This window comes from Nelumbo lutea, chromosome 1 (genome assembly GCF_056320005.1).
Source record: "Nelumbo lutea isolate HS-2025 chromosome 1, American lotus-T2T, whole genome shotgun sequence".
NCBI classification, from domain to species: domain Eukaryota; kingdom Viridiplantae; phylum Streptophyta; class Magnoliopsida; order Proteales; family Nelumbonaceae; genus Nelumbo; species Nelumbo lutea.
In genome coordinates, this window is record NC_142684.1 from 88,596,979 (window position 1) to 88,669,067 (window position 72,089).

Consider the following 72,089-nt stretch of genomic DNA (forward strand, 5'->3'; position numbering starts at 1 on the left):
TCTAGAACATTACCTTTTGTTTTGCTTAGTGGGCTGTGTTCTAGTAATTTTATGAGGAGCGAGGGGATTTTTTACCCGATTTGCAGCTTTAGAATCTTGTTGATTTGAATCCATTGCTATTGGATCTTCAACTTCATCAACCCCATGCACATTTTCATTTATTTTAGGATCCATCTAAAAACAAAATACCATTATAAATTTATAACGATTATTGAGTTTCTCAAGATGAACATCCCTATTGTAACAAATTAAGAAAAAAACAACTAATTGGTTATAATAAAAAAACTATATATGTTATTTTTTTATCTAACATCAATAAAACTGAAATATATAAGATAATAAAAACATGTTTCAGAATATATATATATATATAATATTTTTGGAAATATATATTCTGATATTATATATATCTGATATATTTTAGATTTTGAATATATATATATATGTATACATCTGATATATTTCAGTAAAAATATATAGTTTTTGTGCAAATTATGAAATTACTATAAATATCTATTACTATATTTCAAATATATATATGAAAAATATATATTCCGAAATATATCAGATATATTACTATATTTCTGATTTATATATATAATATTTATTTATTTCAGAAATATACATATTATATATACAATTTCAGAATATATTTTCTGGAATATATTTAAAATTGAAATATATAATAATATAAAAATACATAGTTTTTATGAAAATTATGAAATTACTATAAATATCTTTTACTATATTTCAAATATATATATGAAAAATATATATTCCGAAATATATCAGATATATATTTATGAATATATATATATATATATATATATATATATTATTTATTATATATTTCAGATATATATTACTATATTTCCGCTTTATATATAATATTTATTTATTTATTTCGGAAATTTACATATTATATATAAAATTTCAGAATATATTTAAAACTGAAATAGATAATAATATAAAAATACATAGTTTTTGTGCAAATTATGAAATTACTATAAATATCTATTAATTTATTTCAAATATATACATATGAAAAATATATATTCCGAAATATATCAGATATGTATCTATGGAATATATATTTCAGATATATTACTATATTTCAGCTTTATATATATAATATTTATTTCTTTATTTCAGAAATATACATATTATATATAAAATTTCAGAATATCTTTTCTGGAATATATTGAAAAATTAAAACTGAAATATATAATAATATAAAAATACACACACACACACACACACACACACACATATATATATATACACACACACACACACACATATATATATATTTCGGAAATACACATTATATATAATATTTAAAAATATATTTTCTGCAAAACCGAAATATCTTTATTTAACAGTTTTAAATACAAAATATATATTTAAATAAATTAGATTTTTCATACAAAACTGAAGTTTTTTGTACAAATATATCGACATTAACCGGATTTTTTTCAAAGCTTAAACTTAGACAAAACACAAATAAAATATATCAACTTGTAACATGCATTAAATTAAAAAATAATTGAATAAAAAAATACTAACCTTTGAATGACTGAATGTGATGCTTGTTAGTTGTTGCTTGAGTCTTAAGAAGTTGAGAGTTGAGACTTGAGCTTGAGTTGAGAGAATGAGAAGATGGGAGAACCAAGTTCGAGTGATGTCTTGAAGTTGAGACTTGAGAACTTGAAATTTCAAATTTTTGATTCTTGAGAGTCAAATTGTATTAGAGATTGTGCTTGAGCTGAAGGGCTAAGGGGGGCAGACCAAGTTAGAATAGAAGTTATCAAGAAAATATAAAGTCAAACTATATTAGAGAAAGAAGACTGAAATTTGTATATTTCAAGAAACCTTCTAATCTAAGTAAAAAAGGACACTTAATTCTAATTGTAATTGGTTGTCTATTTGGTGTAAAAGACCATAGAAACTAAGATCCTTTGATTCTTTTCTTTAAACTTTTAAAAAAAAATTCCTTGTCTAGTTGTCTTACAATACTTGGCATTAATGTCGTTCCTAACTAGAAGACTAGAAATTAAGCTAGGTTGTAACTAGGATAGAGACAACTTAGTAAATTAGGAACTAAGTAGGTTGTAACTACTAACTAGGAACTAACTATTAAGTCGGTCCGGTTCAGGTTGGTTTTGGTTTTCACACATGAAAACGAAACCAACCCGAATCGTCGGTTTATGATTTTTTACAACCCGAAACCGACCGGTGCTGAAGAAAACCCAACTGACTCGGGTCGGGTCTTCTTATGAGCAGCCCTACTTTGAAGAGGATAATGTTATGCTCCTAACTACCCCCTCACTCGAGGAGGTAAAATCTACCCTTTTTAGCATTGGGAATCTCCAATCTCCAGGTCCGGATGGGATGCTAGCCATTATTTTTAAACAATATTGGGAGCTGATGGAACCAGACATAGTTTCAGTAGTCCAGGAGTTTTTCCAAAATAAAAAACTTCTGAAAAGACTAAACCACACGTTTATTTGTCTTATTCCTAAAAAATGTTGATTGTACAAAAGTCCAGGATTACCGACCTATCAGCCTTTGTAATGTTATATATAAAGTCATAACTAAGCTGATAACTAATCGTCTCCGCTCTATTTTGGACAAGTGTATCTCTCCCAATCAAGTAGCTTTTGTTCCGCCGTCAAGTGTCAGATAATTATATCATTACTCAGGAAATGTTTCATTTCCTTAAACACAGAAAAAGAGGCACAAGCTATTTAGCTCTAAAATTAGACATGACAAAAGCCTATGATTAGTTAGAATGGATTTTTCTTCTTAAAGTCATGTCTCTGTTAGGGTTTTTTGAGAACTTCTGTCTCTTGATTAAGGAATATATCTCAACTGTTTCATTTTCAGTCCTTATCAATGGCACTTCCGAAGGACATTTTTACCCCTCTCGTGGTCTTCGTCAAGGAGATCCTTTATCTCCTTATTTATTTATTTTAGATATGGAAGGCCTTTCTAAACTTCTCTTTAAATTTGAACAAGATGGGAAAATTCAAGGTATCTCTCTTACTCCCTCTTCTCCAAAAATTTCCCACCTTTTCTTTTTTGACAATGTAATGTTATTCCTAAGAGCCCATATAGATGAAATTGATAACCTTAGTCAAATTCTAAAGGATTTCTAGGATGCCTCTCGTCAACTAATCAATTTGGAGAAATCTGGAATTTATTGCAATAAAAATATCCATCCTAGATTACAATGTATGATCAGAAGGCAAATCAATATTGGTCCTCTAAACCGAAATTATAAATATTTGGGTCATCCTCTTTTTTGGTCTAGGAATAGACATGTTAACTTGAACTATATTCTTGAAAATCTAAAAGCCAAATTAAATAATTGGAGGGCTTCGGCAATAAGCTGGGCTGGTAAGAAAATCTTAATCCAATCTGTTGTTAAGTTCTCTCAAAAGACTATTGAAAGCATGGAATAAACAATTAGGAACTTTTGGTGGGGTATGTCAAATAATCATAAACACCCTTACCGTTGGTGTTCTTGGAACACTCTTACTTTGCCTAAATCTCATGGAGGCCTTGGATTTAAGAAATTGAATCTAGTAAATCAAAGCCTTCTTAAGAAAGTTGCTTGGAAATTCCTTAATGAATAACATAAACTCTAGGCTCAGATTTGGAAATCCAAATATCTCAAAAACCTTACTACCTTTCCTTATTCTATTCCTGCTTCAAGCTCGATTTACTGGAAATATATTTGTCCAAAATTAATTGAATTATCTTCTGAATGTGGGCATTTAGTAAATGGAGATTCATCCTTCTTGATTTATCAAATCCCTTGGATACAATCAGATTCTAAATTCTACTGGGTTTCTCTTCCCTTAGCCCCCCGTCTTCCTAATTTAAATATTTTCAACTTTCTTGTGTCAGGAACCTGGAATGAGAACCTTATTCACTCTTTATTTCTTCTCCCATAAGCTACCAAAATTCTCAGAACACTTGTCTATCCTACTAATAATGATATTTCTTGGATTTGGGAGAGCCATAGCTCTAGAAAATATTTGGTAAATGAAAATTATAAGAAGGAAATACACATGCTTCTTTCGAATATCACTCCTGATTTACAATTTTGTCTAACAAAAATATGGAAATTATCTATCCCTCCCTGTTTCCAATTATTTTCATGGCAAATCATTAACAATTTCATCCTAGTAAAAGAATGTCTTTGCTTAGAAGATCATCAAAAACTTTGTGTTTTTTGTAATACTGAAATAGAATCCTTACCCCGTCTATTTCTTAAATGCCAATTTGCCCAAGTTGTTCTCTTCACCAATCATTGGAATATTCAACTGCAACATATTTTTCAAAATTCTTGGATTACAGGCATTCAAAATTTTCATAATTTAATCCCTGAGCAATCTCTTTTTATGCATGTTCTAGGTTGGATTGCCATGGCGTGGTATCATATTTGGTTTGCTCGAAATGAAAAATCATTTCAAAATCATCAAATTTACCTGTGTCAATTGCAAAGATGTTAATCAATATTTTCACCTCACCATGGGTTGCATCAATGATTCCCAATCTCTTTTAAATCAACCTAGGGATAGCAAATATTCTCTTCTTATATCTCAAACTACAGATTTTATTGTGTTTTCAGATGCAGGAAAAATTTTGGACTCTATTTATCTATGGCATCATCATTTTATCTCGGAATTTATCCTGTATAAAAATAATTGGAGGATGAATCTCTCAAGTTAATTATGTTATTCAAGCTGAACTATTTGCTATTTTGCAGGTTTTACTGGAATTATAAAACTGAAATTTTAAAGAAGTCTGTTTGTGTTTTGATGCTAAGCAGTTGATAAGAACGTTTATGCAGCAAATGGATACTCCCTCGTCATGTCACTTGCTTTTGTTGAAAACTAGGATGTTGCTAAGGAGCCTCAAAAAAGTTAACTTTTGTTGCTAAGGAACCTCAGCATATGGATACTCCCAATTAACTAAATCTCACTCTTCTTCTTCTTTTGTAAGTTCAGATTATCTAGAAGAGATACCCTTTATTATCCTTTGTGTGTTAATATAGTTAGGGGCGGCAATTTTTGACCCAACCCGCTGAACCCGCCCAACCACCCAATTATTAATGGGTCGAACCCGTTTATTTAATTCCGGGTCGTTGTGGGTCGATTAACCCAATAAGCACGGGCTTTAATCGATGGTTAACCATCGAACCCACCAAGGAGCAGAGAGTCACAGAGAATACTCGATACAGACACAGAACTGAGAGAAGAGAACGCCTGAACGATAAGAGGAGATGATGAAATCTAGGGTTTAGCAGAGACCATTCGATCAATACTGGAGAACGAAGAGGGAACTCTAGGTTCTAGCAGAGATACGGCGATTAAGGCTATCGGAGAACGCAGAGGGAAGGACGAATTCTAGGGTTTAGCAGAGACCAATACGTCGATTTAGGCTGCCATTTCAGGTACTCAAACTCTCTTTATTTCTCTCTCTCTCTCTCTCTCTCTGTATCCTTAACCTTGTCTCGCCAGTGGGTTGAGAAGCAGGGTTTACTTCCATCTACATCTAGCGAGGAACTTCCACTGACAGAGTTTTCCAGGCAGTGGAAGCCTTCTTTCTGTGAGAACTGCAACTTAATCATTTAGTTTCTTTTATGGTTATCAAGTTAGCATATGAAGTTCTACCATGTGATGAGGAAAACTGTCACAGATTCAGGTTATGGCTTTGTACAATAAATGACTAGCCTGCTGCATACATTTCAATATTGAATATTTAATCTCTGAAAATCCAAGACGTTGATGAGTAGGACTTTTTGAAAATATTTTTCAGAGTTTTCAGTTGCCATTTGTAATTTCTGATGGTATAGATTATAATTTCTTTAGAAACTGGCCGAAGCTTACCTACTTTGACTTGTCTATGAACCGACTTTCCGGTATCCTACCTCTTTCTCTAGCTAACCTCACCCATATTTCACAACTCTATTTACACAGTAATGCACTAACAGGGGAATTGAATCCAAGTTTGTTTGGGAAGTGGAAGAAACTAAGTAACCTTCAAATGTATCATAAGAAATTGAAAGCACTCCTGTGGGCTATCTTGTAATGTTAAAAAAATCAATTTAGACTAGGAAAACAATGTCTTAATGTATCTAAAAGAGGGACACATCAGAACTGTTACTAGAGGACCCAAATGAGACTTTCTACAAGATGGGGGAAAATCAAAATTGACTAGTGGACGGCCCAAGACTTTCTACTGTTACTCATTCATGATTTTTGTCATCCTTCTTCACTGGTGTTGCTTTTTTCATGCAGATATGTCCTCACATTCTTTCATTCATTCCTCGTTAGGTTTTGATATGGCATTAGTTCGTTTAGGTTTTGATTTTGTTCTAGAATCACCTAAAAGGTTAATTGAAGATCCCTCCATTTGTTGAAGTCACAACACAAATAGCCACTTTTAAATGACCAAAATGTGGTGCCCATCACATGCTTAGGAATGTTTGATTGGAGGAATTGCTTTGCTAGGTTTCCCATCTATAAAATTACCACATCGGTTGATTCCCTAAAATCTGTTAGTGCTGATTTCTATGATTCAGGGTGATGCCTAAAGCTTATTTGGGAAATAGACAGCTTCACCAACCAGTGGGTGATCTTTCAAATTGGATTTACAACATGCTAAATTCTTGTAGAATGTGAGAGAAATAGCCCATTGGTTTTGGTTTGCTAGCAGCTAGAATTAATTGTTTGTCAAGATGATTGTTTGAATTCACTAAAGATTGTTTTTCTAGACAAGACCTAAAGATTATAGTGCAGAGAGAGAAAGAGAGACAGAGAGATGGGAGGTGGAGTGGAGAGGGAGAGAGACTGTGAAGTGAAGTAATGCTGGTGGAAGGAGGAGGGCAGTTAGTGGGGCTGGGTGGTGTATTTATTGATGGAAAAAAAGAAAAGAAAAGAAAAAGAGAAAAGGAAAAGAGGGAAAGAAGTTAGGGGTTAGGCCGAGGTTGGTCTTCAGCCTTCTTATGGGAAATGGTTTCTTGTATGATTTGACAAGGTAGACTGAAGACCAAGGTAGCATCTGGCTCAGCCTTCTTATGGTAAATAGTTTATTTCATGTGCCCCATCCCCATCGATCGTAACACTAACACAGTTCTCTTAATATGCATGAAAAACAATAAATGATGCATGCCATGAATCATTCACACTGTTGCAGATTATAATAAGGCTGATGTGTATGAAATTTGAAGTTGGGTTTTTTCCTTTTATCTGTTTTCTAGGTGGAGTAATCAAGAGAATGAGAATTCTAGATTATGAGGTCAAATTGATTTAGAAGAAAGTGAATGTCTCACAGTCTCACAGAGTCATAGTCACTAATCACACCCAAACAATGATGAAAGGTGAATCATTAAAACAGATACGGTCAATGTCAATGCATGTGGCACTCACGTCCTGATATATGGTTGGGACTTGGGACTTGGGTGTGAAGATGTCTAGTCAAAAGAAGTTTAATTGGAATTACTTTGCACTGTCTTGTCTCTTTTTCCTTCTCTTGCTTGTATTACCAACTCAACTGCACCTTCGGCTCAGCTTGTTTGCAATCTATTCATTTTTATCAGTACAAATGTTAAGTTTTGTTTGGGTCATTTTTATCTAACTTTGTAGAAAATTTGTTTCATGTTAAGTTTTGCACTGTAAATAAACCTGTTTAGAGAGACCATTATTTTCCAAAAAAAAAGGTCCTTTTCTTTTGGTGGTAGTAAAGAAGAAAAGTGGACCCTGCACATTGCTTATTTGGTGGTAGTAAAGAAGAAAATAGGTCATATGTACTAAAACTTTCCATGTTAACAACAAAAGAATATACTGCTGATTTGTTTTAATGCAGTTGAGAACCCCATACCATGTGATCAGCCATTGCTTACATCTGTTTTTTTATTTTTCTTTTCTTTCTTTTTCTCTTTCCCTTTTCTGGTTAAAGGATAATCAACTCTGCGGGAATTTTTGTGCAATATCAGAATTCTGGTTTATTCTAATCTTAAACTCTTCTATCAAATGAAGAAAAGGACCTGTTTTCTTAGAAAATAATAGCCTCTCTAAACAGGTTTAATACATGCTTGATCCTTGACAGCCATAGTGTGGTAACATTAAAGATGGACGGAAATTGTTTGATCAGATGGTGAAATCTGATGAAGTCCCATGGAACTCAATGTTGGTTGGTTATGCTACAAATGGTTATGGACTTGAAGCATTGAAGTTGTTTGATGAGACGAGACATGTGGGTGTTGGTCCAAACAATGTCACCTTTTCAGGTGTATTGTCTGCCTGCAACCATTGTGGATTAGTCAGTGAGGGAGAGAGATGGTTTTATACAATGAAAGAAGATTATCATATTGAGCCAGAGAGTGAACACTGCTCATGCATGACTGATCTGTTTGCTCGTGCTGGTTTTCTTGTAGAGGCAATGAATCTAATCAACTGCATGCCATTTGAGGCAGATGCAAGCATGTGGTCCTCAGTTTTGAGGGGCTGAATCAGGGTTTTATCAAGTTTAACAGCTTGCATCGTTACAGAAGATAAGTTTCAGGATTTAGGGCGGCCACAGTCCAGGGAAGATGTTCTGCACTTCCTAAATGAGCTTGAATGGCTATTCCAAAGGAAGAGCAACCCTTCTAAGCCAGAGGGTCCCAATTTCTCCCATTCATGGTTCAAATTTCTCTTCACCTTTTCATTTGAGAGAGACTGGGTGTCAGATTATTTTGAACTCAGATTATTCAGCTCTTATGTGTCAGGCTCTTGGGTTAAGAGACAACTTTGAGATTTAATTTCTTTGCCAAAGTTGAAATTTCAATAGTGATTCTCGCATTTCTGTTCTTTTTATCTGCAATTTCTAGTTTTTCTTTGTTTTTTTTTGTAATTTCTGTTATTTTTCTTCATTTTCTATGTTTTTCTATAACTTTTATTATATAATTATGCAATTTCAGTTTTTTTTTGTAATTTTTTTTTTCAAAATTTTATGTAATTTCTATTTTTTTGATGAATTTTTATGTAATTTCTATTAATTTTATGCATTTTTTTTTGTTTTTGTTTAATTTCTATTTTATTTCATGCAATTTTTATTATTTTTTGTGTAATTTTCATTATTTTATCTAAATGGGTTGGGTTGGATTCAGGTGGTTTGGGTTGAACCCAACCCATTTAATTCTATCTAATTGGGTCATTAATGGGTTGGCGGGTTAGATGGGTTGGGTTGAAACTCAACCCAAACCACCCAATTGCCACCTCTAAATATAGTATTCACCTTTCAAAAAAAAGTTTTAGGTGGTGTAATGGTATTGGGTTTATGGTTCTAAAAAGGGTTGTTAGGGTTCCAAGACCATAGCAATTTTTTTAATGACGACTGTTTTTGAACCACATTAGAAAAGAGACTGATCTGTTAATGGTGGACCTTTTTGAACCATAATATGTGGGCATTGACTGTATGATTCATGTGTTGAAGTTGATTTATTTTCACTATCTACTTGATGGTCATCATCAAATACGGATATTATGACCGGAGACCACCCACCGAGTGCTGGTTCATTGGTGTGTTAGCTGATTTGTTCCAGCATTGATGTGGAATCAAATCCCGCAACTAGCACTTTGGGGAAAAAAATATAGGGTGAGTTTTACTGCTGTCAATGGACTGAGTTTGGATTGGACCCCGTCCAAACCTTAACTATTGAATCAGTATGGACGGTCTGAAGTTTTACATTGGATTGGATTGGTTCGAAATCTGATCATCCATTAGTTTTGTGGACCGAAAGGATATTGTCCAAGTCTATTCAATCGTTCATTTTTTTTGGTTGCCTAGGGCTTTCAATAGGATGACTTTGGTAGTAGATAGTGCCAAGAAATTGGATTCTTGTTGTGATATGCTAGGGCAGCTACTTTGTGGAGTTTATGGGAAGAGAGAAATAGCAGAATTTTTAAAGAGAAAGCTAAAAGCAATAAAGAACTCATTGTAAATATTTATACTAAGGTAGGGGTGCAAATGGTTTGAATCATGGTTCGATGAGCTAGGGCAGCTACTTTGTGGAGTTTATGGGAAGAGAGAAATAACAGAATTTTTAAAGAGAAAGCTAAAAGCAATAAAGAGCTCATTGTAAATATTTATACTAAGGTAGGGGTGCAAATGGTTCGAATCATGATTCAATGATCCGATCCGAAGTTCGATCCTATATTCTCAGATTCAGATAAGCATATTTTGGATCTTCAGATCAGATCGGATGATAGGAGCTGACCAGAAATTGGATTGAGTTTGGATCAAACCCTATCCAATCTGATATATATGTTATTTATTTATTTATATAAATATATATAATACTTATATATATTATTTATTTATTTATAAATATGTTATTTAAATTGTATTTTTTATAAATTTATTATATTATTTATTTTTGTTTACAAAAAGCATGTATATATATGATAAAAATAGTTGGAAACCATGTCTAAAGGAATTCGATTGCATCATGATAGATGCCATAATTAGAGATTGGTCTCAAGTGGCAAAAACATTGGTAATTAAACCTCACCCTTCCCCTTGGCGGTTATAATCATGGGAGATTTGGGCCTATCTGGCATAAGTTGATTTTTTCGTAGATGATGGGGGGTTTTAAAATAAGTAGGACCACAAGTAAAAGGCAAAAAACACATTGAAATTAGCTGTTTTCTCAAAAAACAGTAAAAAAGAAGTTTTCCCATTATTTTCAAAAAATTGTCCATCTTAGAAAACACCATTTTGGTGCCTTTTTCTTTTTACAAAGTGTTTTCTAATATGGTGGCTGATGTGGCCAAGGTTTTTAAAACCGGACCGGATAGGGAACTGTTCCGGGGTTCGGTTTCTGGTTCGAACAGTTTGACCATTTGGTCCAAATGGATAGCTCGCTCTGACAAAAAAAAAAATAAAATTAAATAACCCAAAAAAGGCCAAAAACAATTACTTGGTCGAACAGTTCAATGGTTTGACCGCCTGAGCCAATGATTTGTTGACCAAATCAACGGTTTTTGGCCAAATAGCGGTTTTGGGGTAAAATGGAACCAGTCAAATGACCGGTTCTCGGTCTTTCCAATCCGACTATCCAGTCCGGTTTGGTTTTGAAAACATTGGACGTGGCTTCTACGTGGTGCCGTTTTCTCAGGAAACAATAATGGAACCAAATAGCCTCATGAAAAAACGTTTTGCAATGGACCCAAACACCCCCTATGTCAGTGGCAACGATGGATTTGTCTCAGACATTGTTGGCATCATGGAGATACCAATGCTAGTTAGAGAAATAGCTTGCAATTGGGGAGACTAGGGGGTGGTAAATGGGTGGGTTGGGTTGGATGTGGGTTTCATATCAAACCATCTACCAACCAATCACTAGGGCTAACAATGACCGGATATTGGTCCAACCTAATCTAATGCCATATGGGTCCATCACAGATGGACCAGGCCCAATGCAATTTGATGGATATTTTGGACTGGATTGATCCAACTTAATGTCGTATTGGACCATGCAACTTGTTCAAATTGGTTTTAATTTAGATTGGGTCCAATTGTCCAACCTAAACCCGGTCCATTGACACCCCTAGTCTTATCTAGGAATGACAACAGGGCGGGGATCATATTTCCTGTCCAGCTGTCCCCAATCCCGATTCTGAAATTAACCCCCATCCCCGTCCCTGATCCCCATCAGGTATAAAATTTGTTATCCATTCCCAATCCCCGACGGGGATAGGTTTCCCACGAAGACCCGAATTTTCATCCCTGACTCCAACCTCGATCGAGAATTCCTATTAATCACCGTCCCCACCCCACTAAAACAATCCCCATCCCCAACCCTAGGCTTGGGGAAGTCGTGTACTCATCATGGATAGGGAGGATATTGGTTCAACCCTACCCATTCCAATATAAATCCATTTCGATGGACCAAATCAGGTATTGTCGGATGGAAGTTCTTCACTTTATGGTCCCGTCGTCATCGAAATTACGCCACTGGCTTCTTAGAAGCTCAAACATAACAAGGTGATATTTTCTGGATTAATCATTTGAGAAATGAGAAATCACCCTTTCTTTGTCTGTTTCTTAAAAAAAGAAAAAACCTGATTTGAGTGGACTGGAGATCAAGTTGGTTTTTCTGTTATTCAATCTATCAAAAGAAAAAAAAAGGGATTTTTAGACTGCACTCCACCTCAGAATTCAGATTTGAACTGCAAACTGAACGGTAAAACCCCAAAAAAAATATGATTTGAGTGGACCGGAGATCGAGTTGGGTTTTCTATTACCGAATTGGTCAATTTGGACCGAATCCGACCCGATATGAACAGACTTGATGCGGCTGCTTGCAGCTTGCCGCACCCAATTACCACCAGGGATCTAGGCCTGACCTGAATTGCTCTAACCATCTCTCTTTGGACTATCTATCATTCATAGCCATATGTAATGTTCTTTTGAGCGTTCAACCAAAATAGGGTTACATCAGAAATCAGAATTAGTTCTCACTTAATGTAGGAACAAAGGGAAGACATAAAAAACTTGTCCTTTGTCTCATTGGACTATGATCACAAACGTGAAATTAGTTAGCAATAAAGAAGCAACAATATGGTAAGTTATTTCTCCTCTATTTGATATTGTTTTCTTTATCATTTCTTTGTCCACTTTTCTAGTTTTATTTTCCAAGGAAGAAGCCCTTTTCAACATTCGCTTCGGGTTTCTATTGATCTTCATCTTCTGGGTTCTGGTTCATAGTTTCAAGCAATTCATTATTTCTAGGAGAATTATAGTAGGTGCACTTTGCCACTTTGGAAACATCGAACTTTTCCTTATTCTTTATTATGGAGAACATTATTTTGGACATTCAATAAAAGGTTGAAGTTACACTACTTTTTACAACATACTAACTGTTTGAGAAAATTGGTAGGAGAAATATTCCAATATGCTTTCTTTTTCTTCTTTGAAATTTATAAGATGAAACTCTACTTTGTATATTCTGTAACCATTCTCTTCTATTCTTTCCTGTTCATCTTTGTATCCTATTTACTAGCATTCATGTCATTGTTTTCTTGGTTGCTTAGTTGATCAATTTGAATTTTGGGGTCATCATTTAGAATTCATGTATATTTGAAAAATAAGTGGTTAAATCTCGAGGGTAATAAGGGTTTTATCACTAAGGCCATGTTCACTTTTCGGTAAGTTACTTACCTGGGTTACCTGGGTAAGTATTCTCCAAGAAAGACTTACCTGGGTAAGTACATTTACCATGTTCTTTTATTTCCCAAGTAAAAAAGGCAATGACCATTTTAGCCATAAAAATCCATTATTGAAAGGGGCATTTTTGTCCCGTTCAAGTGTTGGCAACTTCCCTCCAGGTGGGAAAGTTATTTACCCACCTAGGAGATGGGTATCACTTACCCGTGTGAGTGATACCCAGGAAAATAAACTTTCCCTACTCCCCACATAAATCTGAAAAAAGAACATGGGTTTCTTTGTCAATGGGAATTAAAATCCCATTGACCAACTTTCCATTATCAAAATCCGAAAAAAGAATAAAAACCCCAATACTCTCAAGTTCCTATCTGACTAATGTGCAACGAGAGGCCAATGTTCCATAACATGCATTTGTAATTCTAAATATTAGGCTACCATTTAGTTTTGCTCTCATAATATTTCTCTGTCATTGTCATTATGCCCATAGCACAGCAGGGCACTGGCTGCATCCAAGGCCAAATTTATGTTTATGTCTGTGAGACCTGATTCTAATTTCATAATTTGTCCAGGTGCTTCTGCTTCTGCATGATTCCCAAGAATATTGCTTTCTAGCCAAATACAAAGACTTGCAACACTAAAGTCAGGTTGAACGCAAACCAAATACTTTACCTTCTTAATTTCTTGCAACACTAAGTAGATTCTTAAGGGGAACCACTGCAATGAGCAACAAGACACTAGTCAAATGGTCAAAACAAATCACAACATCCCAAGTACAGAAGCTGATACGAGCAGAAAGAGACATCCGGAAAGCAATTCTCATCTTTGATTCAGCAACAGGTGAGTATACTAATGGATTCCGACATGATCACAACACCTTTGGAGTCATGATTTCCAAATTAGTTTCAGCTAATCAGTTCAGATCAGCTGAGGAGCTCCTCAGTAGAATGAAGGAGGAGAAGTGTGATCTTACAGAAGGCATATTCCTTTCCATCTGCAGAGCTTATGGGCGAGCTCACAGGCCACTTGATGCCCTCAGAATTTTTCACAATATGAAGGAATTCCAGTGTGAACCCACTCAAAAATCTTATGTCACCATCTGTTCTATTCTTGTTGATAATAACCAGTTGAAGATAGCCAAAAAAATTTACAGGCACATGAAAGAAATGGGTTTTCCTCCCAATACTGCTTCACTCAATGTTTTGATCAAGGCTCTTTGCATGAACAGTGGGACAATGGATGCTGCTTTTAGAATATTCAGAGAAATGCCCAACCGTGGATGCATTCCTGATTCTTACACGTATGGTACTTTGATTAATGGGTTATGTAAAATGCGAAGGATTGCAGAAGCGAAGGAGCTATTCAAAGAGATGGAAACAAAAGGTTGTTCATGCACTGTTGTTACGTATACGTCTTTGATTCATGGTTTGTGCTTGTCTAACAGTTTGGATGAAGCCATAAAATTATTTGAAGAGATGAGTAGCAAAGGTATTGAACCCAATGTAGTTACTTACAGTTCTTTGATGGATGGTCTCTGCAAGAGCGGACAATCTTCAGAAGCCATTGGGTTACTGGAAAGGATGGTTAGTAAGCACTATTCCCCAAATATGATTACTTATAGTGCTTTGATTAATGGACTTTGCAATGAAGGAAAGATTAGGGAAGCACTGGAGGTATTTGACAGGATGAAGCTTCAAGGATTGAAACCAGATGCAGGGTTGTATGGAAAAGTTATACATGGTCTCTGTGATTCCTTTAAATTCCAAGAGGCTGCAAATTTCCTTGATGAGATGGTTCTTGGGGGAATCTCACCTAATCGTCTAACTTGGAGCCTTCATGTTAAGATTCATAATATGGTTGTTCAGGGCCTTTGTACTGATAATGATTCAACTCGAGCCTTTCAAGTGTATCTTAGTACACGTACCAGAGGCATCTCCATTGATTCTCAGACATTTAATTCTCTTGTAAGTTGTTTTTCTAAGATAGGCGACATTCACAAATCTGCTCGCCTTGTCAATGAGATGGTGTTGGAAGGATGTGTTCCTGATAAGGCCATATGGAATTCTGTTGTTGATGGATTCTGGAGTCGAAGGAATGTGCGAGAAGTTGCTGAGTTGCTGCAAGTTGAGTTGATGCGGGACTTTCTTGAGCCCAAAGTTTGATTTTTAGCAAGATCTTGCATCCTTGCAGCCATTCTGGACTCCACTATAGGAAGTTGTTATTTGATAAAAAGACCTCTCTCTGGAGTGCATACTGCTTGAGGCCTACACAATATCATGCAATTTTTCACATCTTGCACAAGATCCTTTATGCCTGGAAACAGGCTTGTGGCTCACATGTATCATGGTTGGCTCTTAAGGTGCTAACTGAGTTGTGCTTGAGACATTGGAGGATTTGTTGAGCATTGCCCATATGTTCAATATTGATCTCATTTGCAGACAATGAATAAAACCACTTGAAAGGACAGAATTCATGAAACTACATGCCATCCATTAATGTGCATAGTGCCAGTCCAATTCCTTCATGGCAATGACAGAATCTGGTTCCCCCATCAAGGTGCGTTTTATTTGAGCTCGTATGCAGTATGCACTGTGCCTGTTAGATTGTCTGCTTTGTCAGAACTCAGCTTTATATGGTTTCTTCGAAGAGCTACCATGAAGCAGGCATCTTGAGGTACTGATCACTTATTGATGGTTTTTCTTATTTTCTTCCCAGCATCTTTTTTCTAAAGAAAGAACTATATTCATAAACAAGGCCATAATTCATAAGCAGTTATATTAATTGGTTGTAATGCACTTTCTGTATTTGATTGCATCTATCTATGCATGAGAGAGCATTGTGTTTTAATGTACTCAAAGAAAAAAGAGGCAGCATTGTGTTTTTAAGGATGTGATATGGGTTCATATTGTGCTATATGCCCTTTGACCAAATATTCTGTGCATATTCTTATCAGCCTGAAAATTTTGGTTAAAGACCTAGGACCCCCAAGTATCAGAATCAGCCACATCAGATTATCCTATATCACAATAAACTTCATTTCTTAGGGTATCTAATTTGTGTTTCTTAGTATTCTTTTGTCTTCACATCATTAACCTTCTAAAATTTGCAGTTCTTAAAAAAGATGGGCATGAAGGTAAAGAGAAACAAAAATGTGGTATAGATTCAATAATGGATGGTTTGGGTCTTATGATAGGGTTTATATATGGCCAGCCCATTTGCAGCATGCAGTGTCTCTTTCTAGCAGTATCCATGGTTGCAATATTGTGGCATTGCTAGTGGATTGTAATGTTATCATGTGAGCATTGAACTCACTGCTAATATGGGGCCTTATGAACTGCAGTATGTTGGATGTTTTCTTGATGGTTCAATTAAAGATTCTCAATCTCAATATGATAGACATCTGAACCTGCTTACCATATGAGATTACAATTTGATTCCAATAATCTTTTCTCTATTGTTTCATTTTTAGGAATTATCCTTTATTATTGATATTAAGGAAAGCTACATTTCTCCATTGGAAGGTGTGAGAAGAGATGAATCCCTGCATTCCATACGCTGGACTACGCAAGAAACTTAGCCTAAAAGGTGCCAGAGATGTGCTTTCATTGGTGGATAGTAGAGACTCAAAAGCCACATGCATGAGTGGATATCACAGATTATAGATAGCTTTTCATCAAAGTATCAGATAGGCATCTATTGGTATGAGCATGGAAATAAATGGAATCCCCTAAAGCCTTCCAGTAGAAGCTGTGCGGACTAACAGAAGACGTTTCAAACATCTGGAAGTCCCGCATCCTTGACATGGATCCTAGTGCAAAGTCTGATCCTCCACCAGAACTTCCATGGATAGGTTGATGCCATGTGTACCACCTGGTAAGTATCAAACTTTTAGTCGGGTTGATGCCTTGGTGGACCAAACCAAGAGGGGGGGCATTCATCTATTTAACTACAAATGCGTACACAGGATTTCGTACTCACTTTTTCTACCCGGGTTGATGCCTTGGTGGACCAAACCAAGAGGGGGGGCATTCATCTATTTAACTACAAATGCGTACACAGGATTTCGTACTCACTTTTTCTACCCACTCTCTACCCGCCTTGAATTGGAGCTACACATGTCTATTATGAATTAAGAGATGTGTGGCTCCAATTCAGGTTGGGTAGAGAGTGGGTAGGAAAAGTTTGTAGGAAATCTGGGCTCAAATGCATAATGGTTAGACAATTGTTATGGCAGAGTGAACCCATGTCCAAGATATTCATTTAAACAAATTTGTCAGTCCAACCAATCTCTTTTTAGTTTAATTATTCACCAGGCTACTGTTCTGTTCTTTTTGATTGTGCCTCGACCGGGTTAAGTTTGGTTATGGGTCGGCAATGCACATCATCATCATACAGTTTCAGTCGAATTGCTCTACAAGCCTGCCTACAACTACAAAGCTAGAACTAGGATTAGATGGACCATGAGCTGGAGCAATCAATATGAGTTGCAACCACCCACGTAAAATTGTCCAGCAGTGGTTTCTGTTCATAGACAAAGTCATATTCCAAGGAGAATCGAAATTATTGAATAATGAATTGTTTGAAAGGAAATTTGTAAAAACGTGACTCGTGAATGTCCCATTCAATTATGGAAATCCGTATGAATGAACCAATTGAGAAGAATGAGAAGAAGATGCTTAATGGGGAGAGAGAGGGAATCCAATTCCATGACGGGTGGTAGGAAATACCACAAACAACATACTGCAAATGGCACCAATCCCAACAGGCAGTTTTGTGAGAAGCTCCTTCATCTCCTTTGAGGGTGCTGGGTAGAAGCAGTTAACCACATTCTGATCAAAAAGGGCAACTGCTGCAAACACCAGAATTGACATGAAGGCGTGAATGAAATCAATGAACTTGATCCTGTATCTTGCAGCCATTTCTGACGAAACAGTGCAAGACCCATCAATGACCCATAGCCCTCTGAAGGTTGCTATTCCATATCGGACTTTCCCACGCCCATCCCTGATGCTATCCGTGAAGGACAACAAGAAGCAGGAGAGGCCACACAGGGCCAGAAAGCATGCTGTCATGGAACGGCTGATGGTGTCACACTGGCCATGATTTGTGAATATGGGTGCTAGCAGCTGGAAAGCGAGCACGGTCCCTGTAGGTAGAAGATTTGCTAAATGGGCCGTGCTCTTGAACGTCAGGCTGAGGGCCTTCTGTATCACAGTTTCTTGTTCCATCTGTGGAATTTCCCTATTCTGTTCTGTATCTGTAACATCTGCTACCTGAGTGTCTTCAAGGAGGGGACGGCATTGTTCATGGAGATGCTGAGATTCTGCATTCTCTACCTTAATCTCCATGATTCAATTCCCCTGCTGTGAACCTTGGCTCTTTTGATGTTTCTTGATCGACGTTGCTGTGCTAATTATATATAACCTTGTTGGGTTGCAAGGGATGAAGGCTTATTACAAGTAATGAAAGAAGAGGTTGTTTGGGTGGAGAAGACGAGAGGAAACGACCATAAGCTATGTCTTGCAAGAAACAGAAATAAAAACGAGAGCTGAACTTATGGGGATACAACCTTCTTCGCTAGGAAAGGCTAAAGCCTTATAGGGTGGCTTCGCTTCTTTAGTGAAACTGTTTAGATAGAGGGCAAGGTTTTATAAGAGGTGGAGATATTAATTAGAGGCATGGTTTTAAAAAAACTGTTTGTCGTTAATGTAATGCAATTAACCAATGATTCCAGCTGGCTGGAGTTTGCTTGGAATTGCTGAGACGCAACGGATCATGGGGAATTCACAAGGTGTTCGTTTGGTTGGGTTTTGTTTGTACATTCTACATTTAGAAAGAAGAAAGTGAGAGAACTCATTCGTTGCTTTGTTTATACTCCATGATTGATAAATGTTTGTAACTTCCTTTGCTGTTATCAACCACAAGCAATTCTGATACGAATACGATTGGAAATTTGGTTGGAATTGGATGGAAGTGGTCGTGGGGCTTGCTGAGGCGAGGGCGGAAATGGTACCTGATTATCAACAAGAAATCTGGATTACCCGGACCAGTTAGTACGGTTGGGTGCAAAGTTTTTTGGGAGAATGACCGATCAGCTCAGGGTCAGAATTTGTAGGCTCAAAGTACTGTCGGGGTAGGTGCGGGCGTTGGTGCATAGAGTGTGAGTTGTGAATCTTTTGAATGTTTATAGATCTGCAGTGGAAATCAGAGATCTGCATTGTCCGTACTTCTCTGAAGTTTTTTTTTTTTTTTTTTTTTTTTTTGTTTCAGTTCCATTCCATACGTTTTAAGAATTGGTGAGCTCTGGGCATGAGAACCTGACATGAATTTATTAAAATCTTTAGGAAGGAAAAGAGCAAATCTACATTTCTATTTTTCTATGCAATAAAATTTTATTCAGGCCCCATTGGCTTTTCCGTAAATTACTTACCTGGGTAAATGCAGTTACCTGGGTAAGTTTTTCCCGGAAAACACTTACCTGAATAAGTGCATTTACCCATGTTCTTTTATTTCTCATGTAAATAAGGCAATGATTATTTTAGTCATAAAAATCTATTATTAAAAAGGGCATATTTGTCCCATTCAAGTATTGACAACTTTCCCTTAGGTGGGAAAATTATTTACCCACCTAGGAGATGGGTGTCATTTACCCGGGTAAGTGATATCTAAGAAAATAAACTTTCCTTGATCCCCACATAAATCTAAAAAAAGAACATAAGATTGTTGATCAATGAAAACCAAAATCCCATTGACCAACTTTCTCCCCTCTAATGCCTCCTCAATAGTATTTTATCATTTTTGAACGTACCAATTGGTTCTAATCATTTAGTGGGCCTGGTGTTACATAGATACGTTTACTACGTTCATTCATGCGTGTGTCTTAGTCTCGAGGCAATTTCCATCTGAATGCATGAAGATTAGAAATTCTCATTTCCAAAGCTTAATCAACAAGCTCGCGACTAGTAGAGTTCACTTCTGCTACGGCTTAGGCTAAAACCATGAATCACAGCTTTTGATGTATTGTTGTAGTCCTATCTTAACGTCACTTCATCTATTTCAAGGTGAACAACAATAATACATTGAGGGTGGACTAAAAACCATGTCGTAGCAAAAGTGGTTTGGGTAAAGTAGTAAAGGAGTCTCCAATCACCCGTTCTAGAGTCTAGACACATCACAGTTTTATGTTGCCTCTTCTCAACACATGGGAATGCATTTTTTTTTCATAGGTTTACGACATATGCACAAAACTGCCATGTGCCTAACAATTAGATCTAGACTCATACACTTGGAAGTGGGATTTATCATCATCACACTCAAACGAAACAAAGGCTTTCTTCTTCTTCTTCTTTATTATTATTATTATTATTATTATTATTATTATTTGTTGCTCAAGGTAGAGGATGATGGGCCTGGGGTTCGAAGTCCATGGGCCGGCACGACCCAGCCTGTAGCACAGTACGACCCACAGGCTCGTAGCAGTTTGCACTCAGCCTGTTTGAGAATTAGTTGTTGGGGGGTTCCTAACGGCTAGTTTCAACATTTTTTTTTTTACAGAAATATCCTCCAATAGCTATAAATAACTATATATGGGGGGTATTTATGTATTTTGGTTATGGGGGGGGGGGGAGAAAAATGACACAAATGCCTCCTAACAGCTATATAACAGCTAGTTTAGGAGGGCATTTTGGATAAAGTGATAAATAACTTTATAATAACCAAAATACCCCTCCTAACAACTAAAAAACGGTTAATTTTTAGGGTATTTTGGGCAATTGAATTATTTTCAATTCCTATAAATAGCCATATCCTCCACCATTCTCATCACACAAATTCAACAATTCTCTTAATCTATTCTCTTATACTGTCATACATTCTCTAAAGTTTGAACTCTGATTGGTTGATTCTCCAATTCTCAACTTTATTGAAGTTTCAACAAGAAGACTTGCTCAATCAGCTCAAGTATCTTAAGTTAATTAGCAATTTGGGAGGCTTGGACTCTTGGAGTTGAAAGGATTCAACTATTAAAATCAAGTTGAGATTTCGAACCGATAATTTGGGTAAGTCCAATTAAATTAATTTTTATTTTTTAGAATTAAAAAAATGGTCGGTTCCTTTCGAAACCAATTCCTCAACATGTCCTATATTGACGATATTCAGTCGCATCATGTTTGTGTTAGTGCCGATATGGATGCTATTGATATTGATGGAACTTCCACCCCTAGTACTAATACTAGGGCTGCATTTGTTTGCAATGCAAACGCAAATATGTACACTACATATTTTACCCATTTTCGGTTCATGAATGCAAACACAATTCACATTTTAAACCGTTTTTGTACACTATATATTTACCCATTTTTTGGTTCATGAATGCAAACACAGTTCACATTTTAAACCGTTTTTGCACACTACATATTTACCCTTTTTTCGGTTCATGGATGCAAACACAGTTCACATTTTAAACCGTTTTTGCATTCATCCTGTTTGTTTGAAATCAGTGCAAAGGTGTGGGCCCATCATTAAATGCTCTAACTATCTTATGCTCCAATGCCTCAACTTTGGTCAAAAAGTTAATTATCAAATGAACACAAAATTTTATCCAAAAAATAGATACAGTAATTTAGAGTACAAAAGTGTCAGAAAATGCATTTTTTCTTTGATAATCATTACTTTTTTACATTTCAAACAAATGCTTGCAAATGCAAACCGAGGTGCATAAATACCCTGGTTCGGTGTTTGTATCGCAAACAAACAGAGCCTAGGGGAAACAAAAAGAGGGCCTTTAAGTTGATTAGCCCGATTTGGAAAATATTTAAAGTAGAGAAGGTTAAGGGAAAGGGAAAAATAGTTGTTTGCTAAAAAAGTAAGAAAGACTTTAGCTATTGTAGCAAGGGTGGCACTGACCATTTGGGCAGACATTTGCTCACCCATGAGAAAGAAGAAGAAGAAGAAGGGAGAGAAACAACACAAACACAAATTCAACAGGCAGGCGGGGGGCAAGGGGTTGGTACATTTAAATATTCTCAAAAAAAATGAGGCAAGAATTAGCAAAATACATTTTACATGTTGTACAACCATTTTTGTTAGCTGAAGATATTAAACTTGAAAAATGGTTACGTAATTCTATAAATCTAAAATATAAAATAAGTGTTATAATTTACCTTATTAATTAGTGGCGATTAGTGTTTGTTTTGCAAAATATAGAAACAATCTACAATTTAAAAGTATTGTTTAAATAGTGGAAAATAAATTTAAAAAATATTGGGAGAACATTTGTCATCTTTATTGTTTAGCTACAATATTAGATCTTATGATTAGGAAAGATGGTTTAGATATTTTACTTGAAACATATTGTGAAAATATGAATGTTGAAATTAGAAATAAAAAAGAATAAATTAATAGTTTATTATTTGAAATGTTCAGTTTATATGAATATGAAGTAATAAAAAATAATTCTACAAGTTGTATAGCCGCATCTTCTACTTCTAAACTTGAGCGTAGTGGTAGAAGAGAAATTTTTTTTTATTTAATAAGTAGAATGCATAAATCCGCAACTTCAACAACATGTTCATTTACTAAATTTAGTTTTTATTTATAAGCAATTTTTTCTACTTTAGGTGAGAGAACAAATAATTTTGATATTTTAGCCTGGTGGAGTGAATATTCAAAAAATTATCCAATTCTCATCGCTATATCACGTGATCTACTAACCCACCCCTCCAGTGTCTACAATTCCATTGGTGTCTTGTTTTAATGTAGGTAATAAAGTGTTAGACGACAAGAGAAGCTGCATGAATGATGAAAGTATAGAAATGTGCATCTGCTTTAAAGATTGGTTGGATGCTAAAGACAGAGTACAAAACAAAGGAGGGCATGACACTAAACCCGACATTTCACCTGAAGTAGATGATGAAAGCCATGATTCATGAACAATAGTAGTATAACATTTTTTTCAAATTATTGTAAATATTGTTTTAATTTTATTTAATTTATTTACTATTTTTTAACAATGCAATTTTCTATTTTCAATTTGCAACTATATTGTATATTTTATATTATATTAATTTATCCCATTTTCCAGTTTTCATATTTCATTCATCCAAGTATTTAACTATTGTAAGCTTTGTAATTTGTACCATTCAAATTTAAATAAAATAAAATTCTTATTTTTCTTCTAATTTGTTATTCCATTCTTATTTGGTTAAGTATTTTTTTCATTTATTTGTTAGATTTCTCATTTCTTATTTTTTCAAATAGTTCCCAAAGCCTAAAGGAAAGCTGAATATTTTAGTTTTACACTTTGACTTAGCAAAGAAATAAAAAAAAATTAGAATTTTCAAAAAAAAAAAAGGTAAAAAACCATTATAGCATGGTTCGGCCCACGCCCAAGGCTTGGCCTATGGCCCAACCCGACATGGCCTGCAGTCTGGCCCAGCCCAGGTCCGCACAGGCTTGGGGTGTGGGCCATGTTGGGCCAAGTTATCCTTGGTGATTGCAGCACGACCTGTTTTACACATCTAGCTTCAGGCATGTAAGGGTGTCCATGGACTAGTTTTGAATTGGACCTCGTCCAAACCAAAATCCATTTGAATGGATTGAACAGACCAACAAGAAATATTGAATTGGACCAATCCAGACTTAATGGTCCGAAGTATTTATTGGATTGGGTTGGATTGAGCCAATATTTTGGTCCATTGATAGGAACTAAGAATATAGGTGTCAAAGGACCAGGTTTGGGTTAGAATTTATCTAAATTAAAATAAATCTGAACAGATTGGACAGTCCAATGTTGAATTGGACCAGTCCAAAATGATTCAAAATATTCATTGGATTGGATTGGACCTGATCCATTAGTAATGGACTCACACTGGACTGGATCAGATTGGATCAAATCCAATCCAGTTGACACCCCTACAGGCAGGATTTGATCCCAAGTCTCCATTTCAAGACCTTGCCTACCAGCCAATTGGTATCTTGCAATTTTTACAATTATTTTGAATTCCACTTTTTACAAAATAAATGATCAATTTCTTTAATTGAAAAAACTTTTCAAAATAATGAACAAATAGGCTTTCTTTTTTTGACAAAAAAATGCCCCTGCATGAAACAAGCTTTTAAAAGAGAGGATCCTTCCTCTTTTTAATCTCAAAAGTCATGACTGATTTATCTATTTATTTCTTTCCATCCCTTTCTCCCGCAACTGAGTTCAAGGGAGAGGAATAAGGGAAGAAAATTTTCCTCCAAATCGTTTTGAAGATCGGTTTTTGGGTCAAATGGTCCAATCATCTGGATTGAATGGATGGCCCATTTTAATTTAAAAAATAATAATAAATTAAAATAAAATGATAAAAAACCATTGTCCAAATCAATGATTCGATTGCTCAAGTCAACAGAAATCAATGATTTTTAGCCCATGAGTGATTTTATGGTGAAACAGAACCAATTGCCTGGCTGGTTCTCAAATCAACTGGTCCAATCGTCCGGCCAATCCAATTTTTCCAATTTTGAAAACCATGCTTTGAATCTAAAGCTTTATTTTATTTTAATTAGACTCAGTTTGAAAAGAATAAAAATACAAATATATACAAAATACAAGGTTTTACAGTTTATATATTTGTATTTATACTCTTTTTAAACCGAGGATAAGTTTTTGGTACTTTGGTATTAGTTATTGAGCTTGTGTCAGACTCTGACTATTATGTAGTTTGTGTTCTTCCTCCAACTGATGCATTGCCTAAATCCTTTTCTTTGTCGTTTCCAAACCCTTTGTATTCACCTCTTTAGCTAATAGCAAGTCAATGTATTGAAATCACTGCTAGCACAATTGGGCAAACACCATCGAGGAATTGGGGGCCTTTAATCCCAGTGTATTCACCTCCTATCTTCTCTTCCTTTCCATAAAATCCTTCAGGGAGCCCCTTCGATGCGAGAGGCATATTAACCATGACCCACTGGGATTTCAATGAACGTAGGCTGTGTTCCTCACAGAGTGCACCTTACACCGATTTCACAGTCCTATGTCCTATCCCACCGTCTATTGAGAACATCTACATATGATATTTTACCGTTCCAATTAATTCTGGAGAGAAGTTTTCTGAGAGCACCTTGCCCCTCTCCTCGTCCTAGCTATATGCTTCTTTTTGATTTATTGATTCCCCAAATCGTCAGTGAGTTACAAATCCATCATTGTTTTTCGCTATAAGAAGCTGCAGACCCAACGCGTATTATAGAAGACTCTCAGGTTTGAAAGTGTGAAGACAGAAAGAAGTGAATCAATCATTAAAATTTGTTTTTCCTAGCACAGGGGGCCAATTAAAAAAATTTTGGGGATTTTTGTTTTGCCCACTAAACCAAACATTATTTTGCAAACATCATCGAAGTTGTCAGTTGACTCGGTTCATAAAATTTCATCAATTATCTTGCAAAAGTCCTTTGCGATTATAGGTCCCCAACTGGAGAAATAGAGAAAAAATATCTCCTGGTAGAATTATCATCGGGAGACGTTTTTAATACATGGCGGGGATGTACTGTGGGACGTTGTGAGGAGTTGATTTGGTTTCAAAAAACTTTCGTTTTTACATTTTTTTGATAAAACAAACTTCCATTTGAAGAGGCAAAGCCAAACAACAAACAACAATCCGAGCAAAAACACACCTGAGCTAAACAAACAGAACAATGGAAACAAGAGAAAAACCATGGTTTTTAAAACCGACCTAGTGAGTGAATCGGTAAGGGGTCCGGTTACCGGTTTGAACTGTTCCACCGTTCAACCTAAACGGTCAGCCTGTTCTGACAAAAGAAAATTAAAAATTTGAAAAATGGTCAAAACGGTTAATCGGCCGGTTCAATGGCTTACTGACCAAAATCAACGGTTTTGGGAAAAAATAGAATCGATCATGTGACTGATTCTTAGTTTTTCCGGTCCGATTTTAAAAACCATGAGAAAAACTAAGGCTGCATTTAGCATTTCTTATTTTAAAGATTTATCTCCTTTTTATAGTTGAAAACTCAATGTTTATAAAACCATTTTAACCACAAAAAGAGATAAGTCCTTAAAATAAGGAATGCCAGACTGACTTAGGTAAATTTAATCAATTTATTAGACTTTGACACGTGGCATCCATTAGAGGTATTTTCACCGGTTGACAATTACCCAAAGGGCAAAGGAGTAATTCCCATCCTCAATGGTTGTGGAGAATTTAATGCAAATGCACGATATTGGTGCATTTACTCCTAGGTCGGTGATAAAGGGGTCGTGGTTGGCACTAACTCCCCCTATGTGACTACAATCTACGGGATGCTTATTCATCCTTCATTATTCCTTTCTTAGGCGATTAGAACTAAAGGTATACATGCATATTTGATCTATCACTTACTCTCTTATGATGACCTTAACTTACTCTGATCCTTTGATTAGGTCGACCGTTGGAGCCATCACCCTTAGGAACATTCTTGGGACTTTTGACGTCTTTTTGCTCTTAGCAAGTGGGACCTACAACCCTCGGCTCTGAATTTGATAGCAACATAGCCTAAGACTATAAAGCAGTCAAATCCAATAAGATACAAGACCCTAGCTAGGGATGCAAATGAGTTGGATTAGATTTGAATCAGGATACATTCGAATCCGATCCGATCCGATCTCATAAGTATTGATCCGAATTCAAATCCGATCAAGATGTTGGATATCAAAATATGATCTGATTTAATTTTATTAAAAAAATATAACAATTTAAATAAAAAAACACAAAAAAATACAAATAGTTTTTCAACATTCAGCATTGCTGCTAACTGAATGCAGTCCTACACAAGAAAACCAGACTTCGTATATGTTTGGCATCAATGCTGCAGATGCAGCGTGTGGGTTGGAAGGACTGCTTTATGAGACAATGCTTTTTTTTTTTTTTTTTTTTTTTTTTTTTTATGTTTGGAAACGTTGTTAGGATGTTTTCTGGAGCAATAGCAATGCTTTCTGTTTGGTACCAATGCTCTAGGAAATGTTTTCGGTACCGGTACCTATCATCTAGTGCTGCGTCATGGTCCCTGTTAGTAGCAATGGGCTACAGCTCCAGGAAATGTCAAATTCGGCGTTGCTCCAAACCATGCCTTATTGATTTCTAAGGCGTGGCTTGGGGCACCGTTTTTTTATGAAAAAACGATTCCAAACAAACAGGTGTTTCCTGGAGCATCGTTTTCATTTGAAAGCTTGCAAATAATAATAATAATAATAATAATAATAATAATAATAATATAAAACAAATATATGCCTTACTTTAAATGCACATTATAAAGTTAAATCCAAATATTATTAATACCACATATGGTTAATACATGCGGAGATGCTGTTGCACTAGTAAAATATAAAAAAAATATTAATTTATTAATTTTTTAGTTGAAATCTAATTAATCAAACTCGAATATAGGTGTGTTTTAGTTGAATGGCATGGTTTTAAAAAATGACCCGGAAATGGAACCTTTCCGGCCACCAGTTTCTGGGTCGATGGTTCGATTGTCTGGTTTGAACAAACGGCCCATTCTGACAATAAAAATTAAAAAATATAATTAAAATATATATTTTTAATTATATATTTCTGGGTCGATTTTTTGACCGCCCGAGTTAACGTATCATTGACTAATTCAGTGGTTTTTGGCCAAGGATCAAGTTTGGGATAAAATAGAACTGGTGTCTAGACGATTCCCGGACTAAACGGTCTGATCATCCGAATCAATGGCGGTTCAAAAAGCATGTTTAACGGCCCTCAGACGTGTTGAAGCGTTAAAAGTGAGTCTGATCTGCTCCTCACAGCCACACACATTCCCTACTTGTTGATGTTTTCACTTTTCAATATATGATCATCGGATGTGGCTGTGAATAGCGTTCTGTGAGGAGTAAATGAGCGAACCACAGTTTGTTAGAAGTTGGGATATAAATCAAAATGAGCCTACCCAACTTCTCTTCGCAAACTCAGAAAATGTTAAGACAGTTTGAAAAAACATAGGAGCAAGTTGAGAAGTGGATTTCATTTCCTACGTTCCAAAAGCGAGAAAGCTAAAGTGTTATTGGCTGACTCATTTAAAACCTTAACACACAGTAGCCAGACGGTTTAGAAATCAAACAATTCTCAAGGAAGTTATGCAAAAAAAAATTGATAATAGGAATATATTGTAAATCCCATTATCTCAACAGTCTTATAAACCAACCTGATTCAGGCAGAGTGACTCATGCAACTTTCATCTCCGGACCTTTCCAATGCTAGACTCTCCAAATCCCATAGATCAGATTATGGGTCTCTGGGCTGATGTGGTGGGCTCGTCTATCCAAGTTCCACACCTTATCTAGACTAGCTGAAAATAGAAAACCCCAACGGAAACGGTCACTCATTCTGTGGCAGACTGAATGGAAATGCACGACAATGTCTTGTCGCAATCCAGGCATGTGCCAGTTTGTTAGGGAAAAAATTTTGGGCCCGAGGCCCATGAATACGCCAGAACTAAGTAATGTTTTACACTGTTTCATCATTTTCCAAGCCCAACTATGAATGTGAGCCCATATATAGTTCCCGAGCGTGAGGTGGGCCGACAGGCCATGTTTCATGTCTCAAGCCCAGGGCCAGGATTAAATGAAACATGAACGCCAACGGTATACAAATGCTCAGCAGAGCAGTTAGGTTGGAAAGTGGGCCGGGGCCTCTTGCAATTGGGCTGTCAAATGTCAATCTGTCATCATCATTGATATTCGTATAAGGTGGGAAGTCGGAAGGACCATGGAATTGATGCTCTGCTCAAGGCCCTGAACAAATTACCAATTAAACAAGAGTGGCAGCTAATACATGTTGTTTTGGTCAATGAAAACAGCTACACCTCCACATCAACTAAAGCGAAGGTCGGTCATTGTCATCTTTTTAATGCAAATATGGAATAGAATAGATCCTTCTTCACATACTATACTAGTGTCTTTTTGACTTGGAGAGTTGGAGTTGTATGGTATACCTACAGAGTACAGACTCTTCTCTTCTCTCCACCACACAAAAATGATGGTTTCTCTCTCTCTCTCTCTCTCTCTCTCTTTTAATTATGATGTTTTCATTTTGGTTGGTTAAGCTGGGCTATCTATCTAGGTTCGACCCAACCTTAATCAGAAAACAAGGAAGAACCACGGGAAACAGAAGCAAGAATCGTGCAACAGTTTTTTAGCAAATTAATCGGTACGAGGTACTGCTGTCTTGATTTGGATCGAGTTGCAGTAGCACTGTTTCAACTTAATTTCATGTTTGTCCGGTACCACTCTAGTCCTGACTCACTCCTGAGTCCTGATTCAACACACAACTCAAGCGTTTACCTTTACGTGTACTGGCCAAGCCTGACGTTCTCTACTCCTGAGCCCCACTGTATCAATCAGAAAAGTTGATAAGAAATAACACCACCACCGGTAGATGTTCCTTTTTTTGCAGCAAATTGTAAGTTTTATGGCAGTTTCAACTTTCAAATCAATCTTCTAAAAGGTTGAATGCACAAAACTGCTGCTACACAGAAGGTGAAGGCCCCATCTTGTGAATCATTCGTGCAACACATGTGATACCTCCTTTTCCCTCTCTCTCTCTCTCTCTCTCCACTGTCATGTGATATCTCCTTGATTTATCACTTATCTTTCTATGGGGAGATAGATGAATGGTTCGTTTATGGTAAATTTTATTCAGAATTTGATTTTGGTAACTAAGTGGTGTTTGGGACGAATGCCCATTTATCATAAATTGTTGCCACATCAACATTCAATAATTGCTGATTATTTTGATGCTCGATTGGCCTATTTTTGATAAGAGAAATGAGAAAATTTGTCAAAAAACAATTATTAAAATTTGAATAAGCAAATTCGATGATTCCTCGAAATAGTAGTTAGACTGATATTATTTTTGGATGATGTAGCATCTGACATGGATAGGAAAGATGGTTCCACCAAATAGTAGTTAGACTGATCGAAACATCAAATAGTATTCTGCTCTCTACAGTGTTCATTGTTCGTGCATGCAAACTAAAGACATAATATATTCATGTGAAACAGACAACTTCCTTGAAAACTGAAATTGGAATCTTTTATATATGTAAGAAAGAAAATCTCATTTACTTGTTTATTTGTTGGGTAGTTCATGAATGAGGATTGAATGTGGAAACCAATGTGATGAGAATCATAGAAATGAGTTAAGTAGAATATTCGTTGTTGTAGATTCTATCACATTCGCCTTATTTATACCCAAAGATGAAACTTCAAAGCAACAAAGAATGAAGTATTTCTAATCCATCGAAACAATGATTAAAGAAAGAAGATAATTTATGGGTCAAAACTCAGAAAGGTTATAAAATTGGGTTCATTCATCAACTTGAATAATTGTCTATCAATTAGGTCTGGTGGGGCATGGGCCATAGGGACCACCAAATTCCTTTCTTTGTACCATCATATTATCAACTACCACCCGTGTGGGGGGGTATCATACAAAATGAAAGTAAATAAATATAATTAAGGATTGGGGCCAAACTAGAGAGTATGGAGTGTATAATTGGGAGTAGAAAGGTCTAACCACCAAAAACAAATAGATGAACCTACTTATACAAACGACGCTTAAGATCCACTTGACTTTTCTTGTATGTACATTTCCATTGTCTACCGGGAGCCTCTTTGGCCCTTTCTTTATCATACTAGTGACTAGTGAGAGGCTAATAAAGGCCGGCCCAAGTTGACTATCAGAGCAGAGAGCAAACAAAATGTGACCCAGCAACCGTCTTATGCCATTTGTCATTTGTCACGCTGTGAAATTGACCAACTAATACATTTAAATATTTAAAAAGAGAGAAGTTGAACGATTGTCGTTGTAGTATAGTGGTGAGTATTCCCGCCTGTCACGCGAGTGATCCGGGTTCGGCCCCCGGCAACGGCGATTTCAATTTTACACTACACGGAGTGTCTCGATGTAGCGTGACTCGTTAGCTTGCGTTTTCTCTCATCCTTGTTTTGTAGTTTGTCGTCTGGATTTTGATCAGAAACTTTCTACATTATATTATGTTGTGAAGGTGACGTGGCAAATTTATCATCTACAGAATTTGACAAGAGCACGAGTCTTTTGGTAGGATCTGCGAGGCCTATTATGATTTCTGAAAATAAAAATAAAATAAAAAAGCCCCATTACGGTCTCATTATTTTTTTGATAAATTCGAAGGGGTTACACAAGTCGGAAGTAGCACGTGTTCAAGCACCAGAAAAATAAATAAACTTTATCTCTAGGTAATTCATTAGGTTGTGCTGTAAATGAAGTGTAAATCTCCGTTTAAGATAAATTTGTACTCTGGCTCACTTTTATCTGTGTTTGATAACACTATATTTTTGCATCCATAAATAACATACCAATGCGTATTTACATTGATAAAAGATATAAAAATACATCAATAAAAAAGAAATAAATTTGTATTCAACTGGATTTTTGATAAAAAAAAAAAAGTATATGTCTTATTGGAATTCGTGTTTACATCCATTACAACTAAAAATCTGTTTAGTAAGAAGATAAATTTGTCAATGCAAAATTAACCAAACTTTAGAATTTATATGTACATTCTATATATTTGCATGGTTTCCAAACTCAACCTTGATAGAAAACATACGATGAATAAACCAATCAGCAGTCTGGTTTGAATGGTGACACTCCTCGATGATATTCTTAGTCTCCAAGGTGGGGATAACATCCTGCACAAACAATTGATGATAAGATTTGAATCACCTTCAATTACAATTGGCAAACCGACGCAAAACAGGACGTAATCTTCAAATTCTCACTAAATAGAAATCGAATTCTAATGGGCATGAATTCTAGTGGTAAAACAGGAGAAATTAACATCGGCCTACTTCAAATTCTTGCTAAATAGAAACCGAAGTCTAACAGGCTAGGATTCTAGTGGTAAAACAGGAAAAATTAAGATAAATTAAATCAGCTTTGACTGTTTTGTATGGGTGACATCTTCATTCTTATAAATGGCTTTAGGATAATGTACAGCTGTTATGAAACATGGTTACCATAGGAAATCCAAATTGATCCTGATTGGCTAAATATTATTCCATTTGGACACATAGGAATCCTGTAAGTGAGGCTTAGCCTAACCTTAGGTAAGAACTTAGAACCTAGGAAACGCCTAATTTTGAAAAGGCTGGGTTGAGGAATTGAGATTTCCGTAAGAGACCTCTACCTTATTTGTTAGATTAAAACATATTTAATATCATTTGGATTGTGTTTATTGTTTATTCATGAAAAGTTTTGAGGTTGATCAATAGAAATCCATGACTAATATGAGGTTGTTGTCATATCACTTAAAAGAGAGTTACTTCAACTGAGAAAGAAAAGGAATACATGCGGGGACTGATCATTCCTTATTTTATTATCAATAATTTCTATTCATCAATCCAAAACTTTTCTAGTTTTATAACATAACAATCCATATTAATCAATCCCAAACATTGGAAACGCCAATAATATCAAACAAAACCTTAAATTATGAATACATGCACATACATCTTGGATACTGGTAATTGCAGAACCACCCTGATTCCGAGTTTCTTACTACATGGGCACACGAGCTTAAAGACGTCCATCACCATCACTGAGCTGCAAATTTGATGGTGCTTTGCATGGTTTTGAATTTTGAGGTTGTTATAGTCTTCTTCAGCGCAAGTGGTGTTTACAGTTTAGTGTAAAAACTAAAAACTTGATTGACAAAATCAATGTTAATTGTGGTTTTTAACATGGATTTCAAAACCTGATTGCACCAGACGGTCGGACTGGAAAAACTTAGAATCGGTCACGCATTTTTCCTCAAAATCGGATTTTTGTCAAAAAATGTTGATTTGGTAAGCAAATCGTTGACCCGGGCAGTTGAACTGTTCAACGGTTTAACTATTTATTTTTATTTTTTGTCATAATGGGCCAACCGTTCTGTTCAATTGTTTGGACCATTCGACCCGGGAATCGGACCCCTGGCCGGTTCATTATTCAGGTCAATTTTAAAAACCTTGGTTTTTAACACGTTGTGCTTTTATTTTTTATGGTAATATTGAATTTAACGTATGACAAGTTATTTCTGTTTAATTTATCCGAGTAAATGCAATTATCCAGGTAAGTGTTTCTCAGTAAAGACTAAAAACTTATCCGAGTAAGTGCATTTACCCATGTTCTTTATTTTCTATATAAATAAGGTAATGACCATTTTAGCTGTAAAAATCTAATATTAAAAGGGGCATTTTTGTCCCATTCAAATGTTATCAACTTCCCCCTATATGGGAAAGTTATTTACCCACCTAGGAGATGGGTATCACTTACCCAGATAAGTGATACCTAAGAAAATAAATTTTCTATGGTTCCTAGACAAATCTGAAAAAAGAACATAGGTTTCTTGGTCAATGAGAATCAAAATCTCATTGGTCAACTTTCCCTCCTCTCAAAATCCAGAAAAAGAATGCCCCCTTAGGTAAATGAAGGGGTAAAAGTTGGTCAACAGAAACATGTTGACAAGCAATCCCGTGATTGTTTTTTTTTTTGCTAACCATGGGTTTTAAATGCTTCTTTTAATAACGATATTTTATAGATAAAAATAGTTAACTATTTAACTTGAAAAACACTTTTGCTCAAAAGAACATCAGTTACAAGTAAATGATTTACCAAGGTGATGTTTGGCATCAATCTCATTTTCGGAGAAAATGGTGCCACATAGGCACCACATCAGAAAAAAAGCGTGCTTCAAAAAATGGCCTCTTATTTGGAACCGTTTTTTCCAGAAAAAAAGAGTGTTGCTCTATACCACACCTTGGAAATCAGGAAAGTGTGGGATGAAGACACGTCTAATTCAATGTTTTTTCAGAAAACAGCCTATTGCTACCAATGGTGCGATGATGTGGCATCATCTTGGACGTTAGATAATATAGACCAATGCTGGAAACGATTCTACAGCACTGGTACCAAACAAAACCAGTAAACAGCCTATATGGTATCATCGATGCCAAACAAATAAAGAAGCCGTTTTCTAAGAAAAGGATGCAACAAACCTTCACACGTATAGCATTGTTTTCTCAGAAAACATATCTGAAGCAACAACATCGATGCCAAACACCTACCAAAAAGTTGAGGCTTACAGTGTTGTGAAAATGGCAAATGAAAAAATTATAATTCCAAAATTGGTATTCATGTTCTATGACGCTCCCTTTGAGAAGAGTGCAAAGAGTACTTGCCAATTCTGGTGCATATATGCAACTCTGGTTCAGTTGTACATGCATTTGATAAAAATGCATTTGTGTATTGCAATTGATAGAAAACAAAGGTTAATAATAAGAATAAATGGATGCAAATTTTTGCATTTAAATTGGTTAATGTTAAAAAAGGATGAATTCCAATATCGGGATTTATATTTATGACTATCACAACTGTCTTTAAAAAAAAAAATGATTATCACAACTAAAAATCATTTGTCAAAGAATACAAAAATTATCACTATAAAACTGAAACAACTTTGCATTTTTATAAACTAGACAGACATGTATCCAAAGAAAAGATGAGACACAAAATATCAATGCTTTAAAAATCGATCTGGAATTGGAACCATTCTGGCCACTGGTTTTTAAGTTGATGGTTTGACCATTCAGTTCGAATGAATTAATGGTTCATTCTGACAAAAAAATTAAAATTAAAATAAAAACAGTCAAATTTGTTGAATGGGTTAACGATTCCACCGTTCAGGTCAACAAATTGTTGATCAATTCAATGGTTTTTGTTCAAGGACTGGATTTGAGGTAAAATAGAACCAATTGCCTAAACGATTCTCGAGCTAAACAGTCCAACTATCGGGGTCAACAGCGATTCAAAATGTTGACATGGGGAGATATTCCCAATGCAAGGTTGGGAAAGGCTATTAGAATGGTGTGGGCACAGATTTGCCCCGATGGAAGCTGATCTCTTTCCCTTTGAATGCAGAATGTTGATGTGACAGTTGTTTTTGTTTTCAATAATCAAAATCACACTGATGGGCTTACTTTGTGTTTCATGCAACCTCTTATAACCTCCTATTAACCTCCGTGTTTTCAAATAAAAAGAGTCAATGAATGAATCAACGGTTCGACTATCCGGGTTAATAAATCATTGACTAATTTAATGGTTTTTGTTTAAAGACCAAATTTAAAGTAAAATGGAACCAATTACCTAAAAACAGTCCAACTGTCCGGATGAACGGCATTTCAAAATATTGACGTGGGAAGATATTCCCAAGGTTGGAAAAAGCTATTAGAATGGTGATGGCACAGATTTGCCCCGATGAAGCCGATCTCTTTCCCTTTGAATGCAGAATGTTGACGTGGCAGTTGTTACAAGCTTGTAGAATCGATAAAGCCATGAATCCCCGGAAGAACATGTAACTTACCTTTGTTTCCACTATTGATAATTCTATTAATACCACGTGCAAAGCATATTCCTTTTTCTGCTTGCTAACAATGGATTAAATGGTATATCCCAACCAACATGCCTATGTGTGTATGTGCATGATTAACATGTTTAAATAAGATATAAAGCAAAAGAGAAAGAAAAACACAAAATAAATAATAAAAAAAAAAGAAGAAGAAAGAATGCTTTTTCTTTTTTCTTTTAAGATATAACCCAACCAACATGCACACTTCAGCAACCACATTGCACAGAAACATCCACACACGCCTAATCATGAATACTGAATACTAACTGAAGAGCTTATCTATTTTCTACTTTTTGAAATAAATAATCATGAAATGTAATAGACAGTTGAGTGATAGTTCTTAAAGATATTTCCATAAAAATTCTCAATAACTTTCCCTCACTTTTCTATTCCTCTATTATATTGTACCAAGCCAAACATAGCCTCAAGAGAATTTATAGGGAATATGTTATCCACTTTTCCTCTATTCAGATGCTGCTACAGGTTAACCAGCCACTCAAAGTAATGGCAAGGAGATGTTACTAGAATCAATTCATCTTTTAGAAGCATATTGGTTAGATCAGGTACACAAAAATATGCATGCATTCCTTTAAATTTATCTATATCCATATTTATATTACTATTAAAAGTGTGAATGAGGTCTAGATTCTGATTTTTTTTTACTAAAATATCTCTATTATTGAATTTGGTTCATTTTTATTATAATTATAAGGGAAAAAAATGTAATTTGAATTATCACTTATATTAAACTAATTATATTCTCTCTTGTTAAATCCTATATTTCAGGTATTAACTCTCATCCCCTCTCGTTAAATCCTTTATATAATGCATACTAAATACATGAGTTTTGTGGACTTTTCCTTGATTAAAACACCCATATTTTTGAATTTGGTCATTTTCCAACTACGAAGACAGAAAATGTAATTTAAATTATATCACTTTTCACTTTATTCAATTCCCTCTCATTAAAGTGTTAACTCCCATTCTCCTTCCTTAGATCCTTTATTTCAAGTATTTTTTTTCTATCAAAAAAATTTAGTAATTAAATATATACACAATAATTTTAATAATACATGACTTATGTGTTTAAACCTAACATTAAAACTAAACTATCCTTCTATTTATGCGGAAGGTGCATAATTCAACTATTTAGGTCAAATGAATCAACCAATGATCTCACGGTTAAATAATAGGGTTTAAAATAAATAATTAAAAAATTAGGCACATTTCTAAAATTATATATTATCATATGTTGAAATAAATAAAACATATCACTTGGTATTTTGAAATATAAATAACAAATTCTAATGTATTTGCATTTTACTGTAGAATTTGAAGAAAGAAGCAACCTGTAAGGGGCTGTTTGGTGCAGTTGACATTTCTAGTATAAACACTACCACATCAGCATTGCATGGGTGTTTTCACTTTAGCTCAATGGTCAAACTTTATTTGATTGGTAGGAGTACAAGTTGGGTGGATTGAGCCGGGTTTATGTTCAATTCAAGCCCAACCCTAAGAATTGGACATAAGGCCCAAAAGTTTGGTGAAACCCAAACTATCCAACTTGGGCCTAGCCACATTTGATGCACTCGGGGTGCGCTTGAGTTGATCAATCATCCTACATTAAAATTCAACATAAAAGTATCTATCTATCTATATGTGTGAGTGAGTGAGAGTGTGTGTGTGTATATATATATATATATATATATATATATATATAGATAGATAGATAGATAGATAGATTGATTGATATATAATACATTTATATATAGAAATAATGGTTTATAAAAAAATGCATTTATGCAAGTACATAGGTAGGTTGGGCTTGGGTTAGGATAAGGTAAGGTTAAGCTCAGACTAGGTTTAGGTTATCTAAGGACTTGACCTAGGCCAAACTAGGGGTGTCAATTGGACTGGATTTGGTCTAATCTGATCCAGTCCAGTGTGACTCCATTACAAATGGAACGGGTCCAATCCAATCCAATGAATATTTTGGATGGTTTTAGACTGGTCCAATTCAATACCTAGACTGTCCAATCTGTTTAAATTTGTTTTAATTTATACTGGTTTCAACCCAAATCTGGTCCATTGACACCCATATTCTTATCTTATATTAATGGACCGAATTTTAGCTTATTCCAATGCAATCCAATATAACTTTATTACGCATGAACCGGGTCCAATCCAATCTAATAAATATTTTGGACCAAATTGGTCCAATCCAATATGTCTTGTTGGTCCATCCAATCTGTCAAAATTGATTTTGGCTTGGATGGGGTCCAATCCAAAACTAGTCCATTGACACCCCTATCAGGCCCAACCCAAAATATTAAAATCCCAAACTTTTGGGCCTAGGCCAAGCCCGTGTAAAATTGCGGGCTAGGTTGGGCCTGCCCAAGTTGCACCCATATTGATTGGAGACTTTTTGACTTAAAATAGCCTTATAACACTTTACACAAAAATCTCTATTAGGGATAATTTAACAAATTCTCAACACCTTTACTCATCTTTACCAAAAAAAAGGGAAATTGTCAAAAACTCACCATGAGTTTTCAGCATTTCTCTTAAACTCGCCATAACTTTTCAAAATGTCTAAAACTCATTATGTTAGTAAGTTTTTATTATCCAAAACTCACCTTCCATTAGTGCATCGTTAATGTTTCTTAACGGAGGTGTCCATGTCAGCATAAATAAAAAATTTTTATGACCAAATCACCCTTAAATGGCGAGTTAGAGGAAAAGGGTCTATTTCATTTTTCAATTTTCTTTTCCTTTTTTTACATTTTTAGTGTTTTGTTATAATTTCTAATAATTTTTATAATTTCTGCTTTTTAAAATTTTTCTATTTTCTATCATCTATAAAATTTCCTGTACTTTTTGTTATTTATTTGAAATTTCTATGTTTTTCTATAATTTGGTGTTTTTTCTACAATTTTTATTTTCTGATTTTGTTTTTCAATTTCTATAGTTTCTATAATTTGAAAATAATTTTTTATTTTGTGTGCAATTTCTATAATTTTTTATATTTTTTGTAGTTTCTGTGTTTTAATGTATTTTATATTTAAAATATTTTTTGAACATTTTCCTTTTTTTTCATGTCTAAATATTAAAATATATGTATATATTTTGTATTTTTCTGTGAAGGTTAAAATGGTAATATATTAACAGCCATTAGTCTCTTTAATGTCAAGTTAATGACATGTGAGTTTTAGACATTTTAAAAAGCTGTGGTGAGTTCAATAGAAATGTTGAAAACTCATGGTGAGTCTTTGACAATTTCTCAAAAAACAAACACCTTTGGCAGTGCTTGGAAACAATGCAAATGGAGTGTAAATATGCACTCTAGTTCACTTTTGCCTGCATTTGGCAACATTACATTTTTGCATTAACAAATGACAGACAAATGCATATTTACATTGATAATAAGATGTAAAAGTACATTAACAAAAAAGAAATAAATTTGCATCCAACAGGGCTTTTGATTAAAAAAAAACTTTATTGGAATTTGTATTTGCATCCATTATAGCTAAAAATCTGTTTGGTGAGAAGGTAAATTTGTCAATGCAAAACTAACCCAATTTTACAATTTATAGAACCATTTTACACTTTACTATTTGCATCATTTCCAAATGCAGTCTTTATTGATGGAATGACGGCAGTGGTGTGGTTCTAACATGATGTTTTTGTTTCCAATATAAATGATATTTCAACTCAAAACGTTACAAGTTGAAACACCAATGGTACAGAATGTAACCTAAATTTGGGAGGATGAGATAGTCATGTTGGGGTCTTTTTATTTTTATTTTTTTGTAAAGACCATAATTGAAGTTAATTTTTATGGCATGCCTACCCCTAGGAGTGGAAACAAATCGAGTTTTTCACGAATTATTTGAACTTGACTCAATTTAAACCGAGTTTTGAACCGAGCTCAAGCCAAATGAAACTTGATTCATTAGGCTCATAATCCTAATTGAGCGTAATACATACATACATACATATATACATACATACATACGTACATAAATATTATATATATATATATATAGTAAATTTAGTTTGTAAACAACTTCAAGCCAAGCCGAGCCGAATTTAAGTTCAAGTCTCTAGCTTGAATCAAACTCCAACTTAACACTGTTTTGACAAGACGAGATTGAATAACCAAGTTTACCCTACCTGCCCCTATAAAAAAAATAGGGAAAATCACGAGGAGGTACTCTATATGTACTTTCCAAAATCAACACTCAACTCCAAGTACATTATTGATGTTGCAATTGGTGGTAAATTAACTAAATTGTCCATTTGTGGATTGCACAGCTAAAGAGGTTAAAATTGTAAAATGATAGAAATGCATATGGTTAAGTGTAGAATTGTAGATTGTTGTATTGCTTCAATGAGATCAGCTATCCAACACCATTCCGACAGGCTTTATATCTCCGTAGCTATGTACTTTATATTTCGGCCATAAAAAGACTGTTCGACGGGCCTTCAACTAACTGAAGCCGAGTTCTGTTACAATGGCTTTTTTCATTCAATTTTGAGAAAGAAAATGGAAAAAAAATATAATTAAGATTTCAGAGACTCTATAACGAAGAGAACAAAATAATAAGAGAAAATATGCAAAGAATAATTTAATATTTTTAAATATTTCAAGGTGCATATGACATCACATGTTCCAAATAACTGAAGAATACTGTTGGAGACTTATTGGACCTTTATAGATTATGTTTGGTTTGACGGAAAAAGTAGATAAGGAAGAGAAAGGTAAGAAATCCTATACAATTACCTTTCACTTATTTTCCTTACCTTTTCCTTAAAATCAAACACAATCTAAATGTCACTACCCCAAAGTATATATTTCACATATGTATCGATAGATTTGACGATTATATAGATTTTTATTGAGATTGATGGTGTACGATCTGGATACTCCTAGCTAGAAGATGACCTGGACCCTAGTCGTGTGGTAATCTGGACCAAGTTGCAAAAAAAAGGACCAAAGAACCCGGGGTGGCTAACCCGGTGAGGCAGATCCGATGCCTAAATTAGTACTGTATTGTGGATGCGAGCTGAATACTTGAGTGCTAGAGTGCTGGTGAGCAAATAATCGTGCGTACCTGGACCCTGGAGGAATTGATGCCCTTATATAGCTGAGCTATCATGGATTTCCCGAAACGGTTCTGGGATCTATGGCTTGAGTGGATGAGATTCATTTCCGCTTTACTCAGGGAGTAACGTACAAGTCAATAAAATTTATCGTCGCCGCCCAATCTAGGTAGGGAGAGGATAAGGCCTGCCATTATGCGGGGAGATCCCGTGATGTTCAGAGTCTGCTGAGAAGCTTCTAGAATCGATTACGTGTCACTTCGGTTCCTAGGCCCCGAACTTGATTAGGCATTGGGGTGACTGTATGCGGAAGTGGTGTTATGCCGAAGTGGCATAATGCCAAGGTGACCTTATGCCGACGTGGCAGAAGATCCGAACTCCATAAACTATTGACTAGGTTCCCCTTGCTGAGTAGTCATTCCACAGGTAGATCGCATCCACGTGACCTTTACTTACTAGGTCGTGCCAAATTACCCCTCATCAATTGCCCCCTACTCCTCGTGCCAAGGGTCCTAACCCGGCGCGGGGAGTTCAGGATGAAACTAGGTGTATTTGGCACAAAGTCTAGGTGATGTGGAGGGTGGATCATTGGTCAGACCTGTTCGACCGTTTGGCTCAACCAGGAAGTGACCCAAATCACGTATCAGGTATGCACGAACGTCAAGACGATTATAGTCTTTGTAGACGTCAAAATGCACGCTAAACTGATTTCAACCTCAAGAAACATGCAACTGGTTTTCTTAGGAGCCATTGGATCATGTTGATCTTGACCGTTTATTCCCGGATATACTGGTTATAAATAGGGGCCAAAGGGCCCATTTTCTTTGCCACAAATCTACGAATCCAAAATCCTTGAGGTCACGTTCAAGTATCCTAGTTTGGTGTCAGCTATTTCTGGGTCTGAGGTTATCTTGCTCTCTTTGGTCTTCTTTTAGTGAGTCCGTCTCCCTTTGCTTTTTGGTTCCGTTGTCCTTTCCGTTAGCATGTCTAGCCTTAGCTTAGATAGTCTCGTAGATGGGAGCGACGAGTCTGCTGGGTCCAAGGTCGGCACCTCGGCACAGACCACAGTGCCTCATCCTGCCAAGGTGGGCACCTCGACATAGGATGTGGACCCCAATCCGTCCGAGGCGAACTCACCTCGGCGAGAGTGAGAAGCTTCTGGCAAATCGTCTTCCACTTCGCATCGAGGTCGCCTACCGCACAGCTTCGACCCGTCAATAATGACAGTGGATAGGTTCCTATCCTTAGCTCGGTACAGATTCCCCAACGACTTCGAATATAGCATTCCCTTAGGCAACTTTTCTTGGGATCATAGTCACAACGAGATTGTGGTCTTCAAGGAGCAGCTCGTAGCTGGTCTTCATCTTCCACTCCACTCTTTTATAGTTGAAGTAGTTAAATTCTTTGACATTGCCATAGACCAACTACACCCGAACTCCATCCGTAACATCGTAGGTACCATTTCCCTTTTCCACAATCATAACCATCCCTTAGACCTCGACATCTTCTCTTCGATCCTCTCTATCAAGAAGAACTTGTCATGTGTTCTACCCGAGCATAGGCAAAATTACTACTTGTCTCCCCGCTCCTGGTACAAGCTGTTGCACGAGCTCCCTAACAAGGTCTCTGCCTGGAAGAGGAGCTACTTCGTGGTCCGCAACACCGATGGGTGGCCTTTCCCGAATCATTGGAGGGCAGCCATCCAGGACCCGACATTAGAATGGACTAGAAGACAAGGGAGGAGGCTCGATCTTGGGCGTAACTCAGCTTGAAGTTCAAAAACTTCATGATCGAGGAGAAACTCGTGCAAGCCGGCCTAAGCCCTCCTGGTAGGTCGCTACTTGTTGTACTTTTTTCCGTCTGTCTTACTTCGGTGTTGTATTTGACTTAGTTCGTTACTTGCCGCAGTTGCCATGGATGACATCCTTGCCGATGAGCTCTTCAGGAGCATGCAAAAGGGGAAGAAGAAGAAGAATGCCTCTAAGAAGGCTCGCCTCCATACTGAGACTACCACCACCGAGGTTGCCGCCTCTATGCCCGAACACCCCTTGTCATCGAACAGCCTCCTGTAATTGATTTGGTAGAGGAGGACCTAGACAAGGTCACTCCATCTCGCATACTCGAGGAGACCACGTCTTCAGAGCTCGTTCCAACGATCGGCACCTCTTTGGTTAGCGACACTTTGGTCCAGAGCATTTTGATTCCAAAGTTTGGCTTTCTCAAGAGCAAGGACGTGGTGTTCGCCAAGGAGGTCGCTCGTTGGGCTGACTTACTAGTTGCTCAGCTCGGGGTCCGAGCGACCACGCATTGTATGGTGGTATGTACTTAAACTTAGCCTTCAAGTTGCCTTATACTTAGATGTTTCTACATACTAATGCTTGTTTTCTTCTTTTGGTAGGTGAACTCCTCTATCCACGCCTTATCCTACCAGTTCGAGGTGAACTTAAAGCGAGCTCTTGAAGTTGAAGAGTCTTCCCGGAGTGCCCACTCCGAACTCAGTTTAGCTCGCAACGAGATCAGCCAACTAAAAAACGACGTGCAAGCTAAGGAGTTGCTGACTCTATTGATGACAGAGAAGAAGGTGCTCGAGGAAGAGGGTGATCGAGAACCTCGAGGCTCACGTGAAGGAATGTACTGAACTCCTGCTTCAGGTGATGGAGGAGGCCAAGGTCAAGAAGGCCGAGGAGTATAAGTCTTCGGCGAAGCTTCGAGAAAGATTGGTCGAGGTTGGGACAATGGTCTACCACAAGGGGTTTAAGCTCAGTAGGTGGTTGACCCGACGTGAATTTCCCCACCTCAACCTCAGTTCCATCACCAGATCTAAGATCACCAAAGAGATGGCCATTGAAGCCGCCAAGGATTTGGACTTTGAGGCAGAGAGTGACAACGACCTACTCGATGACGAAGGAGAAGAGGTTGGTGCCCCCGAGGACGGTATGTAGACAGATCCTCCTATTGAAGTCTCCAGTAAGGATGAGGAGCCCCGAACTAACTGATGCCTCTTTTCTTGGACCCCCCCCCCTTGTAATACTTGATGTTTTGAGCCTCCGAGCTCGTCTAGATAGTTGTAATCCTTTTCTCTTTCCTATTTTTTTTTTACTATGTACTCAAAGTTCTTTATCAATGGAATACAAGTATTTTGCAAAACTCTTTGTGTGCAAAACATTTTTCTAAGTATAGATTACTCCCGAGCTAGCGAGCTGGCGAGATTAACCAAATAGGAGCAAATTTTTCTAAGTATAGATTACTCCCGAGTTGGCAAGCTGGCTAACTAAACCAAATAGGAGCAAAATTTTCTAAGTGTAGATTACTCCCGAGTTGGCAAGCTTGATGCAAATAGGAATAATTTGATCGCCATTGTATGCCAGGTTGAACAGACACTATAGGGTGCATGCTCGACCTGTCTGTGCCTGGGTTACTTTGCCATGCCCATGCCAAAGTGACTGGGTTTTAATGAGCTCGTACCAGAGAGGCAACCGGGTCTTAAGTTGCCTATGCCGAGGAGGCGACTAGGACTTCTATCATGCCGATGTCTCTTGTCAGGTCGATACCATGGCCCTTAGGCTTCTGGGAGTCACTCACAATCCTCTCTCCAGCTCGTCGTCTTTTTGACCAGTTTGGTGGTCTCATAAGTAATTTATACTTGGAGTTGTGGACTCATACGTAGTACCTTCTTAGGTTGTCGATGTTCCATGGTCGAGGTACCCACTTCCCTTCCAAAGTCTCGAGCTCACACATGCCTTCCCCGTACACTCGTATTATACGGTATGGACCTTCCTAGTTTGGTCTGAGCTTACACACGCTGGACTCAAGTACCATAAATTTCCAAGGACTAGATCGCCGACATGAAACTACCACTTCTTGACCCAGGTGTTATAGTACCGATCTACTCTTTGCTGGTATGCTGCAGTTCAGATGTAGGCCAGGTCTCGCACCTCATCTACTAGGTCCAAGTTGGTATGGAGCTCGTCATTATCCGCTTCCTCATCATAAGCCTCTAGTTGCAATGTGGGTACTTCGATCTCTATCGAGATCACCGCCTCTGTACCATATATGAGGTTGAAGGCGGTCTCACCCATCACGGTCTTTATGGTAGTCTGGTAGGCCCAAAGAATGTTGGGCAGCTCGTCCACCCACAACCCTTTAGCTTGCGCAAGGCGAGCTTTCAGTCCATGGAGGATAGCCCTATTCGTTACTTCGGCCTGCCCATTTGCTTGTGGATGCACTACCGAAGTGAAGTTCTACTGAATCCCCATCTTGGTGCACCAATTCTAGAATTTGATGTCTTCAATTTGCTTCCCGTTATCCAAAATCAAGACTTTTGATAGTCCAAAATGGCACACGATGTTTTTCCAAAAGAAATCTTGCACTTTCTAGGCTGTAATGCTTACTAATGGTTCAACATCCACCCACTTTGTGAAGTAATCTACTGCCACAACAAAGAATTTTCTCTGCCCAGTTGCCAGTGGAAAAGGACCAAGGATGTCGATTCCCCACTGTGCGAAGGGCCACAGGCTAGTAAGATACTTCAAATCGGTGGGTTGGTGGAGGATGTTGGCATGCCTATGACATCTATCGCATTTCTTGACGAGCTCGAGTGCGTCTGCTTTCATTGTAGGCTAGTAGTAGCCCTGGCTTAATGCCTTTTGGGTGAGGGCTCTACCCTCCAAGTGTCCTCCGCATAAACCTTCATGGATATCGCGAAGTACAAACTCAGATTCTGAGGGTTGCAGACAACATAGGTAGGGGAGCATGAAGGATCTTCTATGCAGCTCTCTGTCTATGAGGACGTACAGGGCCGATTGACGCTTTACCCTCCGAGTTGCATTGTGTTATGCAGGTAGGGTTCCGTGGAGCAGAAAATCAACTAGCGGGTCAATCCAGCTCGATTCCACTTGCAACACGAGAGTGACCTCTTCTGCCCCCCCCCAAGAATTCTAGGTCGAGGTAGGTCCTCTATATACACAGTCTGCATAGTGTTGTCGCTCGTGCTTGCTAGTCGTGATAAAGTGTCGGCATTAGCGTTCTCAGATACCGGGATTTGCCTGATGAAGCAAGAACTAAAGCCTAGTAGGATCTCTATGACTTTAGTTAAGTAGCCTGCCATAGTCAAGTCACGAGCTTCATAGTCACAATTGACTTGGTTAACCACCAGTTGAGAGTCGCTGCAGACGACGAGGTGCTTTGTTCCCATTTCCTTTGCTAAGTTGAGCCCGACAATTAGCGCCTCATACTCCACCTCATTGTTCGATGCCTTGAATCTGGACCAGAGAACGTACTCCAGCTTCACCTCACTTGGGCTGTACAATATCAATCCTGCACCATTTCCTCGCTAGTTGGATGAGCCATCGACGTGGAAGATCTAGGGCTCCTCGTCCTAGGTCGGTACTACTTTGACCGGGACTGGTGCCGCACTGGTTGGCATCTCTGTCGTGCGAGGGGGCTTAGTCAGTTCAGGGGCCGGTGTGTTGAATGTGCATTCTGCTACGAAGTCCGCCAAGACTTGGGCTTTAATCGTTGGTCGTGGCTTGAACCGGATGCCGTACTCGCTAAGCTTGATGGACCACTTCGTCAATATCCTGGACACCTCGAGCTTAAGTAGGATGTGCCTCAAAGGTTTATTCGTAAGGACAACGATGGTATGGGCTTGGAAGTATGGGCGCAATTTCCGAGCTGCTACTACTAGCGCGTATGCTAGCTTCTCGATGTTGGGGTATCTGGTCTCTGCATTCTACAACACCTTACTTACATAGTAGATGGGTCGTTGAACCTAGTCTACCTCTCTAGTTAGTACCGAGCTAACTACTTCGTCACTTGCGTAGAGGAACATCATCAATACATCTCCTTCCTCAAGTTGGGTTAAAACTGGGGCTGTACTTAGATACCTTTCCAGCTCGTCAGACACGAGCTGGCATTCTTTAGTCCATTCGAAAGTCTCATTCTTTTTTATTGCTTTAAAGAAGGGGAGGCACCGGCCTGCCAACTTAGACATGAAACAGCTTAGGGTTGCTACCTGGCCAGTCAGCCTCTAGACTTCTTTTATTTTCCGAGGTGGTCACATCTCTAAGATAGCCTTGATTTTGTTTGAGTTTGCTTCGATGCCACGTTGGTTTACTATATAACCGAACTTGCCCGATGTGATGTCAAAGACACATTTATTTGGATTTAACTTCATATTATATATCCTTAAAATTTGAAAAACAACATCTAAATCATTAATTAATGATCAAGAAAACTAGGTATTCATGACCATATCGACAACATAACACTCAACTTTATTGCCAATCAAAGATTAAAAAATTTTGTTTACAAGTCCCTAGAAAGTTGCTCCAATGTTTTTCAAACCAAAGGGCATAACTTTATAACAATATATAGCCCAAGTTCGGTTACAAAAGCAGTTCTATCTTGGTCAGTTGTGTCCATCCTAATTTGATTGTAGTCGGAGTAAGCGTTCATGAAACTCAACAACTCATGCCCTGAGGTCACGTCTACCAGGCGATCAATTCTGGGCTAGGGGAACCAATCCTTTGGGCAGGCTCTGTTTAGGTTGGTGTAATCGACGCACATGCGCCACTTGCCATTGGCTTTCTTTACGAGCACTGGGTTTACGACCTAGCTCGGGTAGTGGACCACCCTGATGAAGTTTGCGGCAAGGAGCTTCCCGACCTCCTCATTGGTTGCCCTCCACCGCTCCGGGGTGAGGTTGCATTTTCTTTATCTGATTGGCCTAAGTAGAGGGTCCACATTAAGTTTGTGAGTTATGACACTAGGGTCAATTCCAGGCATTTCTGCCGTGGACCAGGCTAAAACATCTAAATTGTTAAGTAAAAAACTTAGTAGCTGTGTTCGGAGCGGTTCACTTACTAGTGCACCGATCTAGAGTGTCCTAGTTGGTTTGGTCTTGGACACCAGTATGTGGACCGTCTCTTCCATCGTGGAAGCTCGCTCCTCATAGTAGTCTGCTGGTCGCTTCAGTTTGATGTCTTCTGCCAATTTTGTCTTTCCTTTGAGGGTAACCACATAACACCTCCGAGACTCGAGTTGGTCGCCTCATACTAACCCCACTCCGTAATCCGTTGGGAATTCCATCGCAAGATAGTAAGTTGATACTATTGTGCGTAGAGCATGCATAATGGGCCAACCTATGATTGCATTTTAGGGGGATGGAGTTGTGACTACCAAGAATGTTTGCTCGAACCGGACAATATTTGGACATGTGCCCGCCTCCACTAGTACTGTAACGCGACCTATAGGCCTGACTTCCTCTCCATTGAACCCTACTAGTGGGGCATCTATAGGTTTTAGATCGCTTTGCTGTAGTTGTAACTTGTCAAAGATTCGTTTGAAGAGGATATCAGCTGAACTATTTGAGTCCACCAAGATCCGTTTTACTTAAAAGTCATTAATGATCATCTTCACGACCAGGGTGTCGTCATGAGGATACCGAATCCCACGAGCATCATCCGTGGTAAAGCATATTGGTTCTTCGATCTGAGGTCGCTTGGGTGGGCTCTCTACTTCATGCTTTATCTCTCGGACTATTGTTTTCCCGACTGCTAGTGTGCACCCCGCTACAATAGATCCTCCGGTGATTGTATTAATCAACCCGCAAATTGATCTTTCTTTTGGCAGCAAGCGAGGTGGCTGCTCATTCTGTTTACTACTCTCTGGGGCGTCTTTTTTCCGATCTCCCTGCCATCTCTCCTGTTGTTTTTATTCACGCAAAATGTAATTCTTCAAGTACCAACGGCGGATTAGCTCTTCGATCTCATCGCGGAGGTTTGTACAATTTTCTGTGCTATGACCATGGTCCCGATAAAACTGACAATAGACGTTCGGGTTCCTAGTCGTTGGGTCTCCATGAAGTCTGGGTGGCCATCAGACAACAGAGGAGTCTTTGATGGCCATTAGGATCTCTCATCGCTTCACGTTCAGGGGAGTATAGTTTGTTCTCTCCACCGGCGGGGTCGTGGAATGCCGACCCGACCTATAACTTTGTGAGGGGGACTTACTCCTCGAGCTCAGGGACTTGCTTCTTCGCTTGGGGAACTTGTGTTTTTTCCTTTTCTTGTTGGTCGTTCCTTATTCCTCTCTCTTCCTCTTTTCTCCTGGCTGGTTGTTAGTTTTCTGATTTATCTCTTTTTTTTGTGCTAATAAACTAATTGGCCAACTTGAGGAACTCGGTTATGCTCTTTGGCTTGTGGGTGATTCCTTTGCGTGCTGTAGTGAGACATACTGTTGGGTCAAGGTCCGGTATTGCAGGCATGTCTCGTTGAAGCGTTTGGTGTAGCCCCGAATCGACTCTCCTTTCCTTTGCACCATGTTCAGAAGGCTCTCCTATGACTTCGGACTCTTCTTACTAGTGATGAAGTGGGCCGTAAACATATCTGCAAACTACGCCCAACTTTTGATGGAACCCGGTGCGAGGTTTTTATACCAGGTCCAAACTACTCCTTTGAATGTGGTGGAAAAAGCCAAGCACATACAAGCCTCGTTGGCCCCGACGAGATGCATCTGGGACTGGAATGCTTCTACGTGATCATTGGGATCAAAGGACCCATCATACTTGTCTAGAGGTGGCACCTTGAAATCTTTCGGCATCGAGGCCGCTAGGAGCTTAGTAGATAGGGGAAGGCCGACTCAAAAGAGTAGGCGTTGTTCCTGTGGCCACCGAGCTTACCTCCTCTCTTTCTCATCCTTGGTCTACTGGATGGCTGGGCTTTGCTGGTGGATCATTCCTTGCTGATGAAAGGCGAGTCTTTCGACGTTGCCGTTGTTGCTTCTTTGGTGGAGCGGCATTTGTACTGCCAGCCTCAATGTTGTCAGGTGCTTCGATCTTACTCCGAATAGTAGGGCAAGGTAGTTCATAGATTCTCCTTGCCGCTTCCTCTTTGTTATGCGCTTGGTGTTGGCTGTTGCACAGAACCAAGGGGTCTCTTCTCGAGCTCGTGCCTCGGGCCCCGAGCTGACGATCTTCATAAGAAACTTGCTGACTATGCCTCTCAGGCTGGCTGGGTTCAGGCCTATCCCTTAAGCTCTCTCTTCGGGAAGCTGGGGGAGTACGTCAGTCGCCTACTGTGCCCCGCGACGAGGTCAGTCTCGAGGGAGGGACCGGTACCTACGAAGTTCTCTCCCCGCGGGGGGAGACTAGCGGTTGTTCTAGTGAGTCGTGTGCTGATTCTGGTTCTGGAATTGTCCTTGATGATGGTTTGTCACCTAGCTTGGTTGTAGTGGTGGGAACTGCTACTGATATTGTTGGTAAAAGTAGTACTGCTAAAACTGTTGGAATTGGTGGATCTGCATCGTTCAAACGCTCTGGATGAGGTCGTTGAACTGGGAGTGTCCGACCCCAGGGGGAATCACGGTAGGCTCTGAGAACATGGCGTTCACCTGGGGGAGTGGGACACTCACCTGTTGGGCAGTGTGCGGCACAGACAGTGATGGGACCCCGGAGGCGGTCAGAGGAATGGTAAACTGGTCGATAGTCACCGAGTATCTTTGGGGAGTGGCTATCTACTGCTCTTGCCTCCCAGTAATGTTCATGTTACTCTTTCCGTTATGGCTACTTGATGCCATTGAGGTACTGTAAATAGGATTGGGATGACCTTTCGATCGTTCCCACTGACGGCGCCAATTGATGGTGTGCGATCTAGATATTCCTATCTAGAAAATGACCTGGACCCTAGTTGCGTGGCGAGCTGGACCAAGCTGCAAAATAAAGGACCAGAGAACCCGGGGTAGCTAACCCGGCGAGGCCGCTCCGATGCCTAAGTCAGTACTATATTGTGGATGCGAGCTGAATACTTGAGTGCTAAAGTCCTAGTGAGCAAATAATCACGCGTACCTGGACCTTGAAGGGATCAATGCCCTAATATAGCTGAGCTATCATGGATTTTCCAAAACGGTTCCGGGATATGCGACATGAGTGGATGAGATCCGTTTCCGCTTTAGTCAGGGAGTAACGTATCAGTCAATAAAGTTTATCATTGTCGCCCGATCCAGGCGGGGAAAGGATAAGGCCTACTGTTATGCGGGGTGATCCCGTGATGTTCGGAGTCTACTAGGAAGCTTTTGGAATCAATTACGTGTCACTTCGGTTCCTGGGCCCCAAACTTGATTAGGCATCGGGGTGACTTTATGCCAAAGTGGTGTTATATCGAAGTAACCTTATGCCGAGGTGGTATTATGCCGAAGTGGCATAATGTCAAGATGACCTTATGCCGAGGTGGTGAAAGATCCGAACTCCATAAACTGCTAGACTCCCTTTGTGGAGTTGTCATTCCATGGGCAGATCACATTCACCTGACCTTTACTTACTAGGTCATGCCTTAAACCCCACCAATAGTTTGCTCCTATAAAATCTATTTTTAAATCGATATATTTTACGTATCCATCCGATATTAAATCGAATATGGGTAATTCTGATGGGATAGGATTTGTGTTGTTGGAGAAAAAAGCGGATATGATTTGGGTGGACCCTTATTTAAATCATTTTTGAATTCGATTTACTGCCCCTCTCACATTGCTTGGTGGTAAATGACAAATCCGTATGCTTCAAAGGATGGGCCAAGTTCTAGAAAGATGACTATGATGAACTTACGTTTTGAAAACCCCTTTCATAATAATTCCAAAAGGCCGCCCCGGAGACATGGGCTCTAAAAGACACACCCATCACGCCCAACAAAGTTCCAAATGCTACAAGTTGCCATCAACTTTCACTTCATTTTTTCCTTGGATTGATGTCCATGAATCTATCAGTCACCTATTCACCTTGGGTGGGCCACATGAGAGAGAAGAGAGAGAAAGGGTTCATTCAGAGGAGAGAGAGAGAGAGAGGTGGACCACTATGTTGTGTGTCACTCTCACCTTGGGGATCCAATGATGTCTGGTCGTAGAATTTGCTGTGTAAATGCTTAGTTACTTACGAATACCAGCTATCTGACTCACTTTCTTTGCGTACAACTTTGAAGGGTGGAAGGCTGAAGGGACCCAAGTGTGTAAGTTGGGAAGATTTTGGATTATTAAACATCATTAGCGACTAATTAAAACCAAGTATTTGGTATGACATTGGGTTTGATTCTGCACAAAATGGAGCTTTCCAACATGTTCTTTTATTTAAAAGGGGGGTAGGGGGTAGGTTTGGACTTAGGGGGGAGGAATTAGGTGAGTTGAAGGTGGGGGGATTGGACCATGAATTTTTACTTTCCTACACAGAGCTAGAGCTTCTGTCCTCACAGAAGACGCCTCACATGCACATTTCACCATGTTTTGGGAATATCTCCCATAAATAATGTGTGAGGCACCCTGTGTGAGGAGCAGACATAAATTGTAAAGTAAACCAACCCTAACTTATACACGCTAAGGAATTGACATTTCATTCTTTCTCTATCCATTGCATCCATGGTATCATTTGATTCAATGTGCCTCTCAATAACCTGTAGCATTTGAAAATCTGTACCATAATTAATAGGCTTTTGTGCTCTCTCTCTCTCTCTCTCATAGACACTCACCATTTTTTCCTTTTATTTTAAATATGTGCATGGGAGGTATGGCTCTCATGCCATTGAGTATTAACATAAGATTTATCTCAACGGTCATTACCACTTGTATATTTCAATGAACTGTTGTTTAGGCTGAGTTTGGAAGGAGTATAAATGCAAATTTATAGAGTGCAAAACCTTATATTTTGTATTATTTTGTATGTATTTATATTACATATATTTGCATTTATACTGCTTCCAAACTGAGCCTTAGTATTCATCTAATATTTTGATAGTTTTGTAGACCATCTTAATATTTTGAACCACCAATATATATCCAAATTTGCTAGACTTGTGGATAATTCCAAGAAAAATGGAAAAATAAAAAAATATATAAAAAAATAATTTTTATGTTTTAAATGATTTTCATTTTAGGAAATGAGAAAATGACTTATAAGTGAATTAAACTCACCCATATAATAATAATTTATGTCAAAAATGATTTTTTATGTTTGTTTTATAGGAAAAATCTAAAAAAAAAATGAGATAATTTATCTTAAAAGTTTCAAATGATTTTCATAGTAGGGAAGGACTATAAGATAGATCTATCAATAATCTATAAAATTCATTGATCTAACATCAATTTAGGGCCCGTTTGATTCATGGAAATAGGGGTCTGAAATCGGAATTGGAATGGCCTGGTTCTGATTCCAGCTATTTGGTTGGGTAGAATCAGAATCTCATTCTCATTCGTGGTGGAATGGCATTCCCCCATTTGAGAGAACGATTTCCCCTCTTTGGCATGAAATCTCATTCCAATTGATTCCAATTTCCATTCTGATTCCTGTCTGAACCAAATTGGCCATGGGAATAGAAAATTTCGATTCCAATTCTGATGATGTTCCTGACTGTGAACCAAACAAACCCTTAATGTGTCTTGTTTCTAAACTCTAAGTATTCAATTTGACAATTTAATGGTTATTTGATGGTTGGTTATGTCATATTTATAGTTTCTTCAACCTTAAGTTCAGTGATATTGATGTATTTGTGAGATTTTTAAGAGTTCATCCGATATAATTGGATGTATCTGCATCCATGTGCATCTAAAATACTATATACATAGCCACAGCCAAAATATTTTGAACCTTATTCTTTTTTGTTATTATTATCAGAATCTTATTTTATTCAAAGCATACATCAATATTCTTGGTACCAAGCATTTGTATTTTATTGGACATGTATCTACTGACTACTTAATACCCTTTTAGTAGCTTTTTTCTGTCCCCTATCCTTGCCTTAGGATCCTTACGCAAGTGAAAATAGGTGAGGTTTGATTGGACATTCACCAACCCTACCTAGCAGTCTAGCACAACCTGATAATTGAGGGAATGAATGCAGATAACCTACTGGAGCCTAATGGAATGCCTTGACTTTTAGAACAAATGATTAATCAGATATCTAATCTCATAGCAGTGGTTCACCATTTCACCTTGTTTCCCACTTAAAAGCAAGAGGACAAGTAATGAATGAAAAATTAAAGGAAGAGAACAACTGAGTAAATGTATCAAACATAAAAATGGCACAGTGGTGGCCTTGTGAGGAGATCTCTGGAATGGAAGAAGCTCATAGTACAACAAATTAAAAGCTAATCATTGTGAGCTTCATAAACTATTGAATGTTAAGTAGGGATTTTGCTAGCTGTAGGAGACTTTGCTTTCATTCTGGTTGGCTTTTGTTTTTCCTCTTTTATTAACAATAACAACGCCATACAGAATATCTGTCAAATAGTTGAACCCATGTTACTGTAATTGGGAGAGAAAGAGGGAAACAGGTGTGGGGTTGGCCAGAGACAAAAAAAGATGACGCATTATGATTGGAGGTGGAAAGGACTCGAGCATCACCATTCAGCATTGCTGTTTCCCCCCTTTTTCCTCTGTTTGTTATCATGATCGACAATGAGACTGTTTCTGTTTTGTTTTGTGAGTTGATGCCTCTGATCTCTGCCTCAACTCATTTTATTAGACTCCAAAGTCAGTAAAAAGTTGATGATTCGGGTGGGGCCCTAACCCCCTAACCCAGATATCCCTGATGGGTGGACCCCATGTTGGACGGTGGGTTTAGGGCCCACTATCCCTTTTTACAGGGGGAATTGCTTGTTTGCTTTTTTGCCTTTTTCCTGTGCTGCCTTGTGTTCACACATGAAATCTTCGTTGTCCACCAAGTATAGTGTTTTTCAATCTTTTATTCCATATGATGATTACAAAGTGGTGCATCTACACTTTGTTTTGTTTTGTTAAAGTTTGCAGGGTACACACACATCATCGTCATCATCAGAATGGCAAGTACCCATGTGTAACTTTTATGCTTAGCAACTTGTATACTTCATTTCCTCATACATCAGAGCTTGTTTCCCTTGATTGACGGTCTTCATCAATTGGTTTAGATAGGAATGGTAATTGAAATCAAAATTATTTGGAATCAGAATTGGAATACTCTATTTGGTTTAGATAGGAATGGAATTCGGAATTAGAATAAATTAGAACCGGATTTCATTTTCAAATTCCAAGGGAGAGGGACGGAGGGAATGGTCATTCTCTCTAATGTGAAAAAATGTCGTTCCAACAGAAATGGGAATATATTTCAGATTCCCCCTAACCAAACTGTTAGGAAATAAATAACTCAAAATTTTTAAAATCAGAGTGGACAGAGAACTATTATGGGGACCGGTTCTTAAGTCAAATGGTTCAATCATCTGGTTCGCATGGATGGCCCATTTAAAATTAAAAAAAAAAAAAACCTAAAAAGTGTTGTCCAAGTTGATGATTCTATTGTTCATCCGTCCGATTCAATGGATTACTATGAATGTCAATTTTAGAGTAAAACGAAATTGTTTATCTGACCAGTTCCCGGATTTTCTATTCCAATCGTCCGATATTTTGAATACCATATTTGTACATTATATCGTATATGGTTGGTGGTGTAAATCATGCATGGTATTATTCATTTTTTTAGGGAAAATTCTCAATTAGTACCCTGTACTTTGGGCCTAGTGTCATTTGGGTCCCCCGAATTTTAAAATGTGAAAATTAAGTATTCAAACTTTTAAAATGTGACAATCCAGTATTTGTCATTAACTAACAATTGATCAGTCGTTAAGTGGCATTTGAAAAAGACACAAATACCCTTCAAGTATTATTTAATTTTCTTTATCAATCATCTAAACGTTGACAAAAAATTAACAGTCCCGAATACTTGCCTTTCCCATTCAAGAAAGTTGGGATCACAATTGAGTGGTCATTCTGGTTACTCCAACTTTCTTGAATAGAATAGGCAAAGATATGAGACTATTAATTTTTTATCAATATTTAAATAATTGATCAAGAAAATTAGATGATACTCAATTGATATTTATATCTTTTTTAAATGCCACTTAACAGCTGATTAACATCATATAATAAATTGTCATTTTTTGAAAATTATGAAACTGAACCGTTACATTTTAAAATTCCAATACCAAAGTGTACGGAGTACTAACTATTTTCTCTTTTTCAATTAAGCCCGAATGTGAACTGCTAAATGACATTATTTGGTGCGTTAAGGGAAAGGGGTTTGGGGTTGGGGGGTGGGGGTTAAGGGAAAGCGGATGGGTTGTGTAGCCGCATGAAGCGAAAAAAATAAAATACATTGTTTCGTGCGTTAGCATTCAGGAGTCTGGACGCCTCGAAGTTCGAGATGTTGTCGTTGTCGACGACGACGACGACGCACCGTCATCGGATCATCACAAGTCATCGTTCACGTCCCTTTGTTTTCTTGCTTTTAGGTCTAGTTTAATATAATATGTATTCCCATTTTTTTGATAATTGATTAATTATTCCTCCATTTTTATATATTTGGGGTTTTGATAATTGATTAATGTTAACGTATTCCCATCACAAACAAGACTCTATGAATTTTTTTTTTTTTTTGAAGGATGCATATTATATTAAACTAGACCGAAATAACTCCACCCTTGGTATCCCATCTTGATAATCGTTAAGAACAAAAGATGATAAACAAAGGTATTAGCTAATTGGTATACATTGTGGGCAGGGCTATTAAACATTCTATTTACAAAACCAAGGTTAGCATTTCAAGGGTTTAACTATAGAACATTGGTAGGATCAGGGAAGATCTGCATTCTGCTGAAGCACCTTAACAACTTGCTTAGATGATATACAAACTTGTAAAAGCTCTGATAAAGCCTGCATAGTAGCATAAAGTTCAGCTTGAATTATCAAAGAGATTTGATTGGTTCTACCTCCAATAATTTTCAAATAGGATAAAATTTTAGAAAGGAGAATGACATCATAAATATATAACGAATTTGATATTTTCCCTGCATCAGTAAATACAATAAGATCCGTGTTGTAAGATATATTTATCCATTGAGTTTTGAATTATTGAAGGAACAATAGCGTTCAATAGATGCTCAAATTGGAGGAAAGAATTACTAATTTGGTGAAGAAGATTAATAGGCTGAATTAGCCTATTCCTAAAACACTTTTCATTTCTAGCATACCAAATATAATAAGAAGTTGTAGCTACTCAACTGAAAATATTCATAAAAAGAGAACTATTTGCGATTTAGTTATAAAGAGTTTGAATACAAAGAATCCAAGAGCCTTGAAATATATTTTGAAAATGAAGGCTCCAAGGATTACCAAATAAAATTGCTTGAGTATAAGAACAATTCATGAATAAATGAATAATAGAGTCAGCTTCTAAATCACAAAGAACACACATTTTTTTATTACTTTCTTAAAAAATAATATATTTGATAGGAATGAAATCATTAAGAACTCTCCAAAAGAAAAGTTGAAATCGAGGCGCAATAGTTAGTTTCCAAAGCTTTTTAAAACAGAAGCTAAGATCAGGAGTGATAGTTGGGATTGAAATTTGTTATTTTTTCTTATAATATTCTTTTACTGTAAATTTTCCAGAATCGTGCTGAAACCAAACCCAAAAATTTGGAAGAGTAAAAGGAAAGATGGGAATAATCAAAATCTTTGACGCTTCATCAAAAGAAATAAAGAATTGATGACATCACAATTCCACTGGCCATTGTGAATGAGATGGGAGATATTTAAATTTTTAAACTGGAAAGGTAAAGGAAGAGATATCCAAAAAAAACTGATTATGCGATTGAATCTAATGTGTTTGAGATATTGGGAATGAATTCTCATTTAACTCTAGGAATCCTTGGTTGTTCCTTCCCCTTTACGGCTCTACTTTTTAACAGCATGACATTGTGGCCGCATATAGAGAAGTTGGGAAGTGGGAACTTTTAATCCACTATCCCCTAGATACGGTTTCAACTCGTAAGTATTCGTTCCACTGATAACTATGAAAAACAATTGTTTGGATAAATATATTTACCACTGTTCTGTTTTTCTGTATTTCGAAGTTACATAATGAATATTTTATTTATAGAAATGCCATTGTTGAAATTTATAAAAATACGTTTCGTTGAAGGAATTATGTAACAAATTTATGTGCAAATGAAAAATGATTTATTCAACTCTCTTAATGGTATATGCTTGGTTATCATTTTGGCCACCGATTCTTGGGTCAAATAGTCCAATTGTTGGGTTCAAACCCGAATCAAACGGTTAAAACCTGAATCAAGCGGTCCAAACCCATGATGGGTTCTAGGTCAATTGTTTGATCCGATTTCAAAAATCAGAAATCATTTTTTCTATGTGATACATTAATACGAAATACAAATACATGTTTTATTTGTTTTCTGTGGAACCCATCAACTTGCCCTTGTTTATCAAAAAATTAAGGCAATGTTTAGAACCAATGATGTCTCATGAAAGATGTTTTCTTAGAAAAGAGTATGCATAAGCATGTTGTTTTCTCAGAAAACATTTTTTTCAGGTTTTTATTTGGTATCATTGTTGTTGTTGTCACATGCCATGTTATTTAAAAGGGCAAATTTTCAGACTACAGAAAATATTTTTCAGAAACAATTAGGGTTGGATTCGAGTCAAGCCGAGCTCAACTTGCCAAGAAAGTATTAGACTTGAGTTCAAGTTAAAAACTCGTAAGCTTGAGTTCAACTGTGAGCCAAATGTTTTATAAAAGTAAAAAATTATATATAGAAATTATTTTCTATTTAGTATTTAAAAATTAAGAATTATAATAATTAATTATTATTATATATTATAAAAATAAAAACACTATATATATAGAAGCTCGAAACTCGATTTAAACAGAACCGTGCTGAGCCGGAATAACCAGCTCGGCTCGTGGCCACCAACATTCATTTATTCAAAAATCGGATTTACGAGAAAATGACATTAATGCCAAACACGGAGGCGTATATTGTAATAAAAGACGCTATATGATATACAGTTGTACACCACGTCAGCTCCATAATATAAGACCATGTATTAAGCTTACGTGGCACAAATTCAAAATCATATGGTTTGAATTGATTTGACGGGCCATATCTATCCGTACAATGGGGGGAAAAAAGACATTAACCACAATTTCTACGGTATACTTGATGGGTTGTATCGGAATCGGATGGCGGGGCATGAGTGTGAAACAGTGGAGCACACACGTCTCGTCACCCACCACAATCGAGTCCGAGTGGCACGTCTATTAGAGAGAAGTAGAGGGAAAGCAAGTCATCCAGTTAATTATGTTGGGTTGTTGAGTGTTGAGATCCGTGCTCTGAATGCTAACGTACGCAATTGAGCACCTTCGCCTCACGCCTAGCGAGCTCGATGAAGGTGTACACAGTAGTATAGTATCCTCAATCCTGGGTAACACCCTATAGACTATAGTCCCTAGTCATGTTGTTTTGCCCTTTGGTCACTGGCTGTACACTTGCAATAACTGTACAGCCACAGTCAATATTATACTGATCCGACCCGATACGAACCGGATCGTACATTTGAGTATCAGGTACTAATAAACAACAATAAAATAAATATAAACAATCGGGTCGTGGAAGCATTGATCAGTGACCACTCCACCCTTTCCGAAGAACCAATACCACAGCGACGGTGTGTACTTGCCAATTCGACAGTGATGAGCAGAACACGTGGCAATTAAGGGAGGGCAGTGTTCTTCCCGGACCCAGAGTCCTGTGCGGTGTGGCTGTACGACCACTGCATATAAGACACGTATCAATTAAGACTTAAGAGAGATTGCATAGGGAATAGCGGAGACGTGGGAGGCTATCGGTTTGTATCTGAGAATTCTGTCTGATCTAGCACCGTGTTGAAAGACACGTGTTATTTTACTGAGTTCCAACTCAGAAGGTATAAATAGGAAATTGACGGTAAAAGAAAGCAGGTAGAACTGTAGAAGAGGCAGGCTACAGGATACAGAATACAGCCAACTGGCCAAGTTTGAACATGAGTACCACAGCGGCCGCCAAGTTGGAAAATTCAACCCTTTCCTCTGTGTCTGTCTCTATAAGAACTAAGAAGATCTAAGGTGGGCCCACATTCCAGATTTTCACACACGCTCTCTCTCTCTCTGGTGCTCCTCTATCCACTGTAGTTGTTCCCTTCAAAATTCAACAACTATTGCCATCAATGATCAATCAATTGATTGTTATCAATCCATTTTGCGGTCCCACTTATGACTTAATCCCCTCGATCTCTTTCCCTGGAATATAATCAAATCTCTTCTTCCACTCCACGTTTACTACAAATGGACTTGTATAGGATTATCAACAAGTGGGTTGCTGAATAGGACAGTAGAATTTGATTAATTAAATGGATTTAATAGATTGCTTTATTAACAATGCTCGTGCTTTGAACCCGGTCCCACATATCAACTCCATGGATCCGGAAGTCAGTTTAGATGGCCGCACTGCTCCACTCTGACTTGTCAGTCAAATCGAGTCCTTTTTGTCCTTCTAATTGTGCTCTTAAAAAGTTTATAAACTCAAATCCAAGTCTTTCTTTTCTTTCTAATGTAATGAAAATCCAAATTTTGAGTCTTGGCAATTGGACCAGATGTCAAACCAGCGGGGGACTGGTTACAGGTGTTTTTGAGTACCTATTTTTTTTAGTGGTATATATATATATATATATATATATATAGTGCAAACGATTCAAGTGTAAATTCTGACATATTTTTATTTAAAATTTAGTTTATTTTGTTTGATTGTAGTAGTAAATTAAGACACAAAACAGAATAAAATCCAAAACAAAATCAAAGTAGAATTTGTATTTTTTTTTCATTTGTACTATCATACATTTGTATTAGTGTAAATAAAATTTCACTGCAATTAAATACAATACAGCCTAAAAAACATAAAAGTGAAATGAAGAAACTTATATTAAACTTTTAATAATCCACACCCGAATTGGAACTGCCGAGGCTTGCAAATTAATAGGGTAAATCGTTAATCTTGACTCTGTTTGGTACATAGCAGTTATATATATATATATATATATATATATATATATATATATATATATATATATATATATTAAGCTACAGTTCTCATCATTTAGATATATTGTTTTTTTCAAATTTAGACACATGCCATTATTTGAGAAGTTGTTAAAACCCATAATCTATTATCATCATTCAAACAAGTGGTTTTCTTATTTTCTAAAAATTTGGACACATGACAAATTTCTGAGAAATTCGTACTAAAGTTCACAACCCACTACCAGGCTACAGCCCCCCACCATTCAAACACATGACCTTCTCATTTTCTAGAAAGCTAGATACGTGGCATTTTCTGAAAAGCTGTTGCTAAAGCCCCAACCCATTATCATCATTTTCAATCCATTTCTAAAAAATGCAAAATTGGTTATTCACAATCACTTCTCCCTACATTCTATCAATCTAAACAAAAGAAAACTATCCATATTCTAATAATTATTGAAAAGTTATTTTTAAAATAAATATTTTTAAATTTTTAATAATTATTTAAAATATTAACAAATATAAATTTAACACCATTGATTCCATAATGTAAATTTAACATTATTGGTCTCCCGTACTTAGTACAGGTCTTTCACTAGTAAGATTAATAGTAAAAAATGGCATGGTATTGGGAAAACTTTAAAATGAAGCTTTTCCTCACAGTTCCGATTTCATACAAATGAAACTTCCTCCAATGTTTCAAAATAAAAGATTTACCAAACAATATTTCATACAAATGGTTTAGTTTGGAATGAATATAAATACAAATATTTATAATACAAATACATACAAAATATAAGGTTTTGCACTCTAAATATCTATACTCCTAAATTGAACCTATGGCCGTATTTATTTGCAATACAAACACAAATATATAAAACATTTTCCCCTCTTAATCGTTTCAGTTTTGAATGACAAAGAAACGATCACAAATCTGAATCAGGGCACATAAACACCCCAGTTTGACGTTTGTGTAACAAACACAACCTATGCAAAGATGAACCGATGCCACTTTCCAAATAAATGGCAGAGGAACCAAACACCAGCCTAATGGATTAAACTTTTTAATCGTGGTCTGTCCTAATGTCTTCAAAACTGAACCGGATAATCAAATCAGAAAATCGATTTTTTTTTAATCGATTTTTAATCGTGGTTTGTCCTAATGTCTTCAAAACTTTTTAATCGTGGTTTGTCCTAATGTCTTCAAAAACCCAGAAAATGGTTTTTGACTGTTTTTTGAATTTTTTATAATTTTTATAATTTTCATTTTTTTTTGTCAAAACGGATTATCCATTCAAATCGGATGGTTAGACACGTTCGACCCAGGAACCTTGGCCTGTCTGGTTGACAGCCCGGCAGTGAGCAAATGTGTGATTTGGCTGCATTTGCTTGCCCAACCCTTATGTGGGGATAATTCTCCATGGTTTATGGTTTCTTCTGAGGCCCCTGTGAATTGTGATGTGACCTATGTGGCTACTAGAGCCTACGTGGATTCATGGAGGGCTGAGATTGCAACTTCTGATCATCGATCCTGTGCACAGTGCATTTGTGCAGTTGCTCTACCACGGAATTCGAATAGCTTTTCAATTTGAAAATTCATGATGGGCAACAGCTGCAAGTAATTTGACAGTAGATAAAGCTGAGGAATTTGAATAGCATTTTTACTTTTTTACTTTTGAGGAGGATTAGGCATCTATTTATGGTAATTCTCCATCGAATTAGAATTGTGCCCTCACAGCAAAAATTGACCAAAAGGGAATTTTTGGACGAATTCTACTTTCTGGTTCCTCGCATTTTCTTCCTCCTTTCAATCACTTTCACCGGCCTGAAAAACCAAGAATAAAATCAGAATTGCCAAAACGAAATGGACATGGTAAGACTCGCTTACAAACAGCTTATTTGTATAAACAGATCTATTGATTTGTGTATGACAGAGATTCTGCCACGTAGAATCAGAATGGGATCCGATTCCTCATTGATGCCATTTGGCCATTGGATACCAATCCTGTCTAGGACTGATCAGATGGTTAAAATAAAAAAAAAAAATCTCATCCAATGACCAGTGTTGATACGTGGAATACTAAAATTCAAATAATTTGTTAGATTCTTTTTTCCAACGTCTGATCGATGATGAACGAACCAAAGAAATTTCGCCCACTGTGCTAAGCAAACGAGCGGAGAGCCGATGAGCCAACTCGGCCAAGTATAATTCCTTCTTCTGAGCCAAGTTTGGCTTGGCGTTGGCGTGACTCACGGCACAAAGACAATGGAATGGTGGTGTGGTGTTTGCCGACTTACGTCCCGTAGTCCGTCCGTACTCGACAGTCGACCCCTGCCCTGCGCGCATGTTCACAAATTCCAACGTGAAAAGGGAAAGAGTAAAAAGTAAAAACAAAACCCACCCACAAACAAGCATACGAACCGGGTCTGCCGCCCCCGGTTCATCTCTCTCTCCTTGCGAAAATCTCTTCAATACCCATGGTTCTATGCAACAAAACCAAACTCACCTCCTCTTTCTCTCTGTCTCGCTGACCTTCTCTCTTGTCTCGAGAGGCAACAACAATGCTTCTGCTTTTGTTGCTTCTTCTTTCTCCTTCTCTGGTTGTCTCTCTGAACCAGGAAGGTCTGTATCTTCAACAAGTCAAACTCGGCTTCGACGACCCGGATGGCGCCCTTTCCGACTGGAACAATAGACACGACACTCCCTGTGAATGGAGCGGCATCAAATGCGACTCAGAAACTCATTCAGTCACCTCAGTCGACCTCTCCAACGCCAACATCTTCGGGCCTTTCCCTACTATCATCTGCCGTCTCCCCAACCTGACTAACCTTTCCCTCTCCAACAACTCCATCAACTCCTCTCTCCCCGGTGACATCTCCGCCTGTCAGAAACTGCAGCATCTGGACCTCTCGGAAAACTACCTTGTGGGTCCAATCCCGTCCACGCTTGCTAACATTACAACTCTCCGTAGCCTCGTCCTGAGCGGAAACAATTTCTCCGGCGATATTCCGGAGAGCTTTGGACGATTCCAGAGACTTGAGGAGCTGGTTATCATCGAGAATCTCCTCAATGGCACCATACCTTCAGTTCTTGTAAATATTTCCACTCTTAGAGTGCTTAATGTGGCTTACAACCCGTTTACACCCAGTCAAATTCCGTCGGACATCGGTAATTTGACGAACCTGGAATTTCTCTGGCTTACTCAGTCTAATCTCGTGAGTCAGATTCCGGACTCCCTCGGTCAGCTTAAACGTCTAATAAATTTGGACTTGGCGGAGAACAATCTCGACGGTCCAATTCCGAAATCGATTACTGAACTTTCGAGTGTTGAACAAATAGAGCTCTATAGCAACTCCTTGTCAGGTTCCCTGCCGGAGGGGATGTCGAAGATGACCGCGTTACTTAGATTCGATGCCGCCATGAACCATTTGGAGGGAACGATTCCGGATGAGCTGTGTAGCTTGCCGCTCGAGTCACTGAATTTGTATGAGAACCGTTTGGTGGGAACCGTTCCGGCAGGTATTGCTCTATCGCCGAAACTGTATGAGCTCAAACTTTTTAATAACCGGCTTACCGGAGAATTGCCCAAGGATCTCGGAAAGAATTCCAAGTTGGTAACCATCGATGCTTCGCAGAATAACTTTTCCGGTGAAATTCCAGCGAACTTGTGTGCCATGGGGGCGCTAGAACAGCTCCTGTTGATCCAGAATTCGTTATCCGGAAAAATTCCAGAGAGCCTTGGTCAATGCCAAAGCTTGCGTAGAGTTCGTTTGTCGAATAACAAGTTATCCGGTGAAGTTCCGGCGGCGTTTTGGGGTCTACCTCATGTCTCTTTGCTTGAGCTTGCTGAAAATGCCTTTTCTGGTAGCATCTCTAAGACGATCTCCGGTGCTTCTAATCTTTCACTTCTGCTCATATCAGACAACCAGTTCACTGGAAACATACCGGAAGAGATTGGATCGTTGGGGAATCTTGTTGGGTTTTCTGGTGGATATAATCTACTTTCCGGAAGTCTACCTGCGACATTGGTGAAGCTGAGTGAGCTGAGCACGCTCGATCTTCACAATAACAAACTATCAGGTGAGCTTCCATCTGGAATCCAGTCAATGAAGAAGCTCAGTGAGCTGAACCTCTCTAACAATGGGCTTTCCGGAGAAATTCCAAAGGAACTTGGGAGCCTACTGGTGCTTAATTACCTCGATCTCTCCGGAAATCATTTCTCGGGTGAGATCCCACTTGAGTTACAGAACTTGAGGCTTAACCGATTCAATTTTTCTAACAACCAACTCTCCGGTGATCTTCCCCCTCTCTATGCCAAAGAAGCGTACAAAGATAGCTTCCTTGGCAATCCTGGTTTGTGCGACGATCTGGAAGGTCTGTGCCCGAGACAAAGTGGAGATAAAAACCAGGGTTTTATGTGGCTGCTGAGGTCAATCTTTATACTTGCTGCTCTGGTTTTTGTTGTTGGGGTTGCCTGGTTTTTCTGGAAGTACAAAAATTACAGGAAAGCAAAGAATACCATTGATAAATCAAAGTGGACGTTGACGTCCTTCCACAAACTGGGCTTCAGTGAATATGAGATATTGGATTGCCTAGATGAAGATAACGTGATTGGCAGTGGAGCTTCTGGGAAGGTCTACAAGGCTGTACTCAGCAATGGGGAGATAGTTGCTGTGAAGAAGCTTTGGGGTGGATCGAAGAAGGAAGATGATAGTTGCGATGCTGAGAAAGGTCGGATGACGGATGATGCGTTTGAGGCTGAAGTTGAGACTCTCGGAAAGATCAGGCACAAGAACATTGTCAAATTATGGTGCAGCTGCACAACCCGGGATTGCAAGCTTCTGGTGTATGAATACATGCCCAACGGGAGCTTGGGAGACTTGCTGCACAGTAGTAAGGGAGGCTCGTTGGATTGGTCGACAAGATACAAGATTGCCGTGGATGCTGCCGAAGGCCTTTCTTATCTTCATCACGACTGTGTTCCTCCAATTGTTCACCGAGATGTCAAATCAAACAACATCTTGTTGGACAGAGAGTTTGGGGCTCGAGTGGCAGATTTTGGAGTTGCCAAGGTTGTGGACATGGTAGAGAAAGGACCCAAGTCCATGTCTGTGATCGCTGGTTCTTGCGGCTACATTGCTCCAGGTTTCTCAAAATCCATAACTAGCTCCTTCAATAATCATGAACCAAATTACTATGCCTTTTTCCTGTTTGTGTAAAGTTGTAGTTTTGTTTTCATTCGTAGATTTGCAGGAATTATGATCACCATCACCTGTAGTTTCTTAAGTCAACTAGTCTTTCTCGGTAGATTTAGTTCTTTCTTTCACTGTTGCTTGATTTGAAAACTTTCCCAATAGCTAGCTGCCTGGAAGTTTGGAGTTGATTTGATTGTTTCTTTCTCTTTAGCTTGTTCACATTTTTTCTAGCTCAAATTTTTAAATAATCTGTTGTTTTTGATGTTGAACTTGGTGCAGAATATGCATACACGCTTCGTGTGAACGAGAAGAGCGACATATACAGCTTTGGAGTGGTTATTCTAGAGTTGGTTACAGGGAGACTCCCAGTTGATCCTGAGTTTGGGGAGAAGGATTTGGTGAAGTGGGTTTGCACCACGATGGATCAGAAAGGAGTTGAACATGTAATTGATCCGAAAGTTGACCTTTGTTTCAAGGAAGAGATTTCTAAGGTCCTTAGTATTGGTCTCCTTTGCACTAGCCATCTCCCCATTAACCGACCCTCAATGCGAAGAGTGGTGAAGATGCTGCAGGAAGTGAGTGCAGAGAACAAGCCCAAGACTGGAAAGAAGGATGGAAAGCTATCTCCTTATTACTATGAAGATACCTCCGATCATGGAAGTGTAGTTTGACAACTTATTAGAGAAAGGTTTTGTATGGACAATGTCCCAGGGAAAAGCGAGTAAGAAAGCTGCTTTTCTTCTTGTTTCTATACTAATTTCTAAGCTCCTCCTGCTGTTTGTTTCATGAGGAGGGAAAGGACTCAGAGAGAGAGAGAGAGAGGAGCAAAGGAGTTGGTGGTGCGGTTTGTATAATTCCTACTGTAAATTAATTAACCCCCTCAAAGTTTTCAGTGACAGGCTTTGAGAAAGCTAGCAATGGTAACTTGGTAAGACGTCCTAGCAAAAGAAGGGGAGGACTGGTTTCTTGTTAATCTTTTGGGATGCATTTGTGGTTGTATTAGTAATTACAGTTAGTACTACTTGTAAGACTTGAACAAACATCTGCATGGTTTGTCTTTTCTTCTCTCAAACGAAATTACAAGGAAGATTAAATGCTCTGTCTACGATCCTCCTCTCTGCTATTTCACTGAAATTTTGACCAACATGTATCCCCACACCCATGTGGCATTAGAGTTAGAGAGCCATCCTCCATTAATGAAAGCAGTTGGGATTTTCTTGATCATTCATGGCACTTACTATTGAGCAAAGGAACTCCTTGCTACTGTGCACAGTACACTTTACGCTCTGTACCCACTGGTCACCAGTAAATTTCTGGGAAGCTTCAAAAGATTAAAAAAAACAAAAACTTCGCAAAATTGTTCGATGAATGTCCAAACTGTGCACTACAAAGAATGCTTCCTGTTAAGCATTTATATTAGTTACCAGTAACTGTTCTATAATGAAATATGCCCCACCCCCATGGTCGGCCGGGAGGTTGAAAGATTTTATGAACATGAGTAAAAAATTTGAAGTTTCTGACTTCCTGGTTCTGATCCGAAGAAATGAAATGCCCTTAAAACAGGGGAACCTAGGGAACAAGCCTATTCTGCAACTCATAATTTCTGATGATGACCCAGAACTTAGCCCACAAAAAATTTAATATACGCTTGCAGACCAGACGAGGGGAAGAATGATAAAGTTTCATGACTTCATCATCAAAGCCCTGACCTAACCAAGATTGACCGTCGCTCCAAGATTGAATTTGCATTGCTTGTAATCACTGACATTTGGCTGGGTATCATAATCATCTCCATCGATTCATCAATAAATTACAAGACAATGACTCTTGGAAGGGCGGGAGAACACCTTACCACCGAGCTGTCAACAAGGATGCACGCGACGATGAAGAATGATGCCAGGAAAGGAATTACTCAAAAAAGTGGAGAGATGGTATGGTCGTCGGTCAAGACTGAGAAAAGTGATGAAATGATGCTGGGGCGGTGGTGCCTTGTCCATGTAGAAAACCATTTTCACCATTTTTTGTGGCGAGAAGGTAATCCAAGCATCCATATAAACTCAGGCAGCAATGTCCAACCAGACTCCGGACACCAGAATTTAATGTCAAAGACGAGTCTGCACTCTCCAGCCTCCACCATCGTAGCAGTAGAGGATGCTTTTCCTTAGGACCTCGCTTGGGGTTGTCTGTACTCTGTAGAATTGAATGCTGGGGACCGGCTTTAGGTCTAGTTGAGGTGGACTTTAATGGAAAATAGATTATTTAGCTGGTGCAGGCTCAATTCATTTCAAAGTTGAACAGACCGTTTCATCTGTCTGGACTGGGTTTTGACCATGATTCTTTTGAAAAATTATTTTGAGTAATCACGGGGCTATTAATAATAAGGATTACATAAATATGGTCTAACAATTCTCATGTAGTCCTAGTGCATGTTCTTCATCAGATTCCTCCCTTTTACCCCATTGACCGTCATTTGTTCCAAATGTTGAGTTTGGAAAGAATAAGAATACAAAACCTTATATTTTATATTATTTTATGTACATATTTTTATTTCAATGGCTAGACGCAGGATTGTTTCCGTTAAAGAAGGTTGGGCCTGGTCTGATAGACCCGGCCCAGAACCCCATCTGATCTTATAAGATCCTATTACAAATATCAGGGTGTCTATTTGGTTCTCTTTTCTCCAAATATGTTTTTTATTTCTATACCACTTGGAAAATTAGGACAAATTCAGAGAAGTTATTTGATGTTATGAAATATTAACTATGAGAACCATGTAAAAGTAGGAACATTTCTGTCATGTTATATTAGCACACTACATCTATCAGATAAAACTAAAAAAAGCTTTGTTGTGAACTAGAGCGCCATGCAGGGAGAGCTCTGTCGACAGCCCAGGCTGTGGAATTTGGACAGCCAAAATTTCCTGATAGATAGTTCAATCAAGGCGCAAAATGTCAATATTCTCTAATATGGGTGTATGATACTTTAAATATTGCGTTTTTTTTTTTTTCAAAATCTCATCTTGGGCCTATTTTTATGTGTTTTTATTATTAGAAAGAATTTTTAAAAAACACCTTCAAATCGGTGTATCAAAACTTAAAAAGATACATACAATACGTCGGATACGGAACATATTGTATCTAAGTTTTGAACCTTGATCCACTTTTGACAGCCTGGGCTATAAAACAGGGCTTTCCTCGCATGATGTGTTAGTATGCCCTGCAATGCATCTAGTATGATACTGTTACAAGAAGAGTGTGAACTCAACTAACATGTCATGTAGGGTGAGCTCTATTGACAGACTAAGCTCTCAAATATAGATAGCAAAAATTGTCACTTACGACAGCCTTTTCAATTCGCATGATATAAAGAAATCGTGTATCCTGTCTTTCTAATGGTGGATTAATTTGTTACTTTTATGTATTTTTTTTTTCAGCCTGATAGACAGCTAAGGATGATTACTAACATCTGAAACTATATATTAAAATCATCAAAACTCTCAGTATTTATCATATCCATGACCTTCATACCAATACAATATATACAATACAATGTGGTACATATCAATACTTTAAGCCTTGACCTAAGCCATAAATAGGATTCTCCTCACATGAGACTAATATAAGGAGTATGTGAATTAAATCAATGCTTTAAAAAATAATCCAGAGGCTGAATTATTTTTGCCTCCAGGTTGCGGGTCACTGGTTCGATAGTCTGAGTTAGACCATGCCATGTCGGCAATATGTAAATTCATACATATACTAGTCAGGACTCGTGAGATGCACATGCTTTATTTAATAGCAAAATTAAAGATGGATGGCATTTCCAATTAAATGATGTCTATCTAAGTTCAATTTAAGTATTATTTTTTGGGGTTATGTTTAGTTTATCTGATCACAATCTAATTTTTATTATTTTTTTGAAAAATATTTTGTATTAATTTTTATTGGTTTATTATTATTTTTATATTAATTTTAGGTAAAATTATAAAAGAAAAACTCTTATAGCAATTCTATAAACTACCTTTGTGTTTTGACCTAATGCCTCCCCTATCGTTTTGAGAAAAAAAGTGTAAATGCCTCATTTTCCTTGACTCTTCAGTAACAAAGACATTAAAGTTACCAAAGTACCCTTATCATTATTAATGCATTATCATATATAACTTAAATTTTCAACTTTACCCTCTACTAATTTATTTTTCTATACATATTTCAATGAACAAATCTCCTTACTCTTCTTGGACAAATGTAAAAAGGTTGAAGTGAAGTAAAATTAAGTTTTTATTGAATTAAAATTCCTTGTGAAATTTAATTAGTTATATAATTTTTTTGCTTTTAGTGGAACTTAAGCTAGTTTTAAATTAATAAAATTTAATTATAGAACTAATAATTGTTAGATAATTTTGTATTATTTTTATATTAATTTTAAATTGGTATTCATTTTTAATTTATCTTATCCATTTTATTAATTAAATTCTTTTTATAGTAGTAATAAAAATATTTTATCAATAACAACAATTAATAACTATTTTTATATTATTTGAGTAAATTACTAAATTATTTTTTATTATGGTTAACTAATTTTTATTATTTCCAAATGGAATATAAATGGACTATATATATATAGATATATCTTATGCAATTTACTGGAGTAATGGAGATGAGAGAATTAGTGGCATGAGTTTTTGGGGGGAGAGAGAGAGAGAGAGAGAGAGAGAGAGAGAGAGAGAGATTTTAAAATTAGAAAAAAAAAACAGAAAAAAAGATAGGTACCTTTGAGAAGAAACCAGTTAATTGCCTTTAGAGAGAGAGAGAGAGAGAGAGAGAGAGAGAGAGATTTTAAAATTAGAAAAAAAAAACAGAAAAATAGATAGGTACCTTTGAGAAGAAACCAGTTAATTGCCTTTGAGAATGAAAGATCAGGAAATTGCTAGATTGGCACATTGCATTATATATATATTCAAATGTAATATATGTTATTTTATATTATTTATTCTTTTTAAATAAAAAAAATATTAAAAATTATGATTTAAGGGCAAAAATGTTTTTTTTTACTAAAATAGTAGGGCATAGATACAATGCCTTGTGATGCATAGGTTTCAAAATAATTACTCATAATAAAAGGAATCACCTCGGTCAAACATTGGAATACAAAGTTATGGCCTCCCAAAATTTGCATATACTTTTACTGTACAACCCATGACTCAATCACTAGATTGAACAATTGAACTGGCTGGATCAATGGCAGATTGAAAACACTGGCTAACATTGGGTGATCCACATTATCAGCCCATGCTGTCAAATTTAGGCAGCAGATTTTTCCCTCAACTCCCTATTCAATTACAGAGGCAGGATTACAGCTAAGACCAAGAAACAGTCTGATTTATGGGATACTATACCAGTTGGTTCGTCTGTGTCAGGTTGAACTAGTTAACTAAAAGGTCTATAATTTTTGTTCTAGGTGAAGATGGCGTCCTTAAGCCAAAGGTTTTGGATAAAGGGTTTTTGTTCACTTGGGCTCCTTTTGCTTCAATTTCGCTTAACAAAGGACGTAATGACTGATAAAACGAGATAAAAAGTAAGATGAGAATCGATACATCTTAATTCTTCAACAAAGAACTTAATGCATTCTATGTTCTAAAGATGTCAATGCCTTAGAAATTGAGATTCAAGTTCAACTGTAAGCCATGGAAGGACAACAACTTCAATTGTCATCCTAAGACGCATTCTTTTGTGGTGGTTGATGATCTGGGTTGAAAGTTGTTATGACAAGGATGAAGGTACCAGCCATTTGGACTTTTGAGATACCTTCTGACATGCCAATTCATTATTCATGTCTATCATTGGGCACATAGTGAACTCTACTTCAATAAGTTATATATTTAGGGGTGTCAATGGACGGGTTTAAAATTAGACTCCATTCAAATCAAAATCAATTTGGACGACTTGGATGGACCAATATGATTTATTGAATTGAAGCGGTTCAGCCTTTAATGGTCTAAAGTATTTATTTAGTTGAATTGAGCTTGGTCTATCCATAATTGGTTTATATTGGATTGGGTTGGATTGAACCAATATCTACTCCATTAATAGAACATAAAAATAATTCAAAGTGGTACAAAATATTCATCAGATTGACATATTTTTAGCAGATCATTGCAGTTAGATT

General features: G+C 37.4%; 3 protein-coding genes and 2 long non-coding RNA genes across 6 annotated transcripts; 2 read left to right on the top strand and 3 right to left on the bottom strand.

The window, feature by feature from the left end:
- The first annotated feature begins 5,168 nt into the window (after window positions 1-5,168).
- LOC148875990 (Pentatricopeptide repeat (PPR) superfamily protein) lies at window positions 5,169-17,521 on the top strand. Of its 2 annotated transcripts, none has more exons than XM_088979465.1 (3): window positions 5,169-5,464; window positions 13,794-15,894; window positions 16,691-17,521. In XM_088979465.1, exon 2 carries the CDS (start codon window positions 13,944-13,946, stop codon window positions 15,381-15,383), a length of 1,440 nt encoding a protein of 479 aa, XP_088835591.1. In that variant the 5' UTR covers window positions 5,169-5,464; window positions 13,794-13,943; the 3' UTR covers window positions 15,384-15,894; window positions 16,691-17,521. The 2 variants fall into 2 exon arrangements, with proteins under 2 accessions (XP_088835591.1, XP_088835596.1); XM_088979470.1 differs by having other exon boundaries at window positions 16,743-17,521.
- Window positions 17,522-17,811: 290 nt separating this feature from the next.
- Window positions 17,812-19,568, bottom strand: LOC148875991 (protein DMP6-like). The gene has a single exon (XM_088979485.1). It carries the CDS (start codon window positions 18,567-18,569, stop codon window positions 17,898-17,900), a length of 672 nt encoding a protein of 223 aa, XP_088835611.1. The 5' UTR covers window positions 18,570-19,568; the 3' UTR covers window positions 17,812-17,897.
- Window positions 19,569-31,697: 12,129 nt separating this feature from the next.
- LOC148875992 (uncharacterized) lies at window positions 31,698-32,959 on the bottom strand. Its single transcript, XR_016104146.1, has 2 exons — window positions 32,769-32,959; window positions 31,698-31,948 (listed from the first exon to the last, which is right to left on the bottom strand). It is a non-coding gene; the product is annotated as an uncharacterized LOC148875992 (long non-coding RNA).
- A 29,432-nt stretch (window positions 32,960-62,391) lies between these two features.
- Window positions 62,392-63,366, bottom strand: LOC148875993 (uncharacterized). The gene is made up of 3 exons (XR_016105430.1): window positions 63,236-63,366; window positions 62,869-63,065; window positions 62,392-62,553 (listed from the first exon to the last, which is right to left on the bottom strand). It is a non-coding gene; the product is annotated as an uncharacterized LOC148875993 (long non-coding RNA).
- LOC148875994 (receptor-like protein kinase HSL1) lies at window positions 63,291-67,029 on the top strand. Its single transcript, XM_088965883.1, has 2 exons — window positions 63,291-65,874; window positions 66,204-67,029. The coding sequence occupies exons 1-2, from the start codon at window positions 63,291-63,293 to the stop codon at window positions 66,593-66,595; spliced, it is 2,976 nt and encodes a 991-aa protein (XP_088822009.1). The 3' UTR covers window positions 66,596-67,029.
- Window positions 67,030-72,089: the final 5,060 nt, after the last annotated feature.

What these genes read in the sequence shown, in the direction of transcription:
- LOC148875990 (XM_088979465.1), top strand. Translation starts at nt 13,944, where the DNA reads ATGAGCAACAAGACACTAGTCAAATGGTCAAAACAAATCACAACATCC.
- LOC148875991 (XM_088979485.1), bottom strand. Translation starts at nt 18,569, where the DNA reads ATGGAGATTAAGGTAGAGAATGCAGAATCTCAGCATCTCCATGAACAA.
- LOC148875994 (XM_088965883.1), top strand. Translation starts at nt 63,291, where the DNA reads ATGCTTCTGCTTTTGTTGCTTCTTCTTTCTCCTTCTCTGGTTGTCTCT. An exon ending in TTGCGGCTACATTGCTCCAG is followed by an intron (nt 65,875 to 66,203) that starts GTTTCTCAAAAT and finishes AACTTGGTGCAG; the next exon opens with AATATGCATACACGCTTCGT.